This window comes from Pongo pygmaeus, chromosome 3 (assembly GCF_028885625.2).
Source record: "Pongo pygmaeus isolate AG05252 chromosome 3, NHGRI_mPonPyg2-v2.0_pri, whole genome shotgun sequence".
In the NCBI taxonomy this organism is placed as follows: Eukaryota; Metazoa; Chordata; class Mammalia; order Primates; family Hominidae; genus Pongo; species Pongo pygmaeus.
The window spans coordinates 117,117,959-117,182,529 of record NC_072376.2 but is presented as its reverse complement, the minus strand read 5'-3'; the positions used below and the strand labels follow the sequence as shown (position 1 = coordinate 117,182,529).

Genomic DNA, 64,571 nt, shown 5'->3' with positions numbered 1-64,571 from the left:
CTGAACTAGGGTGAGAAGAGGAGAAGTGGTGGGTTGGACTTTCAATAAAGAGTGGTAAAATGTAGGTCTCATTGAAAAAATAACATTTGAGAAAAGACTTGAAGTTAGCCATGTTGAAACCTGAAGGAAATATGCTCCTGGAAAAGGGAACAACCAGTGTAAATCTGAAGAAAGGAACCTGTTAAGTGTGTTGGAAAATTTGAAGATGGAAAAACCCTAAAACCACAAGTTGCAGAATTATAGTCACCATATAATAGTATTGCTACATATATGTAAAGAATATGTACAGAATTACGTACGCAACCAGAGAGAGAGAGAGAGTGTGTGAGTATAAATAGGCTTTCAAATCTACCTGTAACTTTTGTTTCACTTACTTTTGAAAATTCTGAAGAAATGGAAAAAAATATTGATGTTTTAAAATCTATGTAAAGATTATACGGTATTATATTACTCCCTATTATTTTTAATATACATGTTATATTTCATAACAAAAAGAAAAATCAATAGGGGTGCCAGAAACAGACATGAACATTATAAATTATTAGATGAGTGAAATAAGATACCCTGGCTGACCAAGAATTATTTACATGTAGACAGTGCTAAACCTAGTGATAATTTGTGTAATTAAACTTCGTCTTTTTATCATCAATTTTGGCCCTACTCTACCCTGTTCTTCTGAGCTACCAGCCACATCCTGGCTTATATATATTTTCAAATACATTCTTTGTAAGATTTTTAAAAAGATAATAACAGATTATTATGGAACATAATTCATTTTATATTTATAAAACTTCAAAATGTTAAAAAATATATATTGTGAAAATTAAATAAGTTATATTTTAAATGCCAAAATTACCACCAAAGAAATTTAAGAATTTGGACCCAAAGCCTATAGCTGACATGTTATGAATAAAGGGAATTTTGATTCATCTCCTTGAAGTTCAGAACCAGAAAACCATACCAAATGTCAACAGAGTTTAAAACACTGGAGAGTCTCAGCTACACTTGAGGGAGTTATTTAATCTTATTTTCCTTACCTGGAAAATGGGGGTTGTTAAGGTATGCATCAAGTAAGGCCATTGTGAACATGAAGAGATGGGTATGGATGAAATCTTCGCCCAAGAGCTCAGTAAGCATTTGCTGTTACTGTTAGCAGCAGATTAACATAGACTAATTCTATCATCTTCATGAAGTCTGACCACCACACTCACAATGCCTATCATCTGCTCTGCAGGAATCCAAGAACACTTTTCTTAGCATTCTGCTCCTGAGCGGCTAGAAATCCACTGCAAAGGTGTACATTCATTTATTTCAGATTGAACTATCAATATTGCTTTCAACCAGCTTACCCTTCTCTTGCCTACTTAATTGAATTCAAGCCAACACATACTCATTGAGCATTTAATACATTACATATATTATATTAAGTCCTAGACTTCCCTCCTTGCTTTCCAAAGCTAATGTTTCAGATATTTACTACTGATTTTATGCATTGAATCTGCCCTCACTTTTACCAGATACTCCTCACCTCTTGCTTCAATGAAACAATACAAGTAATCAGAATTGAAGTCTGTTTTTCATCCCTTCACCTCAGAATTTGCCTTTTTATTCCCTCATTTTCTCTTTGCTGCTTTAGCTTCCCTTTTTGTTCCCTTTTCGGAGAGAGAGGAGAGAGAAAGATTTATTATGGGAAATTATCTCTTGAGATTATGGAGGCTGAGAAGTCCCATGATTTGCCATCTGCAAGCTGGAGGCCTTCGAAAGCTGATGGTATTGTTCCAGTCCAGGCCCCAAAGTCTGAGAACTAGGAAAGCCAATGATGTAAGTCCCAGTCCAAGTCCAGAAAACCAAGAACCAGGAGCACAGATGTCTGAGGGCAGGAGAAAGTGTATGTCCCAGGTCCCAGTTCAAGAAGAAAGAGACAGAATTCTCCCTTTTGCCGCTCTTTTGTTCAATTCAGCAGTGGATTGGATGATGCCTTCTTGCACTGGTGAGAGCGATCTTTACTCAGCTTACTGATTCAAATGCGAATCTCTTCCAGAAACACTCTCAAAGACACACCCAGATATAATGTTTTGCCAGCTATCTATTAGCTCAGTCATTCTGACACATGAAATTAACCATCACAGAGATAAAGGGTAATAAGAATGACCCCAAGATTTTTGATCTGAGCAACTAGAATGATGGAGTTGCCATTAACTGAGAGTACGTTTTAGGGTAGTTAAGGGAGAGAGGTGTTCAATTTTAGATAATTGAAGTGAAATTTTAAAGTAATTAGATATAAAAGTCTTGACTGGAGATTTACATTTTGGAGTGTCTAGGGCAAAAGCCATGAGATTGGACGAGATCAGAAAGATAGTGAGTGTAAACAGATAAGAAAAAGTAGTCTAAAGTCTAAACTCTGGGTCACTTCAGTGTTAGGAGGATAGCAAGGTAGGAGATAAATCAGGGAATTGGTTTTCTAAAAGTCCTGGAAAGAGAACATCAAATGTTGCTAATGGGTAAAATAAGAGGAAGACTGAAGTTGATCTTTGAATTTAACAAGGTACAGTCACTGGAAATCTTGAAAAGAGATGGACTAATGTCAGTTCAACAGATAAGGGAAAAAGGCAAATTATGACATTGGTATATACCATTCTTTTAAGAAATTTAATTGTCCAAGGAGTGAATGGGGTGATTGGTAGAGGGAGAAAATGTGGTTTAAATGGTTAAAAAATGTATTCTAACGGTCATACTACAGTTGAGAGGAATAGTTTGATGATGACAAAGAGGCGAGAATTGCTGGAGTGAGACTCTATGTGTGATCCAGTGAGAATGGGAGAGAGTGTCTTTAAATAGAAACATGCAGAATGTATTCCAGTGGGAGGAAAGGAAGAATGTCTGTATACAAATACTAGAAGGTAAGTAGATATGAGAGCAGGAGCTCATGGAAACTGCTATTCTAGTAGTTTCTATGAACACAGTGAAGTAGAAACTTGCATAAAGAACAGGGAGATGGTGTTAGATGTTTCAGAAGAGAAGATATAAAAGAGAAAGAAAAAGGAAGAGTAAACGTAATATAATTGCTCTGCAACATTAAAGGCCCACTTGAGTAACTACCATGAAGCTAACATGAGACTTAGATTTGTAAATATTTTTCCAGCTATATGTGGCTATTCAGGTAAGGGAATGGAGCAGGCATTCCTTTACTGTGTTTACTTTGGTTAAACATAGCTTACAAATCCCAAAGTAAGGGTTTAGCCAAGAGATAGCTAAATGAATTGAAGTTTAGGAAAGGGAGTATTCAAAATGATTGATCATGGAAAATTTAGAGTGTTTGAAAGGGAATGTTTATAATGATTGACCAAGCTGAGTATGTAGGGAAACAGAGGCATGGGAAGATGAGGGTAACAGTGGCAGGATCAATGGATTGTAGGTTCAGTGGGAGGGACCATTGAAGGATATTTGAGAGCCAAGGATTTGAGGAAGTGATCTAGAAATATAGGAAGTGATGAGTAGACAGTGGGTCTAGAGTGTGACCAGAATTTAGTGACAGAAGGGAGGTGGGAGAAAAAAAGAATCAAAGGGAGGTGATCAAGGAGGCAAGAGGACTTGAAGAATTATATGGCTACATACTGAAAACACTCAGAATCAAGGAAAGAGTTGTTGTGGTGTGAGCCAAGAGTTACAGCTAAAGTTTTCATAGATTGAGGAGAGCCCTTCAGTGCTTTAGATGATTTAAACAAGGAACAGAAGTAGGGAGCGCAGTCTTACGGCATTACTGTTACAGCAGTGGAGAATGGGGCTTGAATAGCTTGGAACAGTCCGGAAATGACAATGAAGAGCAAGAAGGAACCTTCCCCATGATCACCATTTGAGAGCACTACAGAGCATGCAAGTGCTTCCCAAAGAACCACATTTCAACAAGAGCAAGATGAAGGGAATTTTCAGAGAAGTTATTGAAAACACGGGGCTTTGCTGATGGCAGACACTCATTCTCAAGAATCAACAGTGTCAGGAGATGGCTACTAAAAGGTGGATATACGGAGCTATATATAGAAACTGGAATGTGAAAATCAACAATGCTGTAGGAAGCCAGGGTTTATGGCTGTGACTGACACAATAGTGATAAAGTGTATAAAGAAATGAGTACTAATGGTCTTTGGCCAGTATTGGAGGAGGTAAGTGTTGGGGAGTATGCAAAGGTTAGAATTTATGGGATTCTCTTCTCTCATAAATCATCCTGATGACAGTGTGAAGACCAGAAAAGGGATGATCTTGACTGCACAGTTATCCATGTAACCATTAGGTCTTTGAAACTGTCTACTGACAAGTTTTTCTTATTGCCACATTTATTGGCTTCAATCTGGGGCAAGCTCAAATATGTAGCAAAAGCCTCTAGTTTTTCTTTTTCCACACAAAATAAATAATAATTTCCCATAAAATAAATCATGAAATAACCATAGTTTTGGCACACAAATGAGCAGAAGCCAATTTTGGCATTGTACTCCAAGCAACAGTAGAAATAGGAGTTTCCCATCTCTTCCCAAACCAACTAGTGGTTAAAAACTGCTCTGAGCACAACTCTAGAATTGCCCCTAGAAGCTTCTTTCAAGCCTTTGTAGACCTTTCAGCATCAATGGTTCACTCGATTTAGGAATATCCTTTCTTTTGGGATTTTTTTTTTTTTTTTTTTTTTTTTGGCTAACATTTCCCTTCCAGATGACTTCTTGTGAATCACCCTTCTTGTCCTCTGAAGTTCATCTTTCCTTCAAATGAACTGTAGGTTTTCCTCAAATTGTCTACATTATCTCCCTCCTATTCCATCCTGTTGCTGGGATCTTTATCTAAAATGCTGCTAAGGGACAAAATGTCTCACCTCCTCTAAATCATCTTCTCCAATGTAAGTCAGAAGGATACTTTAAAACAAAAATAAACAACAACAAAAAAAAAACACAAGTGAGCATAGACATCCGGAAATAAACAACATTTATTGGCCTCTTTTTACCCCTAAGCAAGTCTTTTTCCTCAGCATAACCTTAAAGGCTATAGGCAATTTAACAATATTCTTCTTTCTGGGTCTCATTTCCCATCACTTGTCTCTTCTTGATGTCTCATTACTGCAGCCACAATCAACAACATACCATTTCTGGGCTCTGCTATGCACTTGTGTTCCCCCAGCTTTTGCTTACACCCTGTCCTTTCTGCCAAATATTCTTTCTCCCCTTCTCCGATTGTTAGTCATTCCACTTAAAATACTTCTTTTGTGAGGTTTTCCTCAGGAGCATCCCAGACCTCCAAATTATCCAGTCCTTCCTCGTTGCTTTTATTGCACTACATTGATACTTACAATATAGAGATTTTCAGGGTCTGGTTTTTATTACACTCTACTTACTTAAATTCTTCTTTTTATAGAAGAGGTGAGATAATTATAATATTAGACCTGTCTGTGTGTGTTTCCTGTCTGAGTACCCTCTATTAAATTATTAGTTTTCCAAGGAAGTTTCTCATTCCTTTAGTACTTGACATTATGTCATGCACATAACGTGTTCAAAAAATACTTATTCAATTAAAATATGATAAAGAATAATCCAGGCTGGAAAGAAAGAGTAAATGGCTATTAGTTGAATTAAGATGTCAGTAGAATATAAGTTCCATAAGGATAGGGATTTTAACATGTTTTGTCTTTTAAGAATGCTATAAAAATATATTGAATAAAAAAGATTAATTTAGGAGATTTCATACTTAATATTTAACACTTAATCTGGAGCAACATACAGGTATTACATGAATATTGGGGTTTGCTACATCCCAATTAAAATGCACTTTTGAATAAAATCGCAGCTATTTTTCTCACAGTCAATGTTTAAAAAAATCTGAACAGACATAAAGGAGAAAAATGTTTTCCCAAGTATAATACTAGAAAAAATAGCCATTCTTTCTTTTACAGAACTTTAAATTTTAAAGAATGCCTATGTTTCTTAATTCTATTCAATTTTTAAAATCAATCACTCTCGTGCTGAATATTTTTAAATGAATATGACACTTTGCATAGATCCCATAAATAAACAAAACGTGCACAGCTTTGTTTATGTTAGGAACCTTCTGCTAAGTGTTGCTTCTATTTATTTACTTTTAAATTATGCCAGATTTTTGCAAATTTGAGTCAGTTTGGGGATCAACTTGAAATTTTAAGGACTGGCTATTTACTTTGCTTCTGATTACTTGCAAATATGTTAAGGTAATAGTTTTAACGGCCAGTAGAAGGTATAAGATGAACATATACAAGATGTACTTAATTATGGAAATAGATATACCTTGCCATTTTTTAAATTGTTTCTCTTAATTTCTTTTAACTTTCTCATCCTCTTTGCTTTCTCCTCACATCCTATAGCCCTATACCTTATAGTTTCAAGCTCAGATACTCCCTGATTTATGTAACATAGTATAAAAGGTCTGTAATGATGAACATGAGATAAGTTTCAATAAAGATAGGTCAGTAAATCAAAACTTTGCCAGGAAAGCCATGTTGCTAAAAATAAATCTTGCTTATAGGCATTCATAGCTGAAATTATAATTCATTAATTAACTCATAATAAAGAGCTGGCATCCATAAACTGACTTTCTCTTATTATATGTAATCTTGAATGCTTCATGAGACTTAGGGCTGGTTAGTTTTTCTAAGATAATAGAAATCAAGTGATAATAGACTTATATAAGACAGCAGACACTGATATTGGTCTCACCAACAACCATCCAATCCCCTATCTTCTTCCTTCTTAACCAAATCATGGCTATGTTCAGGTATTTCCTATCCTTCACACTGTCACGTGTTTCAGAATGATTCCACCTCTAGTTCCAGGGCTGGTAGATACTTATTAAGAATAAGACAATCTCATTCTCTTTGAAAATGGTTGGTTTATGTGTCGTCATGTAACCCAATTTTGGGTAATTGGATCTTAGCAGAAGTCAGTGGTGGTGCTTCTAGGAGAGTTCCTCCCTCTAAAGACACAAACACATAAAAAAGAGAAAGTCCTTTTCTTTTCCTGAATGCTTTTTTATGCATGGATTATGATGTTGGAGCAGTAACCGTCAGGGAACTGCTTGAAGGAAAAAATAAGATAATGGGAATGATGAACAAAGAGATGGAAAAAGCCTATATTATGTGTGACATCCATAAGCCACACAGGTTGTTCCTTGCCTAGAGTCTGCCCTACAAGAGACCCCATCATTTAAGCCAGTTTGAGTAATTTTTTCTTACATGTACTCAGAATTCTCAAAACCTTCTTTCTATCTATTCTTGATTAAAGAATAAAGTTATTTTGTTTTCTATAACGAATGAATATACCTGTCTGGATTTCCTCTGCAAGGAGATTAGCATGCAGTAAAATATCTAGAGGCTAGCTTTTGTTGGACATTCTTCAAATTTTGGACTCTTGATACTTGGTAAAGAAAGGTATGTAAATCAGTGTTCCCATTAGGTAACAGAGTTGTTTCCTTTTCACTAATGTAAAGTAGCCAATAATTACAGGAATAGGATATGTTTTAAAATAGAAACATTTTAAAGGAAATGCCATCATATCATCGTGCATTTTAAAAGAGCCAAGTTACAAATAGGTAAAAACAACTGCTCTTTCAAGCAGTGCTACCATTATAAAATGTTAGCAGATAACAGAAAGGAACTGGGGTCTGAACAGTGTCTGCCGCTTTTTAAAGAGTAGTTGTTCCCAAAGAAAGAAATACAATGTTATTACGACGATCCAATTCACATTACTAGTCATTTTGTTGATATTCAATGAAATATAACTCCTGATTCAGTGGTAATGAGTTCATACAATTGAAAATTTCATATTATTTACATCCTATTCTAAAACTAGTTCATATTGGAATATATTTTAGGTGAAATCAGTTCACAAAAAAGGGATAAAGATAAAATTGAATACGATTTTAATATTAATCTAAATATAATCTTGTGGGATATAATTTCAAAGATGAGATGCTAACGTTTTAATATGAATAAAGGTGGTTGCAATGTTCATTGCTTTACTTAATTGGCCTATAATGGAGATACTGATAAGGCCATTTCTAGCCCCTAGAATGCCTTTTTGCAAATTAGACCCGCCAGAACATGGCTTGGCAAGCAAAGCAATGGGCTGGATTCCAGCCCCTACTTGCCCATTTGGCCATGCATTGTTGTGCAGTGAACAGCTAGCACAAGTGTACTTAGATGCCTTGAGTTACAAATTCCAATGCTTAGGTGGGCAAGTGTCAGAGAGCAGGGAATGCTAAAAGTGCCAGCAAACTAGAGACTCCATCACTAATAATAGCTACAGCTACTATTTCCAGGATGGAATGTAGACACAATACTTTCAGAACTTCCAACTTATGAAAAAAACTGGAAGTCTAATTCAGTTTGTTTAATACCATGGATCCAAACAAAAGGTATTTGAGAACCAAATTCAAATTGTTAACTGGCAGTTTATAACTGGACTTAAAGGAAGTATGTAGCCACAGCTACTTGCTCAGATACTACTGTTAATCCCAATTCAGTTAGACTCGAAAATGTTGAGCTCCTGGAGGTGATCGTGCAATCTAACAAAAGTGGGACAGAGGCTATGTTTTACATCCAAAGTAAGTCTCAAGTAGCAAAGACCATAGATGTAGATATGGAGGGGACAGTAAAAAAAAAGCAATAAATATTGTTAACTCTGAAGGAAAAAGAAAAGGATTGTGCAAAATTAAGTACTATGTGGGGAGAACATAGTTGTGATTTTCAGGTAGTTTGCTTTTTATAGTACTATTCTACTAAATAGCTACAACACTTTGCTAACATTAATTAAACCTCGCAAACCCTGTGAGATAGGTAATTACTATAATTAAACTGATATTCCAGATCGGTAAAATGAGAGGTAGAATGCCCAAGGTCATAATGATTGTATGACCCAGGCTGGCAGAAAAACTAGGTGTTCTTATATCATGTTACTCCCCTAGAAGGGGCTCTCTCTCTCTCTTTTTGCTCTTGTTCTGTTTTGATTAAGAAGATATAATGATAGGATAAATAAACTTGATCACTGAGAAGTTAAACTGCAAGTTGGTCAGGGAAGCTCAAAGACAATCTAGAAAAATGCCTAAATGAGTGATCTGTATTCCATAAATAACATATATAATGTGCAAATTCCATTTCAATTAATTGCATTTATTTAAAAAATTTCCATTCAAATTGCTGGTTTAGCTAAATGCATCAGTAAATCAAGAAATCAATGCACGTAAAGCATTCCCCATACTACACAACAGCATATAAAAGACTGTCATTAGTTTGGAAAGAGAACACAACAGACAGACAGAAGGAACTCTTCTTGTTGCTATAACTACGGCATAACAAAGGTCAGCACTGGGAAGGAAAAAAAACCTTTCTGGACTGAACGTTAACACTCAGGGATATTATCTTGAATTCTTCCTCTCAACAAAGAAAAATAGAATTCCTTTTTTAAAAAGGGAGTTAATTGAAGATAAACTAAATGGAAACACACTTTAAAAAAAACAAGCATGAAGAGTGGCTTTGATTTCAAATAAAATATTGAGACTAATATTAAGAAACCTGAACTTTTGCAAATGGAGATATCTAGGTTACACTGGAAGTCTAAAATCTCCAGGGAAAAAAATACAATTTTTGTGTTCACAACCATTTTGTAAATATTTCTTTATTCTACTTAAAAATGGCAAATTCAAAAATGGTGATATTATATAATAGGAAATGGTTTAAGACAGATTTAATTTTGGAGTTTCACAGAGCTTAACAATATGACTTTTATAAACCTAATTTTATGTCTTTACAAGGTACATTCTTGAAGTAACTCTATTATTAAAAATTGAAGATTTTTGTTTTCTAACTGGGTAAGTCCTGTCTAGCAATTTGAAGATTCAGAGGCCTTTTAATAAAATGTCCAGTGTCTGCATGTAAGCTTGTTTTAAATAAAAGGTCCACTTCTTCCTGTTGAGTGAAGTATTAATAGAACATTGGTTTCCTAAGTTACTGAGTTTGGAGTTTTGATAGAGGATAGGAAGAATTGAGATAGGGGACTATGTTACTTGATTTCCAGTGTCCTATAAATTCTGTCTAAGAAGACTTGTGTGCAGAAGAGAATGGCCGACAGCAGAAGGAAGTGACACCACCACATTCTGGACTGCTGTCACAGGAACACGGACAACTGGCACACTGAGCACTGTGGACAAAGTGTTTCCTGGTTAGCTCTTAACTATAAATTTCGCCACAGGATTTCCTCACTTTATATTACTTTACCATTACTTATCTATCTGAAGAGATTTATCTCTCCAGAAGGCACACAGGTAGTTCTATGATTAAGGAGAATTTTCCTGGGACAAAGGCCAGCATGGGATGCTTTGATTCTGCCAGGAAAAGGAAAAGGGAGACCCCAAAGAACAGCTTGGGGCCCATGTTACAAATCTGCATTTAGATTTGTTAGTGCCTGGAAGCTATTTACCATCACTTGGTGTTTTGTAGCAAAAGTGACCCATTGTTTCCTTCATGAGTAAATACTTTGAAAAATCTGGAATGTTATTGTTTGTATTTTCTAATAATCCAATGAACAAAGGATACCAAATATTTATGGGAAAGTACAAGGAAAGCAATAGCTAACAAAAATCAAGCTATGTCAGTGAGCCTATGGAAGAAAAAACATTCTTTTGGAGTTTTCCCTTTCTAGCCTACCAGAGAAAGTTTGGATTTCTGTGTTTGGGGATAACAGTTTCCATGGAGGGTTAGAGCTGTAGTTTTATAGAAATGAGAATCTATATGATGGATGAGAAAAAATATCATGAGCAAATTAAAATGGGGCTAGACCAAATTTGGTCTTGCAAAGAACAATTCTAAAAATTAATGCCCAAAATAATACTTGGTACATATTTGTCTAGTGTCCAAACTGTACATGAAAATATGTGAATGTGATAAGCTTGATTAGCTTAGTTGATTTGAATATGGCGTTAATGAGGCCAACATAATGGGTTTAACCCTGTGAACCCATTATTTTCATTATCCTCAATTGTCACAGTTTTTGTCCTTAACAGTGGCCAGCCATTCCATAAGTGCGTCCTGTTAGTCACTAGAAAGACAAGGTAAGAGAGTAAAGATAGCTGGAAAAACAGCTCAAAGCATGTGACCTACTGTGTTGGCAGGTTAAAAGTACCAGCTTTGAATATGAAGGTCAGCATTGTGATAACAATGTATCAATATTTAATTAGAAGTGAAAGAAAACAACAGGTGTGCAGAATATTGATTTTAAGAAGTAGCTTCATCAAATCCCAATTGTTAAGTCACCAAGACAACTTCTGAAAACATTCTGAAAATGTTAAATTAAGGGATTTAAAAATATTATTTCATTATGCTATAATAATTTTTTATATGCAAAGATTTCTTTTATGGAAATAATAGTACTTCATTTTAGCTCACAGTTCATTATTAAAGATTTTCTCCCCCTCTGGTCATAAGGCAAATGAAGTTTTCTGAACTAAGTGGATCTGCTGGAATAGTGGGTTCTTGGAATGAATACTAGTAGAGTAGATTCAAAAGATGGAACCAGTTGGAGAAGGGCTTCATAAAATTAATTTTATAAATTTTGCACTTTTATCCAATAGGCAATGGGAAATTTACTTCCATACATTTTGTGTATACTACATTATTTCAATATGCATGACTCAGAATGTTGGGAACCTTCCATGTGGTAGGCATAGTAAGTGTGAGGTGGGACACAAAGTTGAGTAAGACACAATTCCCAATGTCAACCAACTCAAATTCTGGGAAAGGAGCCAGGTAAATAAAAATCCTAGGCAGATTTTTGGCCAGTCTAAAGAGTTAAAGAAATTATTCCCTATTTGTTTTAAGGGAATATTCCTTCTATAAAGGGTGTGGTTATTTACTATATCCACAGTGAATTACTGTGGCAAAAGAGGTGGTCCTCAGAGCCCATGAACATGAGTTGAGATGTGAGTCCTTGGATATTAGGTAAGAAAGCTCCACACGCCTTTTCTGACCTTCATGTTGTATATTTTCTTATGACTAATAGGAAACATCTCATTCGTGGGAGGTTAAAAATTACCTCTTGGTTTGAAAACACCAGCAGACTAGCTGCAGGTCCCCAAGATTTATCTCGGTTAGTTTATTTTTTATTTATGCTATTTTCTCTGATTGTATTACTTCTGCTTTCTTTATTCTTCAGTAAATTCTTGTTTAAATATTCTAACCTTGTCTTGGCTATCCTACAAGTATTTAAGAAAGCTTAGTTCTTTCACAGTTGCCAAACTTTCCCTAAAGTCATTAAGACTGTTTTCAGTGGTAATCAGCAAAATAACTTCCAGGGAGCAGAGGAATTTCAAGGTTAGATTCAGGGCTGTGTGGTCTACTTAATCACTTCATCAGATTATTCTCCTTCTGTGTTTCTCTGCGTGGAAGATAGCTAGCTGTCCCTCAGAATTGTTTCTCTACCCCATAGTAATAAAGCTTGGAGTTGGCTTCCCAGTAATCTTTGCAGCTAGGTGTGGCACGTAACAAGTTTTTGACAATTGCATGTGAGCTACAGTGCTATGTTCCACTTCAAGACCAAGACCTTTACCAAGCCATCATAGCTCCTTCATGCCCTTCTGCCAGCTTGATGTAGTTGAGCAGTCCTTTGGAGATAAAATGTCCCCAGATAACAGGAATCTTAATCTATGGATCACTCACAGAGAAGAATGGTCTCTGATCTGAAATTCTCACCCTGGACTGTTACATGAGAAAACATATACTTCTGTGGATTTTGCATTGGTAAATTTTGAGGTCTATTTATTTCAACAGAATATGCTACCTTTTTGGAGATTCTGGATAACAATGATGATCATGATTATGTTGGAAAGTAGCAGTACTTTAAAGATATTTGAGAGCAGTACAAAAAATGTATGCTGAGTGGGGATACTTTTTTTGGGTGATGCTCAAGTTGGGATTAGAAAAAAATTCCCATCAGGATATCTATGAAACCTTTGAACTCTCTCCTAGTTAAGATTTAAAAAAATCATAAATCGGGGTAAAGGCACAAACCACTTCCAGGTAATTGGAAGCTGTAATGGGCATTTTGCAGAGAAAACAACCTCACTTTTTGGTATATCATATGAAACTGTGGACTTAAAAGAGAGTTAACAGAGAACTGAGTGTTCTCAGGTATTATTATCAAAACCCTGATATATCATTTTAAAGAAGACAAACATAGACTAATGTGAGACATGCTGCATATATGTGTCTACACTAGTATAAAAAATTAATGGATATGAGATAGATGAGAAAAAAAGATTTCCCTTGATCATATTTGGCTAAGTATGCAATCAATTCCCTAGTGGAAAGGCAAAAGAATGCTATATCAGAGCCATGAGGTATATTGTTTATAATTTATTTTATAAATTTAATTGATCCCATTCAACTAGGGGCCTACAATCATAATTAAATCTGAGGTTCCAGTATCCAGAGAAGGTTTATTGATTGATTAATTATTGATAGTGAGACTAGGGTAGAGGTTATAAACATAAGGCTTTGGAATAGACCAGATTGGGTACAAATTTCAAACTTTTTACATACTAACTTTGTTACCTAATCTAGGTTACCTAATTTCTCTGGGCCTCAATTTCCTTGTTTGCAAAATGGAAATAATAGCCACTTCACAGGATTATTGCAAGCACAAAATAGAATATCTGCAAATTACTTAGTGAAGGATCTGACACTAATGGGTCATTAATAGGGGCTATTATTATTAATTATTAAGACCAAGAATTCTGTAGTATTCCTTTATCAGCTGGAAAGTAAAATTCATTGGAATTTAGAACATATTTTCTCTCATGTGTTTAAGATTTCATTTTGAAAGTAAGCTTGAAGAGTCCCAAAAAGGAAAGCATGAGAAAAGGAATTTCCAAAAAGGAAAATTTCCAGAAAAGAAAATTTGGCAAAAGAAAGAATGATGTCTTTATTTGATTAAAAACATTGCTTATTTATAAACTTCAAAATTCCTAACATTGGACTGATATTTTAAATATTGTGAAAAGATGTTTAAGAATCTATCATTTTTCTAGCATGTTTTCACTCATTAAAAAGTGACTACATTTTCCTGATAAATTTCCTATGAAGCTGAGCTAAAACAAAATAATCAAATGGAAAATTTCCTTTTTTGCTTTTATAACGCATTAGCACAAGAATAAAAATATCTTATTAACTTGAATAATTATTAACCCTCCAGTTATTTTGTCTATAGATGTCAAATAACCAGTAATCAAACAGCTTATGCTTTAAAAAAATTACAAAACATGTATATTAATCAATGAGTCACAAAATACACCTGTTTCCTATTGCAATAGTAGCCCACTCTTGAAATAACACCTTCATTTAGGCATACACACACCACAGTTTTAAACTTGCTATCAACAATTTATCCTCCATAGTTGGTAATGTCTTGATATGGTCAAAGTCTATCTTTTGAAAATTCAAAATGGTTTAAAATGTCTTTTCAACATTTTTTTCTTATTAAAGACACAAAACATATTTTCCTCACTTATCTGAAAAATTAATATTGCATTACTCTAGAATAAACACTTCTAATTTTAATACAAAACTTGTACTCTGCTTGATAACACCAATTTAAATAATCTTAAGTTTTTTCTTTCCTACTCTATAACTTACCTTAGCCACTGTTTTTCTCTTAGAAAAAAAATCATTCAAAGGTATTCATAATTCTGTATCTTATAACTATTTCCACTAGAGTATACTTTAATAGTAGGATAGCATGTGTCCACAAATATTTTATTTGAGGCAGCAGTGAAGAGGTTAATTTACAGCTGCATTTATGAACGAATTTTATTTATATTTGACGTGCCGTAAAATATTTATGTTTCAATTCGTAAACTATGTTTTCCCAAGTGGCAAGAAGTGAAATGTTAATCACATACTATTCTAAAATAGATTGAAAGACAAAAGTTTTTGTTTAAGTAAAGTTTGAAATTAAAAAATAGGGCAGTGAGTTAAAAATCTGATTTATTCTTTGGAACTACCAGATGGAAAAGTAAAAGAGGAGTTTGGGAGGAGAGGGAGAAGAGAAGAGTAGAGAAGAGAGACAGAGATTGAGATGGATTTTGAGATTGGCCAAGCATCATATCACCAATTTTTTACATTCTGGCATGATAGTATTTCGAGGGTCTGAAGAACCACACCGGTCCGTTTCCCCTTACTTTAAAGATCTAAATGGTATTTTTTTTTTTAAGTCTTCCTGGGTACACCAGGAAATTTATTTAAAACCATGCCATTGGGTACGAACTAAGAGCATTCTTCAAACAAACATGACCTTTTCTCTGTTTCTTGTATTGCTCTTCTCAACCCAGCCAGAAATCCCAGACAAGTTTATTTACACACACTCCCGCACACGCACACACACCCCACACGCAGAGTGGCGGAAACGCCCTCTTTCCAACCCTTCCAAACAATTATCTCCGAGAGCAAAAGAAAATAATCAACAGCCCTGTGTGCTGGGCTGAGCCGGAGAGCCGGGCGCGAGGAGGGAGGGCGATCCGCAGGCGAGCATGGAAAACGTGGCTCCTCTGCCGAGGAGAGGATTTGTGAAAAGGAGCGCTGGCCCGCGTGCGCCTCTTGTTCCCCGTGTAATTTGCAGCCAATCATCAGTAGGTGTCCACGTCCCTGCGTCCTCCTCACCTCGGCGCCAATCACCCCCACCCCCGCGCCCCCGCCCCCAGCCTCCACACCTCCTCCCTCGCCTTCTCTGTGGCTCCCCTCCCCCAGCAACCGCACACTCGCACACACACAAACAGAGAGAGAAGGGGGGAGGGTGAGAGAGAGGGGAAGAGAGAGAGAGAGAGAGAGAGGAGAGAGAGGAGAGACTCCCCGGCTCCCTCCCTCCCTCGCACACAGCGACTGGAGACGGACGGAGAGCAACGCGCTGGGAGAGGAGAGACCACCGACAACATCCCCGCGCTCTCACACATACACTCACACTCGACTCTTTCCTCTCCCCCCACCTCCTCCTCCTTCCACCCCCACCACTAACACCATCTCCTCCTCCTTCTCTCTGCAACAAGAAAAAAAAGCCATTTACAGGTATTTTTTTTTGATCCGCATATTTATTTATCCCCCCTCCCCAACAGTTTGTTTACAAGTATTAAAGTTGTAATTGGGAGCTGCCAAGACACATCTGGATTTGTGTTTCTTTGTGTTAGGGGGTGATGTGCAACTAATTAAAGGCAGACTGGCAGCGTCTGCAAATTCTAAGGCTCCCCAAATAAAAAGAGACTGGTAAGTGATTGTTCTTTCTCTTTCTCTGGCTTTTTTTTCTCTTAAATGTTTGCTGTCCGTTGGGATTGTGAAAGTAGATTATTAATGCTGGACTCCAGCAAGAAAAAGCGTCGCTGTATTAATTTATTAATTAATCTGCACCCGCCCCTCCTCCTGAATGTTAAATATGACCTTTGATCTCTATGTCTCTGGTAGACCAGACATACAGTGTTAGGCATGTAAAGTCACATTGTTTAGAGGCAAAACAGGATCATGAAGTATGGATCTCTGATTTAGCTTTGGCATAGAACTATAGTTATTTGTGTGTGTTTTATTTTGTTTTTTTAATAAAATCCAAACAATAGCTGTGGCTTAGATACCTTTTTCATGCTCCAGAGATGCATTGATTAAACAATAATGACCTGGATACTGGGCATAATCATTTTCTACAGTTTCTGGTGGTATTAAACCTTGAGGTAAGAAGAGGGGTGGTGATGGCAATCAGAAAAGCAAGGAAAGCTTGTGTTTGGAAACACCACTCTAAGACTCTAAAAAAGGGACATTATTTATTTATTTGGAACAAGGTCAAAAGACTGAAACGTTGAAAATTTTCCCTCCACTCAATGTGATGATATCTAATGCATGGTTAACATAACTAGTTTTTACTGAGTAGCAGTTATTATGGTCTTGCAGTTACAATGTGATTCGCAGAAACTGAAGCTATATGCATATTCTTGCTGTGTCTTCCCCCACCCCTTCCAAGCATCAAGAATATTTAGCCAAGAGCATTTTGGGGGCACCTTTTGTATTGCCCTCAGACCTCAGAAGGGAGCAGTTTTCTCTAATGCGAAACCACAGAGGTGGTTCCTGAGTGATTAGGGACTTGCTGTGATTGAAAGATGCCTGCAAGCTTCTAATCCAGCCTGGGGTGAGGTTCCTTATCTTGATTTACTTTGCCTAATAGGGATTTGTTTACATAAACCCCTCTTTTTAGAGCACCTCATCAGTAGGTCTTGAAGTTTTTGCACTTGGAGTTTGGGCATAACTGGTTCATTAACCTAATTATAAGCATAATTACTATAATTGATAACCATTTTGAACTCTGAATATTTGAGACTGAGACTATTGGGCCCCCATGTAGAATTCCCTGAACTCTGCATTCTAGACCAATCTATGGGCTTCAAAAGATGTCACAAAAAGATATTCTGGCCAAAAAATCTGGAAACAAAGAAACTGGTTTTTTAAGTGAATATACACTTTATGCCTTTGCTTTACTTCTTAAAAGGCTGTGATGTACTTCTCCCTCTGTAATAAACAACTAAAATACCTCTTCCTAAAGCATAATAATGGCCTGTAAGCAAGGAGATGAATGCAAATACCCAGTTAACATTAAACTTTCCTCTTAAAAAGAGCAAAATTAAAAAATAATTTTAATGGTTATTTTTCTCTGGCAAAGAACACCTTAAAGGCTCCCCCCCCCCCTTTTACTCAATGTAAAAATCAGTGATTGTGAGAGATCCTTTTCAAAAAGTCCCATGCTTTCCTCTTGTCTAGGGAAGAGACAGCAATCTCCATTAGGAATGATTAGGAATATTCTTACAGAGGCTGCAGGCACTTGGTTTAGAACCTGAGACATTGCTGATATAAATAAATATGTATATATGTAATTATGTGGCTTATCTTTATTTTCTACCTTAAAAAAAAAATCAAGTAGAACACCACCCTCTTACCCCCACCAAGACCCACCACCAAATGGCTTGTACAATTGAGACCTGTCCTTGGTCCATTGAATTAAGACCCTAACAGAGCCAGCTGTGCTGGGATTCAAACTAATGACCGCAGACACAGAAGGACACTGTGGCAGCTGGTAGTTCTTTTTTCCCTGCCTCTTTAGTTCAGATTGTATGTGGGCAGTCTCTTAGCTCTCAGTTGTATTGTGTTTGCTTACAGTTTATACTCCGATGTATTGTAGACTTTCTCAGTACTTCATTTGCTAATTTCCTGTTCATTTTCCTCATAGGGCCATTGCTGTTTTCTACTTTACAGCATTTGCATGCCCAGGCAGCACTTGTTCACACATTTCATAATGTTTAAATGCCCTCTGCTTATAGGTAGTATCGCCCTCCCACCCATGATTTGCATGTCTTTAGCACTCCAATTGCCCTTTTCCTTAGGCGTTTGTCACCCCCGTCTTCCCTCTTTCCCTGGGTATCCTGGCTATTAATACATTTTCTCAGGAGGGTTATAAGAATAGGGGGGAGGAGCTGTGGTTTGCTGTGGGGAGGGAGGGAGCTGAGGTTGGGAGAGTTGGGGGAGGAATGGGCTGGGGGGGGTCACGTCTTGATGATTCTTATGCAAACGACCTGATGGAAGAATGTGGGAGCTTTCTGTGTTTGCGGTGGGTTAGTGAGGGAGGTTGTTTATTTATTTTTAATCTTTTTCCTCGTGCAGCTCGTTGGAATGACTTTCTTTATTTTAGTTGTAACAGTTGGAGGATAATGCAAAGGAAGACGCTGCCTGGGAATTCACCGTCTGTGGAAATGAGCCCCAGAGAGGAATAAAGCAGCCCTCACCTTGCTCTCCCCACCCGAACCCACTTTCCCCACCCGCCTCGGCCCCCACCCCAACACCACCATCACTCCCTTCCCTCCCCCCCACCTTTCCCCCTTTTCCACCCAGGTGTCGGACCAGGCGGTCCCCACTTCCACCCTGCACCCCTTCTTCCCCCCCTGCACCATGAACACCAATGTCTGCGTGGAGCCCGGGCCGAGCCCGGAGGCCCCGGGCTTGCCCAAGGAAAGCCACTTGCCCGAGGGGTCTCTGAACAGCCTTGTGGATTACAACTCGGAAATGGAGCGCTACCGCTCCTTTGCCACCTCCTTCTACAAGACCAACGGGGGCGCCTTCCCACAGGCGGCCAAGATCGCGCGCATCACCACCCCCATCTTCCCCAGCAGCGCCGCCGCCGCCGCGGCCGCCGCGCGCATCGGCATGTCCCCCTGGAACTGCGACAACGCGGCCACCGCCGCCGCCGCCACCGCCATGCTCTGGGGCAGCGGCGGGGGCGGCGGCGGCGGCGGGGGTGGTGGCGGCGGCGGGGGCGGGGGCGGGGGCGGGGGCGGTGGGGGCGGCAGGAAATCCTCCTCCGCCGCCGCCTCCTCCTCCGCCTCCTCCTCCTCGGCGATCCTCCCCGCCGGCGGTGGCGGCGGCGGCGGCGGCGGCAGCAGGACCAGCATGCACCACCGAAACGACTCCCAGAGGCTGGGGAAAGCTGGCTGCCCGCCAGAGCCGTCGTTGCAAATGGCAAATACTAATTTCCTCTCCACCTTATCCCCTGAACACTGCAGACCTTTGGCGGGGGAATGCATGAACAAGCTCAAATGCGGCGCTGCTGAAGCAGAGATAATGAATCTCCCCGAGCGCGTGGGGACTTTTTCCGCTATCCCGGCTTTAGGGGGCATCTCATTACCTCCAGGGGTCATCGTCATGACAGCCCTTCACTCCCCCGCAGCAGCCTCAGCAGCCGTCACAGACAGTGCGTTTCAAATTGCCAATCTGGCAGACTGCCCGCAGAATCATTCCTCCTCCTCCTCGTCCTCCTCAGGGGGAGCTGGCGGAGCCAACCCAGCCAAGAAGAAGAGGAAAAGGTGTGGGGTCTGCGTGCCCTGCAAGAGGCTCATCAACTGTGGCGTCTGCAGCAGTTGCAGGAACCGCAAAACGGGACACCAGATCTGCAAATTTAGAAAATGTGAAGAGCTAAAGAAAAAACCTGGCACTTCACTAGAGGTCAGAGGAGATGATTTCTTGTTTCCCAGTCTCCCCCCTTCCCTCCTCACTCCCTCTCCCCTTCAGGGATTCTTGTCTGGCTTCAAGATGCAGTACCCCTTCCCAGAAGCTTCATTCAGGTGGTAAGAGTTGTAGGTGGTTTGCGAAAGGCTTGGCCTCTCCACCACCCGCCCCAGCTGCACTTCACGTGACACCGCCCTTCTGATAGAGAGAGTGCCCTCCTTTTTATCCCTGGGGGGAAAAATGTAATTGGTTTGAAGAATCAGAAGTTTCACATTAAATATGCTCAATGTTTTCCCTTGGTGGTTTAAAATGCCCCCTCTTCCTCATTAAAAAGGGTGGGGCATCTTGCCCAAAGGACTGGACACATCACATCCTATACAAGTTTACTGGCTAAGTTAGTGGCCCATTTATAACAGTGAGGACACAGTTTGTGGCACACAAGCCTGTTCTCATTAAAAAAACGGTAACAAACCACACAACAGTATTCGTTGAAGTTGAAACACCTGGATTCAGAAGGGGATTTCCTACCCTCTTCTAGAATCGTTTTTCTCTCATAAAGGCAGAATGTTTGTTTCCTATTTTATTTTCTGCATATCTGATATTTTTGGAGAAAGCTGAAACTGTGTAGAAAGCGGATTTCCACCTGCAAATTTAAAGGAGATGTGACTTAGAATAAAGGGATACAATTAGTTAATTTCAGGGCAGATAAGAGTGATTTTTAAAAATTATTTAATATAGTTTTAGAATGATTAATTTCTAAAACTCAGTTACAAAAAAAGTATTTCCCTTGGGCTCTGCATTGGACAAAGTAACCATTTTGTGGTTACAAAGTTGGTGTATACACCAAGCACAGTTTTGGTTGATACCTTATATGGTCAATAATAGTTTCTTTTACCTATAGGTCTTTAAAACAGATATTGTACAGATGCTCACTAAAGTAATTGTTAAATTAGGTTATGAATTATGCTAAATACAGAGATTGATACGTTTGATAAAAATTTTGTATTGTGTCCTGATCAAAACAAAAATGGGGAAAAATGAAAAATCACAGGTAAATGACTTTGGTGGTATATTAAACAAAGAAATCTGGACAAGTAGTTATAGTTAGTCTCTTGATAAAATTTACAGTGTAGATAATTAGGTGTTCATATATACATGAGACTGTAGGTGATAGGTTTAGCATTCTGTCCTTTAACATTTTAACATTCTGTGGGGTGAATTGCAGGATGAGAGTGGTTCTCACAAGTTATCTTAGGATTATCTGTACATTCTTTTAAAAATTGTGAGTACTGCTTAGAGGAGTTTTCTTTATGAACTGGGAAGCAGTCTTTAAAAGAATAAAGAGAAGGGTTAAAGATCTTTGGTACAGGTTTGAACACAAAGAAGATACATTTTTTTTTAACCTTTAATTGTGTAAATCAAACTAGGTAGCCCTCTAGGATTCTAAAAATATCAGAATTATGTTGATGTCATTATTGGGTATGATCAGTTTCATCAAAATATTGCATTTATTCTTCTTTATAAGATAAATCAGCTCTTTTTGGAAAGTTTAACTTTACTCCTGGATGGTTTATTACATTTTCTTTGGCAACTTTCTTTGTGCAAAGATAATAGCAACTATAATGCAGGTCCATTTATTTTCTTAGGTGGCAAAAAATAGCTTTTGAATCTTCTTTTCCGGATTAATTTGTTGTAACTTCTAAGGACTATGGGAAATTAAAATTCAGTTCATACTGAAATTCTCTATTCCCAGTTGATGAGGACAACATAGCTTTTATTTTTCCTCTTGAAATGTAGTATCTAGAATTATAAATTTGGTTCTGCTGTTAGGCCTCATCTTTAGCTAGACTCATGGCACTACTTGCATCCCAATTTAAGATATGTAGTAACTGAATAATTCTGATTTATTTAGTAAATAATTACCCTGGAGGAGTTTGATATGAGTACCAGTAGGTTTTCTACACAAGTTTCTATGCTGGTGTAATTTTTTTATTTGATGCTTTTCCTACAAGCTTGTTGTAATATTTAAATTCCTCAGGCATTTTGATGAGAAAATCCCATAAAACTACATTTTCTTCTTTTTAAAAATTCTCATGCACAAAAATTCTGTTAATCTTCACAAGGTGGGGTATGGGTAGAATAGGAAGCTGATTTTTTCCTTTGAACTCTCAAGGTGATCTTCTAACTTCAGACCCCTTCTATCAGAGCATGGGCTGTGTTTCAAGGCTAAGATTATTAGCGGAATGCTATTTGGCTAAAAGAAATAAAAAGTTTTTTTTTTCAAAATTGTATAAGATCCTATCTAGATCATTAAAAAAGACAATGCCATCATGACTACCTTAAACCTATGTGCAAATACACAGTTATGCTTGTAGGAAACCAGCTGAGCACATGTCAGAGTGACAGGGCTTACATGACTGAACCAAAGCTGGAAGAGGAATTGCAGGAAGATGAAAAGTCCCCTTGCTGACCTGATTTCTCTCTTAAATTTGGTCCATCCTCATCTGGGAAAATGTTTTAGAGATTGGATGGGTTCCTGGCTGAGGGCAGTGATTTGGGGACTCATTGTGGATATCACCTGTGGGTTCCAGATGTAAACCCATAGCTAATATTTGTTGGCTTTGAATTATGGGTGCCAATTAACATCTGGATCATAATAATAACATATATTCTTCTTTATCACTTCAAGACTCATGTGCCACTCTTCCCTTTGACTTGTTCTCATCCCAAAGACTGGAGACATAGTCAAATTTTTTTTTCAGGGTAAGAAAACTGAAATTAAGACAGACTCACATGGATATGTTGGGACTCTCATCCAGATTTTTTTCAAAGCCTCCTCCCTAGTGTTCCTTTTAAAACTGCCTTCTATTTTTCTGCTTAGTCTCACCTTAAGAGCATCTTATGATGCCCTAGAAATGTGTTTATAAAATCACCCCTTGATCATATTTGATATGATAATGCACACAAAACATTTAGTTTTTGTGTTATACTGTGCACTCTGTATTTGCATAACCACTGTTCATTAAGTCAATTACTCTGTTAAAAAAATAGCCACTAATTGTTCAAAGCAGTCATTACAAATGTTCTCTGCCCCTTGTGTGACAAAAACTGTTCTGAAAATTTCTATCCTAAATGAAAAATACTAAGTTCCTCGACGTTTTAATAAACGTGATCATATAGGAGATCCTTATGATAAGTTACATGATAACACTTTGTCCCTTGCAAAGATAATCCTTCAGTTTTTATATTCACTACAGTTACATTTCTGATACTAACTTTTAACTTTTTAAAAATATCCCAATCTGATATGGCTCAAGGGATAAAATTGTCCCATGGGCAACCCCAGCCTCTTAGTCTCTGAACATTGTTCAGGTGACATGATTGATCTCTGTGGGACAGCATTAGAGACCACACAGTTCTGGTTTCTCTCCCATTAGTTGATTTATGGAATTACATTAGTAAGCAGTGCCTCAGGAGGTTTCCCTTCCCCCACTCTTGGCTCTCTTTGCAGTAAGTTTCACACTGCCACCGCTGAGACTTTCCTTGAGCTGGAGAAGAAACTAGAGAGGGCAGTTTATAGTGAAGACATTGAGAAACTGGAAAGTCAGGAAGAAGGATGGTTCCATTTTTTTTCTTTACTTTCTTTTATCTCTTAAAAATCTGTCTGCCGAATGTACAGGCCAACAGTAATTTTTCCACAAGTTAGGTTGAGCTTCTAAGGAGGTTGGCAGAAAAAAAATTCAAATACTGTCTCAAACTTGATAACTTACTTCAGAAGAGTGTAATAGGGGAGGAGGGACATATTCTTTATGCTGTTAATTTCTAAGAGCCCCAACCATAAATGGCAATTGTAAAACTCTGGACAAAGCACCATCTGTAATGAGTGCAGGAAGGTGGCACCTGCCTCCTGAGGAAATTAACTTGTAGACCAGATGTAAAATAGGTGTGTCACTCAAACTAAGAGCTTCTAGTTAATAAAATAAGTCAATAATTGAACATATACATTTCTGAGGTTTGGTGACTTAAAAAAATCTATGGATAAAATGCAAATGTTTTGTGTCTTAAATGGAAACATCCACCAGTTTTTATGTCATAATTTTTAAGAAATGAGTTTTCAATTTTTCATCTCAAGAATAAGAAACTTACCAGTAGAAAAATATTTTTATTTTAACCAAAAAATGCAAATATACAAGTGAATATGAAAGGGAAAGAGGAAATTTTTCAATAAAATTTAAACAAAATGATAGTATATTAACATTAGAATGTAACATATAAATAATGTAGGAAAAAGCACTTCAATTTTATAAATAATAAAGAAAAAGCTTGGAAAATTTTATCTTTGACTAAAGCCACAAATGAATTTGTGGCCAAGGCATCAAACTGCAATACAAGTTCAATGAGATTATTTTTCCATCACTGGATTTAATACAAGGGAGTTAAAGTTATTTTTTATATGCTTCAAAATATCATGTTGTACCCACAGTAAATACATGTAATTTTAACTGTCAGTTTAAAAACTTACAAAGCGTACGTGCATTTTTAATACTTCCTAAATGAAAACAGTACCCTCACCCATCCAACCATCATGTAAATTCTAAGCCATGTTTTAGATGGCAATTAGGAATAGTAAAATAAACTAATTAAAATTCATTTGTCAATTATGCTATAAGAACGTTTGAAATTCAACCATCATCAAACAAAATATAAGCAAGCAAACACAAGGCATATAAGAGCAAATTAAAAAAATAAACTTAGGTTTCTGAAAAGTGTATCTAGTGATGAAATAAATAAAAGTTGTGTAGCTTTTCAAGTTCTTAAATAATTGATTACTGAAGTATTTCTCTATATTTTGTTTAGTCTCAGTCATCTACTTTTCTGAATTAATAGTTAAGTTTTGCATAGTCAGACTTATAGATTGATAAGTACAGAACAATTTAATAAAATAGCCTGTCAGATTGAAAATTGAAAGGCATGCAAAAAGAACAGGCATTTGATCCATATTTGCTCCAGTTGGAACATTGTTTTAACAGGTTCCAGACTGAAGATCAATGGTGGGGTGGAAACATTGTTGGAATATTCTGGATACAAAGTATTTTTCTGGATACAAAGTTAAACATTATACTATTTGAGTATTTCTCAGGCATAGGTTGAAAGTGTGCTTTTAAGAAAGTCTTCTAAAGTTGGTGCTCTTAAAATTTACTGCTCAACCTCAACTGGTCAGATTGTCTGAATATGCAGAAAACATTTCACTTTAATTTGCTCTGAAAAAGCTTGACATAATGTCCTATTATTCAATATGAGTGGATATGCTTTAATTTCTTAAATTTATTTTACTCCCATTGTGCAAAATACCAAAAATAAACTTTTGCATTTGTCATATAGAAATATGTAGTTAAAGTCATAAGTTAAACTCAAGATTTGTTTAAAAGCCCATGTAAATATACAAATTGGAGAAAGGACTAATTCTTTTACAGTTTCTCTCGTATTCCCAGATTAGTTTGTAAAAAAGCAAAAACGAACTGAAAATAAAATCTAAATTTTATTAGTAATGTGACTTTTAGTCACTGATCAAAATGTCAGATGATCTTAGCTGGGGAAGTAGGGCATTCTAGGAAGCATCATCTTTTATAAAAACTTGTTTTCAAGAAAGTATGTATTTTTTGTAATCCATGTAAATTTTGAGAATTTTGTGCATGTGTAAGTTTGTTCCTTCATTTGTGCATCAGTGTTTCTGCCCATTTTTAACATACTTTTAAATGTAGCATTTTGCTATTATTCTTAAGATTTTCAAAATATTGGGGGAGGGGCATAAGGGTGATTTTATCCTTGAGTCATATCTTGTTCCATCACATGCAAACACCTGTCCTGAAATTGAATTATTCTGCAGGGTAATCGAAAAGCCTCCCTCCATTCAGCATCATATGTTTTCTGTTGTTTATTGAGTTATGTTGTACCATACTTCAGATGCGACAGCCATTTAATAATGTTGAAGACTTAGCTCTGCAGGGGCTAAAAGGATCCCAGCAGGCTTGTTAACTTCTACTCTAAAACATTATGAGAAATATTTTTTCCTCTGTGAAACTTCTGGGCTTTCTCTTAATTTATTTTAAGAGCGTAAGAATCCATAGCTAGGTATGAAATCAAGCCTGCTGAATTTTTTGGTTTCCTCTTTCTTAATCTTTAACCCATTTATTTCCCACTACGTTTTTTACTAAAGAGATTGTGGCAAAGCAAGCAATTACTTTTTCAAAGACCTCTTATTCAAGATGTATTTCTTTGGTTTATATAAAACGATATAAATTATATTCAGGAAATATACTACGGAGCTCCTAGATTGTAATTTCTTTTTATTTAAAATTATATGTGGTCCGTGTGGCCACATAGCTAAGAAATTGTGAAAAGAGCCACTAGTATCAAGTAACTTCACAGTTGAACAATGTTAGGTACATCAGCATAACTTCTCTGAACTTTATTTCCTCATCAGTAAGATGAAAGGAATATCAACCTACCTTATAATGTTTTAATATTATATGTAGTTTAATGTTGTTGGCAAACTAAAAGATGCTATATAATTTCTCAGTCCAATTTTAAAACCATCAATAAAAATGGAGAAGAAGGCAACTGTATTTATAGATAAGAAACCAATAGGTTACTTACAGTTTTCAGACATTAAAGCCCTGATGTCTATTAGTGGTATGTGGTTTTTGAATATTTGTTTTGATTACCCAGTTGGCAAAGATATGACTTGAGTTTACTTGGAAAGAGATAAATCTAATTAAACATGTTTCCTTGTTCCTACACTTGCATTGTCAAATGTCTTAGGAAACTGAGCATATTACCCAGTGAAGTCAGTCAATATGGTGAGCCAATTTCAATTATTTAGTGCTCTTTCTCCTTCTTTACCACAGACATATCACCACTATTAATTTTTATATATTTTGATAGATGTGTGTGTGTGTGTATGTTTCACGTTACTAACCCAATACTTTTATTTGACTTTTTTTTCCAAGACACAGAGATATTCTAAATGTGAATTTGTGAGGTCAAGAGAATAATTGTAAGAAAGAAATGAATTCCAGTTGGAAAACATATGTAACAAATATTGGAAAGTGAACATATTTAACAAATGTGAAAAATTCAAAAATATATACATATGAGTGTACATAGGAAATAAAACAGGTAGATATACATTCTTACATAAAAAGTGAAGTAGCTATATGAAGTTTTTCTGTTTTTCACTAAAAACAGAATATTTTAAAAAATGAAGATAGTTATTAAGCATTAATCAGAATAGCTGGTGTTTTTCTGGGGAAAAAGAGTGATAAGCCCTAAAAGATTTATAATGCTGACCAAGAAAGATGAGGAACAAAGGAGAAAGGAATATTTAAGCCAGAATCCAATGCAGTGTATAGAAAGAACTTTGACAAGATGGAATTTTGGATATATGCTTTGCTTCAGCTGTTATAAAAGCTTTTTAGATGATAGAAAATATTTTTAAAAAGAAAGATAATTTTTTTTAATGACTTGACTCAATACTTTTGGTTTGAGAGTCAGAGCTGAGGCTTGAGTGGAGTGGCAGATGAATTAGAGATAAGGAAAAACAGATTGTGTTATAGCTGATGTTATTATTTTTACTTATGCATTTGAAACATTTGGTAGAATAATTCCAAAGTGTAACTAAAAGAGAATACTTCCAAGATGGGTGGAAAATGGTATCCCATTTGTGTCTCTTCTGCATTAAAATTCATATTTTAGAAAACATTCTTGAGAAAGTAAAGTGTCAGACTATGGGAAAGACGGTGCTGAAAGTGCTGCTTCTTGCCCAAAGACTAAAAGACAAAAACAAAAAAACCCACACCATACCACAACTGGGTTATTGATAATACTATAATGATAGAGATCAAGTAGGATGAAAAGAGAAAGGGATATATGTTTGTAGATTAGGAAAAATTATGGACATTTCTGTCTATTTCAGCAAATCTGGCAAATGCCAGAGAAGATAGATATATTTTCTCCAAAATTTAGAGAATGAAACAAGATTAAATACATTTTTAAGTGAACAGAAGACCATATAAATTTAATCGTGTGAAATGGCGAGAACTAGTGTTGGTGACTCAGTGGTAGAAAAATAACTATGCTTGGGAATAACTTCTCTATTGGCAATGTTTTTTTTTTAATAGATTAAATTAGATAAGTGGTGATCTTAATGAAGTGAAGTTAAGAAAAAAGAATAAAATTAACAGCCATATGTAGGTGTATAAGAAGTGAAAAGTTGTGGAGTCTTCCATTAAACATGAAATATTTTGTGTGCTCTACCTTTAGTCCATGAAAAAGAAGAGAAAACTTTGGCTTATTTCCATCAAAAGAGAGATACATTAGCTCTTCTTTGTAATGCTACTATATGTAGAGTTAAATTCTTTATGAAGTGGAGTGGTTTTAGATTTTCCTCATGTGATTCTTTTCACATGAATTCATTTTTGTATGGTATGGAGGTGTGTTTATCAAACTGCAGGTGACAGTATGTTGGTGGTCCATGAAACCAATGTTTTAACTTACCATCATGATTTTTTAGAAAGTAGATTAGAATAAAATGGAGCAGAAAATATATGAGTTTATCACATGTAGTAATAGCAAGTATTGTTCAACTTCTGTTTCAGTTATGTACACTTAAAGAAATGTATGTGTATGTATGTGCTGAGTGGCTATGTAAAATGTATTTATAACTTTTAGTTGCAGTCAAATTTGAAAAACATTAATCTAGCAACAGCAACATCACTATTGAACAAGTCTGTAGTGAGGAAAGAAATTATATTTGAACAATGTTAACAAGATAAAGAGTAAAATTGAAATGTTTCTACAAATAGTGTATTTTTACTTATTCCAGGCAGGTCTATACCTATGCTGTCCATTCATGAATATATGGTATTAATTAGCACATAGTAAACCCTTGATAAATTCAATTCAATTTAACAGATGTTTAGGTGGAACTGTTATCTTCCAAGACTTAAGTTCCATGTTTACATACATACGTATATACCAATATATATGTACATGCATATATACACACACACAAATCCTGGCTTAAAGAACCCTGAATATTCTTTATTCCTGCTCTTTTTACAATACTCATGTAATTCTCTAGCTCTGGGTCTTAGTCCTTCATCCAAGGTACTTAGTTCCATATATATATATATATATATATGGTTTTTTTTTCTTTTTTCCCTTGAGACAGGGTCTCGGTCTGTTGGCCAGTCTGGAGTGCAGTGGCATGATCTCAGCTCAGTGCAACCTCTACTTCCTGCATTCAAGCTATTCTCATGCCTCAGCCTCCCAAGCAGCTGGCATTACAGACATGCACCATGATGCCTGGCTAATTTTTGTATTTGTAGAGTTGGGGTTTCACCATGTTGGCCAGGCTGGTCTAGAACTCCTGACCTCATGTAATCCACCCACCCCAGCCTCCCACAGTGCTGGGATTATAGGCGTGAGCCACAACACCCGGCCTCCCTATTTATATTTTTAATTTTCAGCCCAAGAAGTGGACAAATGACCACCTTTAAACTAACATTGAAATTTTAGAAGATTCTGGAATCAATCTCACACCTATTTAAAAGCCTTAGGATTCCTTCACTCATCCTTGGTTTAGTTCTCCACATCTAGATAAGTAACACAGACTAATATGATCTCTGCCTTCCTATCTCATGTGATTCTGTAGTATTATATTTACTGTTTTATTTCAAGGCATATTTTACAGACTGCTGGAAATCTTTGTTTTACCTGAATAAGAGAAAAGATTATATTGGAAGAAAGTAAGAAGGGAAGGAAGGAAGAAAGGAAGGAAGGAAGGGAGGGAAGGAAGATAAAAGCAGGGAAGAGAGGAATGAAATACAGGAAGGTTACAGAATTGCTACTGTTTAAGGGAAATCAGAAAGGGGCATATTGGCAAAAAGAAATGGCATACTTAAGGTCATCTTGAGTCTGGTTTCAATAAGAAATGGGAAGCAATAGTTAATGTCTCAGAATTTAGGAAAAGGTGTCATGGGTCTGGGTTTAGATCCACTAGAACCACTAAGCTTTTTTTTTTTTCCATTTACCATGGTGGAAAAACTAGTTTCAGGAAAACTAAGTATGTTTATGGTTTTTTTAAAAAAAATTTTTTTAAAGTAATTCTCAAGTCTGCAGTCTGCAATTAGAAACATAGAAAGGCCAAGATGGGAAAACCAATGCTCGAAACTAATGATAGTGTTTAGGGAGCTCAAGGCTATCCAACCACTATAATGAACTGATGGTACAAAATGTCAGTGTACTTTTTAAGTAATCATAAGGAGAATTTCTGAGAAAATACAGAATCGTGCATATAAAAAAGGCTACTGAAGAATGATGATGAGAAGGCTATCAGTCACTACATCTTATAAATCCTATGGTGGAAAACTTATTTATTTACTTTGCTAGTTAGTTGACTGTCTGAATGTGGCTATGTTCTACTGAGTATGTAGATTTATATACTCTGGATGGAGCACATGATACTTATAGAAAAAGAGGTAGTTCATGAAAGCTTCCTGAGGAGAAATTAGTATCTAAATACTTGAGAATTTGTTCCAGCACAAGAGCAAATGCCTACCATGATGTTATGGTAGTGGAAAATGCTTAATAGTATTTATCTTCTTGATGAAAGTAGATGAACCAAAGTATATTTCTAAACAGTTAAGAAACGTGTAAAGACTTGATAAAAATTAAATTAATTATTGACTGTATACTTTTCAATTTTATTATTTTAAAAGAGAATTAAGAGAAAAGACCAAAAGTCAAAGTCAGAGTGATTGTTAATTTGAGCATTCCATATGATGGCAATTGAAAGGAAGGAATAAAGGGAGAGAGGGAGGGAGGGAAGGAAGGAAGGACGGAAGGAGGGAGGGAGGGAAGGAAGGAAGGGAGGGAGGGAGGGGAAAAAGGAAGGAGGGAGAGAGGGAGGGACAACAAAAGCTACATTTTATTATTAGAACTATAGTTTTAATCAAAGTGAATTATTTTGGTGGTAGCATCTAGTTGACTGAAATATTTAGAATTAATGTTTTCTAAATTCCTCTCAGTAGTGCATAAACATAAAACATGCTGTGAATTTTAGGCTGAGTCTCTCCCAGTGGTTGGATAGTTTATAACAGATTCTGAGCCACATGAAGTTCAGTGACTACATACAAAATGCTACTTGACTTAGCCTAACAGGAAATTTTCTATTAAACTTATTTTCATTTTTATGTAATTAAGAAATAAATATTTATCAGATCTCAGAACTATAATAATAAAAGAGATACGCCATATTGATTTGCTTATGGAGGCTAAATGTAACTACTTTATTTTTGTATAAATTAGAGGGTGTCCAAATCATAGTTTTGATAGTCAGTTTAAACATCACCTCTTAAGATTTTTTAAGTGACTTCTCATTTTCTAGTATTTTATATGAATATTTATGTTTCTCTTCAATAAAAAAGGGATAAAGTTAATACAGTTTAACTGACTGCTTTAAAATTAACCAGATCTTCAAAATTGTCCAACTACTTGGTCTGGAAAAGGCTGCTCATTGTTTTTCAATGGCTAATTACCAATGAACTCACCTAATGCTATACTGTTGCATTCAACAGGAATTACTTGAGAAGAAGTTGAATTGTTGAACTTTTATACACACATATATATTCATATATACATATATACACATATTTATTTAGAGTCTATAACCTATATATACATATATATACATGCAAATGAAATATGAACATATGAATATATAAATAAAATAATTTCAGTCATTCTTGAAAGTATAGTATTGATTTTATTAACCTAATTTTTACTTTTTAAATCTTAATTTTACTTCTAATTTTCTTTCACATTCTCTCTTACACATAAGGTTAAATATATAAAATTGTTTAGATAAATACCTTTTAAATTTGTGAATTATTGAAAGATTTTCCTCTTTCTGCTTACCATGGTACCACTGTACTATGTTTTATTTTTATATGGGTAAGAACATTTCAACCACTAAAGTACCCACTTATAATAAACTAAATATACTTATTTGTTAGAATGGTATGGTTTGAAGTATTTTTACCAAATTTAACTGAAATGTAATTATATACACATAGCTTTATCAAGAGACTTGCTTAACTAAAGTAGTTACATTAGACCTATGGCCAAAGTGGGTACATTTTTTGGTCACTTCTGGACCAGTGTGAATCGTGGTGTTAATCTGTCTGTCATTTTACCTCCCACCAACCCACTCCCACCGTGTACACACATTCTCCTTTGGACAGCTGTTTTCATGACAGGCTTTATCACCATATGGACTTGACTTAGTGCCTTTACAACATAATGTATAAAGTCATCTTTCCATTTTCAGAAGTTAGCTAGGTTTACCTTCTAAAGTCACACTGTCACAGTCTAAAATCATGCTGTCACAGTGGTAATGGTGACTGTGGTAGTTGCAGTGTAGGAGTGCAAGGCAGAGCAACAGGAGCAACAGCCAAGGAGAATCAGTTATCAATGAAAAGGCCATCTCTAGTTCTCCATCATTAATCGGAGAAATCTTGGTCACAAATGTCAATTTGGAAACCAAAATATGGAATGTTTCTTAAAATCATATTTAAAGCCTCCAAAAGTTATGTCATAAAAATTATCTAGTTATTTGGTGCTTTCCCCTTTTTAAATAGGGGTCTAATATTCCAGTTAGTGGATGATGTTGAAAGTTGTTTTTAATTTATATTTGGATAAAGACCAAAATAAGGTGTTATTATACCAAAGACATACAGTTATGTAATAAATGAATCTGGATTATTAGAAAAATTAATCTGCTATACATTACAGACATAATATGGATTTATTACAACAGAGCAGAAGAAAAAAGTGAGGTGTAATTTAAAAAATGGAAACAAGTATATACTTTATATTACTCCAAATATTTTTAAATTTAGATATTATTAATAAAATGTTTTGTTTATAATAGCAATAAATTATTGGACTGTGTGATTATCATTAATAGTTCTCTTATATTATTAGCCTATACTTTATCAGTGTTTTCTAATAACTCTATTATACTTACTAGACTATGATTTCTAAAATGTATCATTTACAAAAGGAATATAGAAAAATCTTTCTGCTAAAAACTTGTGGGGGAGGTATTCACCTTTGCTAGGTATTATTTTATATCATAATTATTAATTATTCAAAGATTCATATTACTATGTATTAATTTGTGTCAATCAGTTTGTTCACATTTACAATACTGTATATGTAATACAATTTCCAATTTCTCCAAGTAGATTTTGAAATTTTGTTAGTAACATAATCAAGAAACCTATATAACAATGTTTTAGCATTCTTCGTGAATCAAATCAGAAAAAAAGGTAGTTTTTTTCACCATAAGGAACCTGCTTGCATGTGTTAATCTGGAAATTTCTAAAGTTTGAAAGTTTTATATGTAGCCACAAACAAAATCTATACAATTGAATAACTAAAGGCAAACAATGGGGTTCATTATTATGTTTTGTCATATTTATTCACATACTTTCTACTGCAAATTTTCAGTGATTCATTAAGATCTTTGCATTCTAGTGTGAAATGGTAGACTTGAATGCAGTGAAGATTTCCAGTATCAAGGCCTTAGATGCCCAGCAGTCTAAGAAACTTACAGTAGGACTCCTTATAGTGAAAACAATATTTCAAAAGGTTGTACAATAGGTGGTATTGGCTAACTACAGCCTGAAATTGCCTTAAGTTTGGTTGGGAAAAAAGCATGCTTCACGATTATATGGGAATCATAAAATGATTTCATGACTTTTGTTTCTTTAATAATAAAAGGGAAAACAGGAAATTATTTTTGATTAGTATAGAAATAATGGTATCCCCAAATAGTGACCTTCAGTTGGAAATCATGAGAGCCATCTTGTTTCACAGTAGAATTTTGAAGGCCTAGGTGAGTCACTGAAATTTTTAGATTTGAAAGTATGTGAATAAATATTGGAAAGATAGGTTTAACTTTAGTTATGGACATTTCTAGTATCATAATCATGATCTCAATTTAAAATTGTATGTGTTTAAGTTGAATTTCAGCATCAAAAGTTATCATTAATTTCCTCTTTGAAACCTCAGGTCTAACATTATTAAAAGTTTTAAGTTCAATTTTGTAAATATTGCTACATTTTACACACTGTACCTAGATATGAATGGCCAATCCACATATCCTCATATGTACAGAGTTAGAGATGCCCCATTTTCAGCTTTTAGGAGCTGATGTTTTATTAGACTTGACATATTTCTAACAAGAATATGTAGATGCATTCTTCACCTGAAGATACCACTTTTCATGTGACTGCTTCACAGGTATGAGAAGAGAAACATGCTAAAATCCTTAAGGTGAAAGCTTTTCGTATTCTTTATTATTTTAGGTTGTTTAATTATTTCGTCACTGCTGATTTAATGAAAATCAAACTGAAATATATATATATCTGCCAGGAACATTATTAATTTTTAATTTATTTTTAAAAGTAAATATAAAATGTACTTGGACTTAGGTTTTATCATTCTTTTATTCAAGGAAATTCCCTTATTTTTAATGTAATTTAAGGAGATAGAGAAGACTCCTTTAGACTTGAAGGTAGTGTTGTACCTGGTTTGTGTAGGGGTAAATTCTCTGGAACACTGTGCTTTACAGCAGTACTGGAAAGAGAGCTGGGGCTGCAGGTTTCTCCACAGGCCTCCTGGGAGCAAGATGGCTGTTTGTCAGTGTTTGCACCTGCATGAACAGCGAAGGCTGCCTTAAACAATGCTGATCAACTCAATTCTATTCTTTACCTCCCCACCCCCTTCTCTTCAGGGGAATCTGGCTTTCCTGTCACTCAGGATAAAGATCCCCTGCAAGCATCACTGAGATCCAGAAAGTCACTGTAATCTCATCAAGAGTGTGAATCCCTAGCTGGGACTTTGAATTTATATAACCCGAAGGTAGTTGGTCAGGGTATTTAATCCTGCACATTGGTGTGCTGAGCCCCTGCACCATTTAAAAAGAAGTCTTCTTACAAGGATAACCTCATTAGTTGACAGAATGAAAAAATATGTGTCTCCAAATTAGTACAAACTTAGTTAGAAACCTGTAGTTTAACTCAATATTTTATCTATTAAAACATTGTTGCTTCACCCAGCTTGGCTGAAACAAACTCAGTCAGTCCTAAAGTACATTTCCATTGTTCCTGGTGAAAATTGGGCAGGAGATTAGATATACATCTATTTTGGGTAGGCTACAGGACCGTAAAGAGTTTTGACACTTTTAAAATCCTGAAATACAACTGTTAGAGAAACCTTACTACAAATTTCTGGTGTGTGCCTTGATTATTTTCTAATTACTGCACCAGTAGTTTTCCTAATTTTTCTCACATATTTTATTTGGTGATTTCCCAACTAATCATTTTTAGGCTTCTTGACCTCAAGGATCTTAATATAAGGAAGAAATAATTTTTAAAAGAGGCTTCCCTGCTTACCTTCTCACTTCTCCTGCAATAAACTGTCCATATTCTTACATCTGGGGATGCATACTGGTCTCAATGTATGCATAGTAATATCACGATGCACAGTAATATCAAGTAAGTGTAGAAAACCTTTGTTCTGCTTTTCTCATGTTTGCATTGTTTGATTAATTTTTACTGCTAACAGGTATTGAGAAGTGATTATCTTTTTTTCCCACAACAATGACCTTTGACACTAAGTGGCGTTTTATAAGCTTGCTTTTTCTAAATGTTGCAAATAAAATTGAGTAGCTGAAAGGGGCACAGGAAGAGCGAGAATTGGAAAAGAGATTTAAAAGTATATCTAAGACATAAGGACTTCATCTCATTTAAAAAATGTACTCCATATATTTTTGCTGTTTATCTTCGTAAACATATATGTTTATCAAGATACAAGATTACATAAGTATATATTTATAATCTTGTTTCCAGTTGGCATCTGAGAGTAAGTTGGCATCTCTGTGTCATACATATACACATAAATGTGAATATATATGAATATATATGCACATGTTTATTTTTCATATGTGAATCTGTAACCATAGATCTATAATTGCATGAATATGCTTGGATCTAACTTATCTCGTTAGAAGTGACTACATTTATATAAGTGTGCATACTTATATAAAATTTATTCTTAGTTGGCATCAGCCAGTAAGTTAGCATCTGGTATAAACTTTTAAGTTTTCATTTATTGCTTTTGTGTGTGTATAAAGCATGAATATTAGAATGGGCATGTTCTATTTCTTATTACTTCATATAGCTTCTTAATAATGATTAAATTAATGTAATCAAAGCATATAATTATTACATTTATCCAAAAGTTAACTTTACAAAGTAGTAAAGGAGTTTTTCTCACCAACTAAATCAAATGATAGAGAATCAGGTATGCATAGTGAACCGGAAAGGAGAAAACCGATGAAACCATCAGGAGTAAGGCATAACATGTTAATAAGATCAGTACAATTTCCATGAGAATAGTGAACTTTTTTGTTTGTGCTTTTAGAAAGCGCTGCTCAGGTAGATTTTGTTCTATATACGTATATGCAAACTTGGAGTAGGAAGATAGTCATTTATCAATGATTTGTTCTCAACACAGTCATTTTGAAATTTATTGTGTTTATGGTGAGGACAGTCTTTTAAAAAATTATTTTAGTACGGATAGTGAAAAGCAGGTTTGCTTTCCAAAATATTTGTTTTATTGTTTTCTAATTGACATCCTAATCAATTAATACTTTTATTATTAGATGACATAATTACAATAGGACAGTGTCAACCAAATAACACGTGTGAGAAAGTAAATAAAAGCTAACCTCAATTATTAGAGGGTTTTTAGTAGAATTTTGTGTTTATTTTCTGAAATCCAAAAATCAAGTGTTATTAACAATGTTTTAAGATGCATTACAAGGAATGTGTGTGTATGTATGTGTTCATGTGTTTTTGTTTACCTAGTAAATATATTGGCACTTACATTCAACACATCAATTTATATACTTATCTATCCTTAGCAGCCATCTTACAATTTATACAGGCTTGTTGGGCTAGTCTAAGGAATAAAGTCAACTTTCTTTTACAGGAGAATGTATTCTTAGCTTGTTGTTTCTTGCATACCTTCACTGTATATTCATGTGATTGTTTTATGTATATCATTAGAATACATTTTAAGGAAGGATATGGCATGAGGAATTATTGGATGTTAATGTACATAGAAAATTCAAGCTTAACTACCATTTACCTAACAAGAAAACCTCGTAGTAACTATAAGCTTTTTGTTAAAAGGATTGCTTATACTTTGGTGCTAGCTTGATACTTCTTTGGAGAAACCATTTATAGTGTGTTTACAATTCAGTAGGGCAATTATGCTTCATTGAATATCATTGGTTAGTAATCAGTTTACTTTATATATATATTTGTTGAAAATACAAACTCACCTTGAAACAGTGATATATTTTATCAGTATAGTTCTCACTAGACTATAAAATGTGTTTAGAATTTAATGATAAGTGTTGCAGGTAATATTGGTATTTGTTATTATTCTGTCATTTAAGAAAATCTTCAGAATAAATTACTTAACTGAATTTTGAACATCAGCTTTACATAATTGGATATGTATGTATATAGTGTGATTTCTATACATAAAACAGTGGCCTAAATTTCAGTTTCAGTTTTTGATTGCATTTTTGGTAGGGTGGTTAGAGGCAGAGTAATTCAATCGTAGTCATTTTAACCGCATAGAATGCTTATATGTCTCACTCATGTTTAAGACCATGTGCATAGCTGATGGTGTCTTTAGAAATACAAAAATACAAAATAAATATCTATCATGAGAAAGGACTAATGTAGAAAGCTAACCAGCAAAAGTGAATCCTTTCCTTCTTCATTATGTGATTGTGCCTTCTGTGTGTATGTTATCCTGACGGTAAGATGATCCACTCAAAATGATGTAGGCATTCTGCAAGGCAGATATAGATTTTAAGTACCTGTGCTGACTGGTCTTCCTAATATTGGTTAAGAGGTTGAACTTTACCTTTATTCTGCTTCCTATATGTGTTTCAGGCTGCATTTCCTATATTTTTAAACCAATGTATTTTAATCAGTATATTCAGCAAGTTAGCATTAAATTCAATATTCTAATTATTGTCATGTTCTAAGATTGAGCATTTCTTCTTTTTATTAAATGTTGAAATATACAAGTTATTATGTTGTACATTGGTAACTAAAAATATTGCTGAAGTGTAAAGGAGAAAAATCTAATTTTATATTGGCATAGAAAGAAAGCTTAACTTGTTTTCTTGCTCTTTTTTTATAGAGAACACCTGTTCCCAGCGCTGAAGCATTCCGATGGTTCTTTTAAAGCAGTAGTATATCTTATTTTCAAGGCATTTGGAAATGAAGGGCAAACTAATGTCTTGTTTTAAGAAACTGCTTAGTCCACCACTGAAGAAAATATCCAGAAATTATTTTCATTTTACGTATAGGGGTTTCTTCAAAAAAAAAAAAAAAAAAAAAGAGGAAAAGAAAAGAAAAAAGACAAAAATAATGTGGGAGCTTGGAGAATTGGCCAGTCTATTTACTTTCAATATGCTGATTCTTTCTTTGATGTAATTTAGCTATAGTAGTGAAGTTGTTGTCTATTTTGAAAGTGGCTGTAAAAAATAAGTTTGGGTAAACCCCTGCTGTAAAATCATGTATCTTTGCAAAGTACATATCTATACTTCATTTTCAAATATATGTGTTTCAGTACTGTAAACTGTACAGATAGCAGCTTGTATTTTGTGTGTTTAGACACAAGGAGACAATCATGTCTGAGCATCTATGGAGATTAACAGTTTGTACACAACAGTATGGTTCTGCAAGTTAAATCTGGAGCAATAAATTTTAGCTTTAACTATTTTTTGCCAGTGGTTTAGAAGCAGCAACAGCACTGGCACCATTTTGCCATGCATCTTTCCATAGAGACTTGATGCCAAGTTTTACAAGACTAAAAGATTATGATGCATCCACCAATTACCTTCTGTTTTATTGTTATAAGAGGGGAAGATGTTATGAAAGTTTCAATTAATCTTTTGAGCACTATATTAGAGTAGTGGTTATGCACTTGCATTGCTTACAAACGAGCTGTACAGAAGGGTATACCTCCCAAATACTTAGTGTAGTTGACTTGTCTTGGGTTGCACTGTAAGGCGGAGTACTCACAGTAGTTGGAAAATGCAGCATCAGTTGTATAATTTTTTTTATAAAAACAGTGTTTTTTAGGCTAAAGAATAAAGTATCATATCTTAGGAGGGGAAACTTTATAACTGACTTTTCTCCCCAGCCCAACATGGGCTGTGTACGTTTTATTGTTTCTTAATTTTTTTCTTATTTTTTCTGTAGGAAAAAATCTTAATAAAAACTACCCCAATGTTTTAACTTCATGTATGATATTAAATGGGTAGTTTTAACACTTGAATATGTTGAGGGCTTCTGCCTTGAGGCAGGGCTTGATATATTTTTAATTTACAAAGAATTAAACATATTCATAAAAGTGAGGCATTTTATCTCTTTTTATTTTCTTTTCTCATAGCCACCCAGTTGGACTAGTGGTCTTCCCCTGGTCCTTCAGTAAAATGCTCCATTGCTGCCATTTCCATTCTTGTCACTTGATGCTTTCGTTCCTGAGAAGGCAGGGCCGCAGTCTCTGGAATTTCATAAATGCATGACATACCCCTCCCCCCACAACCTACACACAAAGGATCTAACGCTTCATAGAACCTGTGCTACCTTTTCATGTTGGAGTTGGTTTTCTTATCACAGTCAGGGTTCTTAAGGCCATCCCATCAGGACAAATATTTACATTTCATTTTATTTTTGTTTGTCCCAATTATAAAGACTACTTTCAGTTTCAGGAGTAGAACAGGGTTTAGCAAAAATATGTAGCGTATCAAAGTTACCTACTGCAACTTTTTGTTCTTTGTCCACTAGCCAGTTGATTTAACCCACTAAATCCGTTAGCTTGCTGAAAAATGTTAGCAAAGTAAATCATGAGAAGAAAGATAATTTGAGAAGAGAAAGGGTATGGTACAATGAAAGAAGCTGTAAAGATTAGGAAAGACTAGTAAGTGAATATTTTTAAAAATTTAGTTGTAGATTTCAACGGGATACGATAGGACAGAAAAGATTTTTTTTAAAAGCGGAAAGAGTTTCATGGTGAAAGTACTGGGGGAGGGTGGACAAAGCATGCACACATGCCAATTTGAAAATCAAGTGTGACTTACCTCATGTAGAGTATGAATACATGGTCCACAGTTATGGTCAACAAGCATTTTCAAGAAAAACTCATGATGTATTACACCCATCCATATTTAGAGATGAGAATTAAATGATTACAAGCTAAAATGTGCTGTATACTGTATTAATTTTGGGATAGCTTTCTACTTGATGTATATTTCTTTGAGGGTTTCTATCTAGTTAGAATTTCAGCTTCTGCTGTGGGACCAATGAGAGCTGTATGAGTTTTTTTTTTTTTTTTTCTTTTTCCATTATTTTATTTTTTGTCTTTTTGTTTACCAATTTGCTAATTAATTACAAGTAAGTGAAAACTTACTTTCACACTTGAATGATAAGCTTGCCTTGCTCTTTGGAAAATGATGATTGTTATTACAGAAGTGAAACAAACTTCTATTCAGGCTATATTAGGCATACAATAACATAAAGATCTCATAGAAGTATACTGAGAGTCTAAAATACATTCTAGTAGTGCATGTCTTGGTGTGCTTTTGTTTGTTTGCTTTCTAAAATAACTAATGAATCTGTATATTGTAAACTGTGGTGTTTTACATGTCAATTCATTTTTTTAATGAAAGAAAATTTGTTGCTTACTGAAATGAGAAAGTTTAGCTTTTCATTAATTCTCTTATGTTTTTTATTCTTGATATTGTTCTTTTATACCACCCACTTTTTAATGTTTTTGGTTAAACTCCATTTATATAATGTAGGGTGCATATAAAATTCTCATTGGTGATGTTGAAGAAAGACATGACTCTTCTGGCCTTTTCTAGTTTTCTTCCTCATATGTCCATGTACTGAGAACTTGTAAAGCTTATCATTATAAACCTAAGGCAGTGATTTGAAGGTTTACATTTTTCACGATTTTAAAATACCAATGAAATGTGACTTTTAAATATTCCTCACTGTATGTTTTATATTCACTGTCAAGAAAATTCAGAATGTAGATTGTGTGGACAGCTATACACAACTTAATAATTATATATCAGATAAACTGAATAAAAAACTTTGTAAGAGTGGTCTACGCATACAAGATCTTGTCCTCCCTAGGCATGGAGAGAGAGATGCCATAATCTGCCAGAATTTGGGGAGAGCATGGTAAATACTTGAGGCGTTGATACGTAGTGCAGTGAGCCAATTTCCTTTTCAGTTGTCACTCAGCACCATAACATCATGAAGAACATCATTAATGCAAACCTCTCACTAAGCCTTCAGACCAAAGTGGCTTTCTGATGGACTCTGCCTGTCTGTCTACAAGTGGAGTCAGATTCAAAGTAGAAATGTATCCATCCTTGGGAAAGAAAATAGGAAGTCTTCCCCCAATGTAGGAGTGTATAAAAATGTCTCCTGGTTGCTTAATTCCCAACACTCAATTTCCTTCTTCTAAACACATTTATAGAGAGCGAGAGATGGTGGACTTATTATGAATTAATATTAAGCAATCACTAAAAGAAAGGAATATTCTCTTCCTTTCAATCAGAAACCCTGGTATGTAAGTTGTGCAATTAATGCTAACGCATATAAAGTCTTTAAGCTGATAAGTATCTGTAATCAAATAATGAAAAAAGGAAAGCAGTTAAATGAACACACTATTCAGGGTCAAATATGTTCAGCAAAAAGCCATAGTGGGTCTTTGATCATGGTTAGATTCACAGTGATATCAAACAGTTGGTTCTCATGTAACAGCTAAATGTTTCAGATTTTTTTTTATTAAATTTGGCATTTCACACTGAGATCTGTATTCCTAGTGAATAAAAGACAGCTACTATATTAGGAGGGATTCCATTTTCACAATTGCAAAATAGATATTTCAGGAACATGGGCCACAAAATGTACTCCTTTCACAGTGTTCTCCTCTTCTGAACTGTGCAGTTATCTATTAAATTTTCTAATAGATATTTGTGTAAGGTGTATGTATGCTTGTGCAATTATTTAAAAAATGGTTTTGGAAAACAGTGTATTTATTAAAGAAAATTACTTATGGGGCATGTACAAAACTGTAAAAAAAAAAAAAAAAAAAAAGTAAAAAAATCACATTCAATTTGCCCAGTAAAGTTGTTTTTGTGAAATTTCTGTGTTGTTGAATAAAGGACTTTAGTATTCAAAATATCTCTATTTTTCCATGATAAATTTTCCTTTGTGGGATTTTAAGCAATGAGCATATGATCATAAAAATTTAATTTTGTTTATGGTAAAAAAGTTTATAATTCTACACTTGCCCTTATGTCAGCAGAATGAGTGCTTTGTATAAGTCTTTCATAAAATATTCCAGGGATATTTTTTTGTTTCTCCTTATATATTTTTTTTCTCATATACTCAAAGAAAAGAAAAAAGAACATGATTCCTTATCCATTTCTAGAGAATATATTTTTGTTGAAAACTCAAAAGGCGTAAATAGAGGAAGAACTGAGTGCACCCAAACATCTCTCCTTCCTTCTGCATCGTAAGTATGCCAGGAGAAAACATCTCAGGCATTATTATTATTTTTTTTTTACCATGAATGCAAAGTCTTGGTGATGCTACTTGAAAGCATTAATGTGCATGAAGAAATTTGAAACACTGGAATTCTGTCTTCAGCCACTCTCAGCAATACTCTGAGATGAAATTTTTATTGTGTTACTTTTTTTATTATGGAATATTGTGGTCCACACATGTTACTCATTTGTTGATAGTGAATGTGTTTAACACTTATTTCACTGCTTCTCAGTACTGTTTCTCAGTACAAGGTCCAGTTTTTTTTATGCCTTATAAACTACAAAAATATGTAGAACATGGTTTTATATCTTGGAAATATTTAATATGGCTACAAACACAGAACTTCATACAATTGAAAGATTTCATGTCTATAGAACATAACACCATATTAGAACATTTTTATACATTTATGAAACATTAGCATGTGTTCTGTTAGTATAATATCAAAAATATAAAATATCAGGGCTAAGGCAACAGAATTGGAATATATATGGTGAGAAAAGATAATTAGGTAATTTTTATTATGTGAGTTCCTGAATACTCAGTAATTTTCAGGTAAGTGACTATGCTTTTGTATCATATTTTGGTATAAGCAACAACAATATGGCAAATAGATTTAAATGGATTTTCAAGATAATACTCATTTTTTAATTTAAATCATCAAGGATACAAATACTTGAATGTTCATGTGTAATGATAAAAGAGAGTTTGAATAAACCAAAAAGGCAAGTGGGCAAGGAATATCTGTAACTTATTTAGATATTGAGTCTGATAATTTCATGTGGACTTTGCACAAACATGTATTTTTTCGAGTGTGTTTATTGGTGGCAGTTGTTTTTGTTTCTGTATTTTCTACAGAAACTTCTTTCCATTTTTTTTCCACTCTTGTCTTTTCTTCTTTTTCTTTTTTAACTTTGAATTTCTGGGGTACATGTGCAGGTTTATCTATTTTACATAGATAAACTTTTGTCATGGGGGTTTGTTGTATAGATTATTTCATCAACCAGGTATTAAGCCTAGTACCCATTAGTTATTTTTCCTGATCCTCTCCTCCTACCCTCCATCCTCTGAAAGGTCCCAGTGTGTGTTGTTCCCCACTATGTGTCCATGTGTTCTCATCATTTAGCTCCCACTTATAAATGAGAACATGTGATATTTGGTTTTCTGTTCCTGTTTATGTTAAGGGTACTATGTCTTGTTTTAATGGAGAAGAAAATATTATTTGAGGTAAACAAACACAATGAGCACAAATTTAAGGTTATATTTGCATACACTACATAAGTAGCATAGTTACACAGAAAATGTTTGCTTATTTCAAAATTTTGTTTTTAATATTTTATTCTAATATCTTGGCTTGTGATCTATCTTTGTGCCTTTTAAAATTAAGATTTTGGGGGCCAGTTTGTAAGTCAATGTTTCTTAATTTCAATGTATTTATACAAAATGAAATATTAACCAAATTATCTTTTTAGGTAGGTCTGCGCTTTGTTTACAGTATGTTACTTATGACCAAAAAATCATTCTGGTTAACAGGTGTTATACTTTCACAAATTGGAAGCAATGTATGTATCTCTTTCCAAGAACACTGTTTTTAAAACTATTCTTGTGTCTAACATAAGTATAAAGTATTTTTAATACTGAACTGGGTTGCATGACTTTTTTAACAGTTAGATGGTAGGAGAATATTTTTGCCTGGTTGGAGGTATGATCTTCTCTTTACAACTTTTCTGAAAGGTAATCTTCTATTTAAAATTCTACAGCTTCCAGAAAACTTCATAGTTGTAAGGGAAATTGGTAAAGAACAACATTTAAATGGTACTAGTTAACCATTGATACTATCCTAAAACAAATGTAACTAAAAATCCTTATTCATTTGATCTTTTAACAACTTTTTTAAAAAGTTGTTTCCATGACTTGCCTTATACTTTTATTTAAAACATTAATATTGAATTAATATGTGTAGGTGCATATATGGACATACACACACACAAATATGTGTGTTTGTGTAGGTAGATCAATCTGTGTATGTATGTGTGTGTTTTATTCAACAGAGTTTAGGCCATGCTCTAGAGTAGCTGAGGGCCGGTCTAGGTTATTAAGAATCTCTAATGGAAAGGATTCCATCACTATTGTACAGTTGAAATTAAATTAGATGATTCAGCATTTTATAATGGTTGACCTAGTCCCTGGGAATTAGAAAATGTGGTGAAGCCACATAAACTCTTTTGGGCTTGTTAGGTATGCTTTAATGAGTTGCTGCTTTAGTTCGCTGTATCCTATTTTTAGCCATTTGAGGAATTTTGTTGAAAATTATGTATATAATTTATTTTCCTAACGCTTTCTTTCTTCATATAATTTGAACATTTGGGGCATGTTTATATTCTGTTGGGCTATTTGTATAGTTGAACATCAAGTGCACATCCAATCACTAATATATAACTTGATCTGGAGCATATATGCTTTGACTATGCAGAAAAAGCCTTTATCTCAAAGGAATTCATGTCTACAGAGCAGTACTGAGAAGAACATTAGGAACATTTTGTTGTGTTGGCAGACTACCAATTGACGTAATTTCTCATTTATTCAACAAATATTATTGTGTGTCTTCAATGTAGCAGCTACTGAGGATATCAGGATGAACAAAGCATGATTCCCAACACTTTACCATCACCATGGAACTCAACCAAATGGCTGAAACAAATATACAAATACATAATAACTGTGGAAAACATTTGTTGTGAAAAGAGCAGGCAACATGTGGTGGAGTGCTAGAAAATAGTACAGTGAAGCTCTTCGATTTCAACATTTTCCAGCTGAGAGAAGGAGGTAAGACTTGAACACTCCTAGAAGTAAAGACAAAGAGATTAAGAATGGCAGGAAAGAAGAGGATAAGTGCAAAGTGCTGAGAAATACGTAGTCCAAGCTGCTATCATGTCTCATGGAGATTACTTTCATAGCTACCACAATATTCTCCCTCCATTTATTCTTATCCGTCTTCAACATATTTTATATGCTTCAGCTTGAGTTAACCTTTTAAAACAAACACAACACACACATTTATGTGATTCCATGTTTATCATCAATGACTTCCCATTGTTATTAGAATAAAACCCAAAATGCGGTCTATAAGGCCATTTGTGGTCTGGCTCTGCAATCTTACTACATATCATGTCACTCCTTTCTCTCTCTAAGCTCCAGCCACTTGGACTTTCTTCCAGTCTCTGCAAGTCCTATTTATACATACAAATAAAAACTGGAGTTTCCCACATTTGCAAGATGGGCTTTCCCTCCCACATCAGAACATTCTGTTCATGGCACTCTTTATTGTCACCCAGGCTGGAGTGCAGTGATGCAATGTAGCTCACTGCAGTGTCAACCGCTGGTCTCAAGCAATCCTTCTGCCTCAGCCTCCTGAGTAGCTGGGATTACAGACATGAGTCACCATCCCTGGCTACTCATGTTTTTCTTAATACCTAGAATCCCCTTTCCTTTTCTCTCCTCCTGGATAATGTCTCTTTATTCTTCAGAACTTTTTGATTCCTTTTTTAGAAGCAATTCCTTCCTAATTATTGTGACTGTCAGAACTCATGTAATTTTTTTTTCTTTTTTTTTTTGTGAGACGGAATCTTGCTTTGTTGCCTAGTCTGGAGTGCAGAGGCAGGATCTCAGCTCACTGCAAGCTCCGCCTCCTGGATTCACGCCTTTCTCCTGCCTCAGCCTTCCAAGTAGCTGGGACAACAGGCGCCCACCACCACGCCTGGCTAATTTATTTTATTTTATTTTTTTGTTGTTGTTGTTGTTTTTTTTTTGTATTTTTAGTAGAGACGGGGTTTCACTGTGTTAGTGAGGATGGTCTCGATCTCTTGACCTCGTGATCTGCCCACGTCAGCCTCCCAAAGTGCTGGGATTACAGGTGTGAGCCACCGTGCCCAGCCAGAACTCGTCTATTATAGGCTCTCAAAGTGCCTTATACCTCTTCATAGCAATTATTGATGAATTATTTCATTCAATAAATACTTACCATGTGCTCTCCGTTTATCTAGGCAACTCATAGTTTCCTTTCTAGTAGAAGAAAAGATGTTATTAACAAGTAAGTAAATGTACATGCACACATATAAATACATACATACGTATATAAAAATATATATACATACAAATGTCACGTGGTAATATGTGCTATGAATGCAATTTAGGAGAGGAAATGAGATTGATTAGGAATACCTGTAAGGTGAGAAGGTAAGGAAGAATTTTAAAAGAGTAGTTAGGGAAAACTTAGCTGAGAAAATGACATTGGAAATAAGACATGAAAGAAGCAAGGAAGGAAGCCACATGGATACCTTGGAAATAGCCTACCTGGCAAAGGGAATTAACAAATATGAAGACCTCATGACAAGAATGGGTCTGGAATTTTCAGGGTCCAGAAAGAACCCATTGTATCTGAAGTGCAGTGAGTAAGAGAATAGCAAAAAATATGGTTAAAAATGAGACAAGACTGTGTAGTGCCATGTTAAAGACTTTGACTTATACTCAGTGTGAGAAAGGAAATCTTTGGAGGGTCTGATTAGAAGACATAATCTGATGTATACTATGAAAGGACAGCCTTGGCTACTGTGTTAAGAATAAACTATAGAAGGTCAAGGGGAAAAGAGGGAGACCAGCTTGGGGAAGCTAATTCTGTAATCCAAGTGAAAAAAGATAGTGGAAATAGGGTGTTAGCAGTGGAAGTTTTAGAAAACAAAAAGAGGTTGAGTTCTGCATATAATTTGAAAAACAGGCAACAGGATTTGTAGACAAATCAGGATTTACGTATGTAAAGAAGAGAATAATTGATAATGACTTCAAGTTTTTTGACACGGATAACTATAAAAACACAGTTGCTATCTACTGAGATGGGGAAGACTAAATTTTCTTTATGGACATACACAATTTAAGCTGCTTCTAACACACCCAAGTGAAGATATCAAGTATACAACTGAATATATGGACTTAGAGTTAAAGGTACATTTATAAACTGGAGATACAGATGGTATTTAAAAATAATGAGCCTGGATGAGATTATTAAAGAAGTGATTGTGGATATATACAAGAGAGGAAGGTCAAAGTCAGACCTGGGGCTCACCTACAACAGTTATACCTTCACCCTCCCTATAATCATCACATGGTTACTGCCCATCTGCCCTACTGAACAAAGTAGAGAATAAGTGGAAACCCAAGGATAAGTTCTGCAAGTGAATTATTTCAGTTCCTCCTTTTCCTGGTAACCCATATTCCTTTAACTATTAGTCACCCCAATCTTTACCCTTTGTCCACAGGTGGTTAACTATTCATCCCCCTCAATTTATCCCCTCTCCACTGCATGTAAAAGCATGTAGTTGTTTATTTATGTTTATCCATACACAACATTCTGATGCAATATTTACACTGTACATGACAATATTTTTCTCCTAACACATATATAAATACATGAGTTAAAAGTTTGATGCTGACCGTAATTTGTGTATTTAAAAAATTAAGCACAATTCTACTAAAATTTGTATAACCCAATCTACCTGTCCTTATATTCTTTGTTGGCAATTCCATTAAAGGAGATGAGATTATTATTGCTATTTAACATCTCTTGGCACAGAAATGTTTGAACAGAAAAGTGGGTAGATGTTAAAAACTACACATTGAGAATTGAGATTAATTTGGGTGTACTCCCAGTCACAAGAAAGGGATAATATGATTTTCAGTTTTGCCTAAACTTTCCTTTACAAGGGAAGAAGTTGGTTCATGACTATTGAAATATTCGAATGCAGTGTTTTCACTAATTAGTGTTCTTGTTCTTTGACCCTCTAGACTTTACAGAGTTTATTGTAAACATTTTCACTAATAGCCAAAATGCATTCCAGGGGGAATGGTTAGTATATAATTATTTCTTTATATTTTATATGGAAAGAGAAAGTATTTTGGATCAGGATTTTCTTAGACCTAAGTTTCATTTTAAAACATGCTATCTGACAGAATCTCTACATAGCACAAGATCTCAGTCGAATCCTTACCACTCGAGTTCTGAGGACTAAAGAGTGACTAGCTCCAAATCCCAAAGAACTGAATAGTAATTGTTGCAGTCCATTAAATTCCCAAGGACCTCAATATATCTGGAACAAGAAAATAAGCAATGACTACAACAAAAACAGAAATGGTTGATTTCACAACTTGGTAGAAAATGTTAAGAATGTTACAAAAATATCAAGAATAAAAAAATTTGAGTTGTAAAAGAATTTAGGAATAAAACTACAATCTACACTTTCTTTAGGAGCTTGGGCCACATTGTCACCATGGATGGCTACAGAACTTCTGAGGTTATCAACAGATCCCATAACTAACAAATACATAAATATCCACAGCAATATATCACTTGTATAAGTAAGGGTTAATTTACAAGCTGAACTATTAAATGCAATTCTCACACTGACATTATAACAAAATTGTGAACCTGAGAAGATATAATATTTACCAGTTTATGAAGTCTGTCATAGACCAAGTTCTTAAACAGCTAATTTAAAGGAAGCTGGCACACAATTTAAAGATGTAATTTGAGTCATAGTTGATGATATACTTTTACTTGTTTAGCCTTTTATGCAGCTTGTTTGCATTCCTTGAACAGATTTGCTGTTTCTATTCTAACTGCATTGTGTATGGCATGAGAAATGCTGATTAATTCTTGTGGGTAATCATCACACACGCTGCCAATGTTGTACATTTATATCTTTCATTTCATAATCTATGTATACATTCCTTATGTTATTAGCGGAAGTGGCATATAATAGTTAAATAAACCTGCTCTTGATTTAGAAAAAAATGACTGTCGATCCTTTCTATCTTTAAAAGAAATTCCATTCGATGGGGAAATCTGGCATAGCCGTTATTTGCTTCAAGTAGCTTTAAATAGAATTCTTTAATTGTCTCTACAGCTGCCACCCACAGTAAACTCTAAAATATCAATTGTAATTGAAAGATAAATTTGCATTTTTTAATGACACTGAGTTAACATATCTTACTTTATGAACTCTAAGAAAGTAAAGCTATTCAATGCTACTGGAGTGTCCCTTGAATAGACCTTTTGGATCATTTTGATACTTATATTGTAGGTGAGTATTCCATCTACTTGCTTGTAAGTAGAGATGTAACACATGACTTCCAGGCGAGCCTAATTTAGTAGAGTACTTAAAGGTTTGTTTAGAGAATAGTGAGTGAGTAAATAGGTTTTTAAATGATGGGCTATAGTTTGAAAAGGCATTTCACTACAGGTCCTAAAGTATTTAAAAGGAAATAAAGTGTGCTACTCCTTACTTTGAGGTTTATAGTCAGATTACAATTTACATCAGAGTTATGTAGTGAAAGAATGAAAAAAAAAAGAGAATATAAAAAGTGAATTTTTCCTTATCTTTATGACCTTATTCCTAACTTTACCAGCCTTTTGCTGATGTGCTAAAATAGAACCACCAAATCAGATGGTTAGACTCCATATAACTAGCCTTCCTGTTGTTTAGAAGAGTAAATGGTTTCTATGAGAATGAAGCTGTTTAGTATATTTTATTTCATACTAAGTTATTCTGTTAAAAATGTAGAAAGTGTAACTACTCACAATGGATGAAACAATAAAGGGGACTGCATCTCAGATGACTGAAATGTCCTGAGGAAAGACTAAAGTAAAACTCATGTTATTTTATCCTGTTCTCTTTGTCTTTTCAGTACTCTCAGCTAGCTTTATTCTGAAGCTTTATCTGTGTCTTTTGTGGCCTCTAGCACTTTGACAGTTTATTTTCCATTGCTAAGAATTTCTGTATAGGGAACAATTTTTGTTCCTGACAAGTTCAGAAAAAAATCTCAGAATTAATACTGGATGGATCCGTTTGGCTGAATTGGATCATGTGTTCAACCAATAACTAGCTGCAAAGGAGGCTAAGCAAAGATTTGGTTAATCTTAGCCTGTCCCTAAAATTGGGGCAAGGAGTACGGCCTCTTCTATGACATTTACTGAGAATGAAAGAAAAGTAGTTCTCCAGGGAAAACCAGGGTTTGTTTACTAGAAACAGAAATAAAAATTGATAGTGGGCAGGAAAAAAATGAATGAAAGGAAGCAAAGAAGGAAGAAAAGATTAAAAGGGATAAATGGAAGAAAGAGAAAATAAAGGAAGGAGAAGGAGGAGGGAAGGAGAGAGAACAAGAGGGAAGAAAAGACAGAAGGAAGGAAAGAGAAATAATATGTGGCTCCTACATCATGTTATATTGAAGGGTTAATAGACAAGGACGCAGCAGGAGGGAGGAGGCAGAAAACTGAGATCTTAGCTGGAATTCTAATAGGATCATTAATTTCTGTATAATTGTATGATAACCCTATTTGGTTAACTTGAAAGATCTATTTTTATTAATTAGTCGTGTATATGCATAAACACACACATACAACACACAGGCAGACACAATACCATTATGTCTATGATTGAGTCTACATGAACACAACACTATTTCTGGGAGGAAGAAAATGATTTATGATGAGTTTGATAGCCTTTTCAGCAAAATTCTATCCATTAGATCACACTATTCCTTATAGAAATGTGTGCAAATGTTGACTGTGTAGAAGAAGAGTTGTAGGTTTTTATATGAAAAGTTCTGTTTTCAGAGAACTAAGACAAGACCAAACATCCTAAAATACAAATCAAATTTTAGCCACCAACTTTAACATGCATTTTACACAGATTCTTTCATTGTATTTGCTGCCTCATGATTGAACCTACACTTTGTTTATTTGGCCCAATGAGTATGATTGAAGCCAAAGGTTTACTAGTTTCAGCACACTTTAATGTTGTTCATCTTTAACTCAATTACTTTATGCTCATGAGAAAATTCTTATTTATTATTTCTGGGACAGCAAAATTATTTTCCTATTTTATGCTACTATTTTATCAGATAATAAAACTATATGTAACTCAATACGTAAATGGTTATACCAACATTGCTATGAAGACAAAGATGGCAAAATTGGGGAAGGTAAACCATGGCTGGTAGTGCTAGCTGGCTTAATATGTTTGTTTTTTGTTGAAAAGGTCAAAACTAAATCCTGCAAACATGAGCCTGCTTCCGCTTCGTTATATAGGTGGTTAGAGAGTATCACTACCAACTTTACAATGAAAAAACCTAGACAAACAGCAAATTCATGACTTTTCTTGAGCCTATGAGAGTGCTGATGTCACATGACACCAACTGGCCCCAAGCCTAAGAAGAGGCATCTACAAAGAGAAGAGACATGTTGTACCCCAACTTACCAAGAAAAGATGTACCTAAACATTGGCTCTAATTGAAAAGGGGAACAACATGCAAGACCTGATTGGTGACTTCGGCGGAGAGATAGAGACGATGAGGAAAGCTCAAATAGGAATATTAGAAATGAAACACACAGTAACAGATTAAGAATGCCTTCAGTGACGCAGCTGAGGAAAGAAGAATCCATGACCATGAAGAAATGTCTTTAGAAATCCCCCAAACTGAAATACGATGGGAAAAAAAGAGAAAATCCAGTACACAAAAGGTACTTTGAAGTAATGCTACATAATATTTGATATGAAAGAATGGGTGTAGCAAACTCTCACATGTATAAAATGGAAAACTAAGTTTTTGAATGACTTGGTTCTAATTTAAAAAGCAGATGTCAGAAGATCCTTGGAAAATAAAGACAATTTCTTTAGCAGTTCAGGTCCCTTTTACATAATGTTTGGTCATTCAGGCATGTGTGGTTTGTTTGACTGACAGATGTCAACTTCCATTGGGCCATAAGGAAGCAAGGAAAGCATTTGTCTTCACGCTACTTTACCACATGAAAAAAATACTTAGCCTGAAGTGTTTTAACAGAGATGGCTGTAATTCCACTGAAGTTTGTTTAGGTATCCTTTCCTTGTCTTTTTTTCTATTATTCTCTATATATGAACCTAATTAAAATGGCCTCTTTAAGCAGTAAATGACACTTTTAAGTAAATTGGCTTAAAAAAAATATAAGAACTTACTGACCTGTGTAACTGAAAAGCCCAGTAATCGGCAAGGCTGAGTCTGGGTGTTAAGGAGATGTTGTCAGGTGTCTTTCCCTCTGTCCCTCACCTGTGCTTTACTCCTTTTAGTATCATTTTCAGGCAGAGTCTCACTCTCAGTGACAACATGGTCAACAGCAGTTCCAGTCATACCGTATTTCAGTTGCAACTCAGCAAAAGATTTCTGAGAGAGAGAAAAAAAAAAATCCTCATTTGGCTCATCAAAAATTTTTTACGTATCCCTGAATCACTGATCCAAGGAGACAGAATGCAGTCTTCAAGCAGGACAGGTGAGGGGAATGTGCTCACTCCCTCCCCACAGAGCTAGGAGTGTGAAACCAGCCCACCTGACCCAACAGAACTGGCCAGAGAGGATGGCCAGTGTATGGAGAAAAAGTAGAGAGTTGTTACCACAATAAGGAGGAGTATATGCAGGGCAGGCAATCACAGTAACTGTCCACTACATGGGGAAATAGAAACTCACAATGTGCCTCGCACTTAAATTTCTTTAAAAAATTTAATTTTTTATTTATTAATTTTTTATTATTTTATTATTTTTTAATTTATTAAGTAGAGAAAGAGGAAGTAACCACACAGCAACTGGAGCCTATGATATTGTTGGAGAAACAAAGCAGTATTCTCAAGTGTTTGAATCCATACTCTAATTGTTGCCCAACATGTCAGTATTTAACATAGAAAACAATAGCTAAAAGAAGATGTTTGCTTTATAAAGATATGGCTTATATTTGGCTCTTGTGAACACATGAAGGTTGTTCCCTCTTGCTTTCCAATTTAGAATAGAGAAAATAACTGTATAATCTAAGATAATTTGGCCTTTTATATTAATATAGACAAATAGATTATAAATGTATGAATAAAAATAAAACACCTAAGATAGGTAATGCAAAGAAAGAATAATTTATTGAATTCTGAGTCAAGTTTCTCTTTATAGTCAAACAGTTAAGACACTTTTTTTTTTTGGATTAAAATAGGCAGAACTTTGTTACAGATAACATGAAAAGTTTGATCCAACAGACATTATCATGAAATCTATGAAGTATAACATTTAAATATACCTGTAAGAAATTCATGATTTCTTTTAATTGTGATAATGAATGCTTTCAAACTAAATAAAACAGATATTTTTTCGAAAAGGTTAGACTTAATGGATCTATATTCATATTTACAATTTTCAAATTGTTAATTCCTGACTTATTAGTATAATACACATACAGGCATGCATGCATACATTACATAAACACTGATTTTTAAAAAGAAATGGCATCCTAAAATGGAGACTTTCATGTTTACAGCATTGATAACATTAAAACATGTACATCTTAAAAGCCTAACTGATTGACAGAAAGGATTCTTACAACATTTAATAGTGGATAGTTCAAATATAGCTACTGCTATTTTTATTGGTCCATAATATTAACTTTAATTTAATACTCAGTCACTCACTTGTACACCTCGTATTTAGGATGAAAAGTCACCTAAGTGGGTCAACTACATTATTCATCCCAGAAAAGGTAACTTTTTAGGGTTCATATCACAAAATGCAAGTGTCACAAACTTATGTAACTACATAAAATATGATTTTTCTCAAAATATTACTCCAAAAAAAGTGGACACCAAACAAGCATACATCTGAATAAGCCTTATCTATATTAAAGGTTGATGGTATCAGCATGACTTAATTTCAATTTATTTTGCTTTAAAAAAATTGATATATTTATAAATTATGCATTTTGTAAAAGAAAAAAAAGAACAGAAAGTACTGAGGGGAAACAAAAAAAACTAAACTAAACTGAACAAACTTTAACAACTTTGAAAGAAGCCTACCCTGTTGAGATCTCCCTTGCACCCCAACTTCAGCCCTGGAAATATTTTTTATCCAACGGCAAATAGTACCCCATTAATTGTTAATTAATCGTATTTTGTCAGGCATCAACAGATCTGTGGTGACAGGACATTCATTTGCAAATGTGTTAACTTTTCATATACAATCTGGTAACATTTCCTTAACTTAAATGGACTCTTGTCCAATCTCTTTTATTTTACCAGGGCACTGCCACTGCTAATTGGAGTAAATGAAAAAATCTCCTAACTGGGCCTTCACATTTCTCAAATAGGTCCAAAGCAAAGCAAAAGAAAAAAAACAGAGAGAGAGAGACTTATTCAGCTCCTTTATGTGCCATTGCTTAGTCAAGCTTTTTAATATAACTATCTCATACATCTACACTAAACACTATTGCATTATTACCTCACATTTTTGAAATTTTAAGCAAGTTTCAAATGTTTGATTTCTAACTCTTTTTTAGATTTCCCTGCCCTTGAGCCCAAATTATGATACTGACAACAAATTTTGTTTGTGTTAAATGCTAACTATAAATCTCACCAGGTTTCTCACTAGGTTAAGACATGATTCCTCAGCCTGGGTTTATGGTGCGAAACCAGATCCAGAGCTTAGTTTCCAACCTCATTTCCCATTTTTCTCTTATAGAAACTATGGCTGTGTTTACTTTTTGTGTTAGTATAGGTCCACCTAGAAGCAGATAGTAGGACAGGATAAGAGATGCAAGAGCTTTATTGCAGGAAGGAGCAAAAGGTTGTGAGAAACTTTCAGGACATAATGGATGTCTGACACCTGTGAGAGAGGTTAGGATGGAAGGCTGGGTAGGATGAGTTTTGGATTATAGCAAAGTTCCAAGAAAGAGCTGCCTCAGGCCAGGCATGGTGGCTCACAGCTGTAATCCCAGCACTTTGGGAGGCCAAGGTGGGTGGATCACGAGGTCAGGAGATCGAGACCACCCTGGCTGGCACAGTGAAACTGGTCTCTACTAAAAATACAAAAAATTAGCCGGGCGTGGTGGCGGGCGCCTGTAGTCCCAGCTACTCGGGAGGCTGAGGTAGGAGAATGGCGTGAACCCAGGAGGCAGAGCTTGCAGTGAGCAGAGATCATGCCACTGCACTCCAGCCTGGGCAACAGAGCAAGACTCCATTTAAAAAAAAAAGAAAAAGCTGCCTCAGCTGATCCGCAAGATAGCTCATTCCCTGGGGGCCTTTGTCAGGATGTTACATCTGGAGAACGTTAAGTCTAGAGAATGTGCCCCCAAGTCAATGAATTCTTCCTTACCCAGTCTTATTTTCTGGCCCTTATGATTAGGCATTTTCTAAATGCAAACCCAAGGATACTTTGCAGGCCCTTGATGGTACATGGTACATGCCAGCTAAATCTTACAAAGTACATTGAGAAATGCTGTAGGAATTCCACTGCATGTTCTGAGAGATCAGGGGATTGTGCAGAGCCAACATCCTCAGGGTCATGTCCCCATCCCATGTTTCAAAATTCCAGGTTTTCCAAACCAGGACCCTGAGTCCAGCATAACAGAACTGCCCTTGCCAAGCATTCTAAGGTCTCTGGATCTCATTGACTTCATCAGATCTCTGATATACTATTTAACTATGCTTTTCTTCCATTCCAAGAGAAAAAGGCTTTTGGTAGGCTATCAAGAGTTTGGCCTTTACACTTATTAACTACTTGCTAGTGGTCCTCAGTTTCTTACCCTCTGCAAGGAATCAATATCAATACAATTTAATGTTAATTAGCCAACTTGATTCTCTTTCAGATGCTTGAATCATTATACCTGCGAGGTAGATCATCACCCACTGAAATCTTCAGCAATTGGGCCTTGTGTCAAGGACTCTTCATGATTCACCTTTCACTGAAAATGAGAGGTTAGTGGGCCATAGCCAAATCCCCATGTATCATGTCTTTTCCACATTACTCTCATCTCTCTACCACTTCCATTAGTTGGGGTTCACAGAAAACCAGATGCCAAAAAAAACCGGACAGATGAGAGATTTAGGGAGGAAATAAGCAGCAGAATGTGAGGGTAGGCTTTAGATATGGTATAAGTTTGTTAACTGTGAGAGGAGAAAGAGAAGAAAGGGGATTGGGTAGTTAGAGTCTCAGACTGTAGCACAGCCCAATAAAGGCTTGGTTAGGCTGATAAGGAGCCTCCTGGGGACAAAATCCATGTGGAGAAGTCCCATACATTGTCTTGCCATGATCAGTATTGAATGGGGACAATCATTCAATACAAAGTGTAGCGTTAGTGTGAATGCAGAGGTGGACCTAGAGGAAGAGTAGTTGAGGTCATCAGTCAGTCATGTTCCCTATAGCAGGAATCTAAGCAGCACAGTTTTGTTTGTTTTGTTTTGTTTTGTTTTGTTTTGAGATGGAGTCTCACTCTGTTGTCCAGGCTGGAGTGCAGTGGCTGGATCTTGGCTCACTGCAGCCTCCGCCTCCCGCATTCAAACAATTCTCCCTACCTCAGCCTCCCAGGTACCTGGGATTACAGGCACCCACCACCACACCCAGCTAATTTTTGCATTTTTCATTAGAGACGGGATTTCGCCATGTTGGGCCAGGCTGGTCTTGAGCTCTTGACCTCAGGTAATTCACCCGCCTCGGCCTCCCAAAATGCTGGGATTACAGGCATGAGCCACCGTGCCTGGCCTGAGCAGCACTTTTTTTTTTCTTTTCTTTTCTTTTATTTATTTTTTAGACAGAGTTTCACTCTTGTTGCCTAGGCTGTAGTGCAGTGGCGTGATATTGGCTAACTGCAAGCTCTACCTCCTGGGTTCAAGCAATTCTCCTGCCTCAGCCTCCTGAGTAGGTGCCCACTACCATGCCCGGCTAATTTTTTGTATTTATAGTAGAGATGGGGTTTCACCATGTTAGCCAGGATGGTCTTGATCTCCTGATCTCATGATCTGCCCACCTCGGCCTCCCAAAGTGCTGGGATTACAGGTGTGAACCACGTGCCCGGCCAAGCAGAACATTTTTATGTACACTGCTGTGACCATTTCTTTAGCACATCGATGGTATAGTGATTGAGAACATAGACTTGGGAGTCAGATTGCATGAGTACAAATACTGCTGAGCTACATACTAATCATGAAATTTCAGATGAATTTACATATGTGATCTACTTTTTATATTTAAATTGATAATAATAGTTACACTCACAGAACCATTTGGAGAGATTAAAAATTCATTCATGGAAAAGCTGTCATTATGATTATGTCCACAGTTCAGTTATTCAACAAAAAAAGTAACTTGTTTCCTTTTTTCATAACTGAACTCATTGTTTTCATGTTGATCTTTCATCCTAGCTGGGGTTAGAAATGAAATTTTAGGTAATTCTGTTTTCCTCAGTTAGCACAGTGATTTTGAGCCCTATTGTTGAGGCTCAGAAAATGATACCCCAAAACATGGTGCTTTGGCATGCTGAACCAAAGAGGCAGCCTTAAGGTCTCTCTCTGACTTTTCCCAGGCCCCCTGTCTTTCTGATGCTATTACTTTCCTGAAGCATCAGGAGAAACTTTCTCTGGAATTTCCTTATCTGACTAGGTAAGTAACTTTCCTAAAGAAATGAAATTGCATTAAGACACTGCTTCTCTAAGAATCTCATCAAAACAAACAAATAAACAGACAAACAAACAAACAACAGGAAACAATAATCACTGGAGAGAAGATAACTAAAAGTCATCACTACACCTAGACAGATTTTCATCTATTCTTCTGAGAGCAGCTTCTTCAAGAGACTACCTAAGAAATCATATCTGCATAAAAAGACAACCTTTGTTCCTGTGTAGTTCCACCTCTAGTTTTCCCTAACTTGTCAGTCTCATCCAGCTTCCCAAGAGTATTATTGGCAAAATAAACTCTCTATATCTCTCCCATATATAGAAATTTTGAAAGCCTCAACCATGTGGCCCCTCTTTAAATCCTATATTTTGTGTTTGGCTCTATGTTAGTCTGCTTTAAATACATTTTTGTATGCCTTTTTCTCCTATGAATCTGTCTATTGTCAGCTTACTTTCAGCAAACATCTAGAGGGCAGAAGGAAAGCATTACCTTGGCCCTTTCACTATCTAGAATCAGACTTCTGTGGTTCAAATAGTAACTCTGCTATTTCTAATTGAGGGACTTTAGGCAAATTACTTCTCTGTGACCTGGTTTTGTCGTCACAAAATGGTGAAACTGAGAGATAATTCCTTCATAACCTGGTTATTACTCAAATAAAATTTGGTAAGAATAATGCCTGGCATTATTAAGTGCTTGATCAAGGCTAGATCTTACTATTCTTATTTTTAGGTTTAATTAGGTCCCATCTTGGTTTGGGTATATCAGTCCTATCTAGGCATTTAATTATACCTTCTAAAGTTAGGGTAGATCGGAATTAGGGGTTCTTTCCAGAAACCTATCAGCGTCTAAGCCCTAGCTTCCTCCTGGGTTATTTTTCATTTTACTTAGTGGAATCCTTGTGTAGTCTGTGTAGGGAGGTCTGGTTCTTTATTCTTTGTTTATGGAATAAATTTTATGCCTTTAATGGTTCAGAGCTTAGCTTCTTCCACTGCAAAATCCTTGCGTTTTGAGATTTAAAGACATTGGGTTTTGAAAATAAAGATGGTTTTCTTTGCATATTGTGATCTCTCTCCCCTAATGTGAGCGGGAGAATAGGGAAGGGGACAAGAAGTAAGGTAAAATATATTAGAGGAGGCAAATCTTAGTTAATATCTCAAAATATTATTCCTCTACAATGTTTCTATTTAGGCTATTCTCTGTTCCTGAAGTTCCCTTTGGCACCAAGCAGAGTTCTAAGTTGCAATCCAGAAGCCTGCTTTTCTTGGAAGTACTCTTGAGTCACTTCAATTCAGAGTGATTTTTTTCTTGTAAATGTATTATGGTGGTCTTTATCACACTCATTTAAAATAGCCCAGTATATACTCTATTTCTTCCACTGGACTATATACTCCTTGTGGGCTGAGAATAAACCTTATTCATTTTTGGAACCTGTATGCTATTCTGTGCCTAACATATGACCTGACACATAGAAGCACTTGAAAATGTTGATCATACTAATTAAACAAATTATAGGAAACTGGCTACAGCAGAGGCCTAGAGTTCTGTCTAAATCTCTGCCTATATTCTCTGGTATTCTGGAAAAGCCTTATCTATTACTGTGGATCATTGATATTGATGTAACTAGATACAACATATTAATCTTTATTTCAGTTTTAGAAACAATAAGCAGTCTATGTGCCAGCCATTTTGCCAGGCTCCAGAGAGGCAAAATTTAATAAAGCCCTGCCATCAAAACTAGAGATTTTTTTTAAATGAGCAATTTAAATGATGTATATGTCTAGCACAGAGCTCGACACATGATACTTGTGATAACTTTGTTGGAGAAGGAATGAATAAAGAACTCTGATGGAGTTATATGTGGAGGCCTAGAGCCTTTTGTTTGTTCCATGGAAGTCTTGAAGCAGGTTGTAACTAAGGTGAGTCTTGGAGGATGGATAGAAGTTGAGCAAGGAAAGAAAAAGTAGAAGGGCAGGCTTGGCAGCATAAGCAAGAACAGAGTGGTATGAAACAACAAAATTATGCATTTTATGTAAAAAAATCAGATTTGTTTATATTTTAGCCAAAATACATTTTCTTTGCAACATAGCCTCATGGTTTAGAGTATAAGCTCTAAAACCAGATAGCATAGGTTCACACCTCATTTCAACCAATAACTTACTCTACAATCTTAGTTAAGTATTTTAACCTCGCTGTGTCTAGGCACTTCACCTGTAAAGTTGGAAATAATGTCAACTTCTTAAGGCTATCTTGAAGTTCAAACAAAATAATGCATTTAAAGTGGTCAAAATATGCCTAACAAAAAGTGCTCAGTTAATTTTAGCTTATGAAGATAAATATTGTGTGTGTGTGTGTGTGTGTGTGTGTGTGTGTGGTTCAGAAAATGTATTTTCCATTTAACATCATTGAAATCCTCATTTTCCATCCAGAGATTCTCAGGAGGGAGATGGTAAGAAGGAAAACTGAGTAGAATCACTTGGTGTTCTTTAAAAACAACGTATCCATTTGGCTATCTTCCTACACCTGAAATTCAGAAGTAACGTCACTGCTAAAGTGAGTCATTGTTAGTGAAGAGGGAGTGTAGTGTGTCATTTTATGCTGGGGCATTTGCATAGAGGATGGCTTTGAATTAATTTTATGGATGTTCTAGATACGGAATATATACAATTCAGTTCTAGATTAAAATAGCTCAAATATTTGACCTCAGGTTTCTTCATATTTTAAAAGTTTTATTGCAAGAACTATGAAAATCACCAAGAACGCATATCTAGTGCCCTGAGCACACTGTGGCATCAATGATTTCTACTTAAGTACTCCAGAATTAATTAATTATTTTGCTTTTTTTCTGATTAAACAAGGATGTTTCTCAAACATTTTCTATAATAACTCTAGAGAAAATAGAAATAAAGAATAGAAATAAATAAATAGAAATAAAGATACAATGATTTGACTCAAAAATCATACTTTATAGAGTTAAGACAAAGACATTCCACGGTGATAAGTATTATTTTAAGCAAGAATAATTTTTGGCCTAACTTTCACCTTTTTTGTTGGAGGTAGTTGGGAAGTGGTGTGGTATACAAATGTGGAATGTGTTATAATTCTTTTCTCAGCTCAAACCCATTAATTCAATATTCAAAACCTGTTCATTTTTCATCTAGGTACATTAGTTATATTTACAAAGACTTTCATCTAGTTAAAAATGATTAATCACTAAGATTTTATTTCCACATGCTTGATTCCTAACTTATACCAAAATTTTGATCAAAATAAGCCTCATCTATTTAGTCAAAAAATTTTAATATTCATTAAGCACCCACTATGTGTCTAACACTTTAGAGTAACTTTGTAAAGTAGAATGACTCTTGAAACTATTAATATGATTTAGATAATAAAAATATGATACGCTGCTCTATATTTTATTTTTTCAAACCATATAACTGAAGAAAAGTATGATTTAAAAAACTGGGATAACTGGATATTATGACATTATAATTTGACTGATATGTAGTTAATTCCTAAAATAATATCCTTTATTTATCTTTCCCTGTAATTATAATACAATATAATGACCCAACAATACAATTTAAGTATGGCATCTTGATGTGCTAAAAATTGCCATCGTTAAGCTACTTTTTCAGTCACTCCCCCATATTATAAATAATTATATATAGTAATTATATAGATGTATATTTTTTTTCTTTTTTCTTTCAAGACGTAGTTTCATTCTTGTTGCCCAGCCTGGAGTGCAATGGCACGATCTCAGCTCACTGCAACCTCTGCCTCCCGGGTTCAGGCGATTTTCCTGCCTCAGCCTCCCAAGTAGCTGGGATTACAGGTATGCACCACCATGCCCAGCTAATTTTTGCATTTTTAGTAGAGACGGGGTTTCACCATGTTGGTCAGGCTGGTCTTGAACTCCTGACCTCAGGTGATCCATTGCCTTGGCCTCCCAAAGTGCTAGGATTCCTGGCATGAGCCACCATGCCCGGCCAATAACATCTTAAATTTGCACAATATTTTACAATCCTCAAAATGTAAAAGTTTCCAAAAGTTTCCTTTCAACCTCATGCAAATCAAATAAAAAGTAGGCTCCATTAGAAATAGTAATAATTCAGGATTTGAACAATTAATGTGTGCCAGGCCCTGTGTTAATATGCATTAACTATGTATGATTTAAAGTGTCTTAACTCTTGTAATTATCATAAGAAACCTGTGAAGGAAGAACAAGTACTATCTCCATTTTACAAAAGAAACTGAGACTAAAACACAATTAATGTATCTCCTATGTGGTAGAGCAAGAATTGACATAAATGTATGTCTGATATCGAAGCTTACATTCTTGAGTACTGTGTCACACTGCCTCATATAATTTTTCCTTTCTAACTTCCATGAAGTCATGTATTTTTTCATAGACAATACCTGGCTGGGATATTTTGACACCTAACGATTAGAAGCGTAATCGACAATTTGATTTATGTGAAGCTAGTTTCATATACACAGAATGTTAAAATGATAATCAGTTTAGCAAAGAATTAATTTCTACATGTCCAGTTAATGACAGACATCTCTAACTAATTGTTAGGAATTCATTAGTCTGGATTTGAATAGTGTGGGTCCCAAACCATTTTTTCTCTTCTTTTGGCCTTATTTTGTTGTTTTCCTGAAGAGCCTTCATTGTCCTTGCAGATCCTGCTGGGTGAGCAGACTGTCATTTCCTGGACAATCTTTCCAAGCTGGCAGACATGCTATTCCAAGGCTCTCACAGTTGTTATGAGTTTTGTGGGCGATTTACAGATTCCTTCTGCAGATATCTCATTTTCCTCCTGATACTACTGCCTGCTTTCCTTGCAGTAAATCCTTATTATCTCACTTTATTTCTCCATTTTCTCCTTCCTTTCTAGTCATGCTGCTGCTGCTTTTCTCTACCTGTCACTAAAACTCACTTCTCTTTATCCCTGTGCTGTTGGTATTCTTATTTAGACATCACTTTTGTTATGTCTACTTGTTTATTTGTGTTTGTATGCAGGCCTTCCTAATTTTTTTTCCATCTATCCTCCATAAACGTCACCTTTTTGTTAGAAAAGACCACCTTCTGGGTAGCACCACCAGGAATACACTTCTCCCCCAGGAAATATAACAAAACCTTTTTCTCCAGTGCTTCCTGTTCTTTCCCTTTAAAGCATTTCTCTGCTGAAGCAGCTAAGTGGCTGCACAACGTAATCCTGTATAAAGCTGGCAGAAATGCTATTTCAGAGCATTTGTGTTTAACTCTTTATTGTCCATTTTTTACAGGTTTCAAAGGCACATGAAGAGTAATTCAACGAACTTTCATTCAACATATACCTTTTAAGCAATTAGGATCTGTCAGGTCTTTTAAATTCTGTACTGTATATTTTTTGTTGTTGTTCCAGTGTGCTCTGGATTCCCCGAAAGCTAACTGTATGGATGACATTAATAACCTGCATGAATTTCCCTCCAGCTTCTGGACTGCGTTCAGAATATGGGAAATACTGGCACGGAGGGAGGACACTGAAGCAGGAGTATTTATTGCCCTAGTTACTTTCCCTACAGGGTTTACTTCAGGTTGGCAGCATCCCTGTAGAAAAGGCCACAGCTCTTGGGCCCCAGGAAGCCCTCTCCATATAATTATCTTCTCTGTGTTCTGTAATTACTCCCTCCCCTTGCTCTTCAGTATGGCTTCCCTCTATGTTAGCTTCCCGATTCTATCTTATTCCTTATTGGTTTCCCAAATTCCTGCCCACAATCTTTGAGAGAAGTCTCATTACTGAACACTCCTCAAATTACAGACTTTGGTTGTGGCATCTGTCTCCTGAACTGACTATGCAGACTGGACACACCATGAGGAATTAGACACAGTTTTTACCTTTAAGGAACTTGAATAGCAGAAATGGAGTCAACCATGTAAACATAAATGAATTGGAAGTTATAGGAAGAGGTCACACAAAAGGTGATTTGTTCTATATAGGGAGAGGGTATTAGAGAGGGCTTCTTGGAGTAATGCTTAAGTGATACTAGGAAAGATGAACTGGTCATAAATGGGTTGATAAAATAACTGAGCTGGGCATAAGGTGGAAGGGCCATTCTGGCATGAAAGACTAGAACTGATGAAGCAAGAAAGCATGAGACAGTGTAATATGTGTAGACAACTGCAGGCTCATGATATTCAGAGCTTACAGTGG

General features: G+C 35.5%; 1 protein-coding gene across 3 annotated transcripts; it reads left to right on the top strand.

The window, feature by feature from the left end:
* Nucleotides 1-15,837: 15,837 nt before the first annotated feature.
* Nucleotides 15,838-42,499, top strand: CXXC4 (CXXC finger protein 4). 3 transcript variants are annotated; one of them, XM_054486234.2, is made up of 4 exons: nucleotides 15,838-16,114; nucleotides 16,234-16,309; nucleotides 18,768-20,074; nucleotides 38,435-42,493. In XM_054486234.2, exons 3-4 carry the CDS (start codon nucleotides 19,025-19,027, stop codon nucleotides 38,477-38,479), a joined length of 1,095 nt encoding a protein of 364 aa, XP_054342209.1. In that variant the 5' UTR covers nucleotides 15,838-16,114; nucleotides 16,234-16,309; nucleotides 18,768-19,024; the 3' UTR covers nucleotides 38,480-42,493. The 3 variants fall into 3 exon arrangements, with proteins under 3 accessions (XP_054342209.1, XP_054342210.1, XP_063520021.1); XM_054486235.2 differs by lacking the exon at nucleotides 16,234-16,309 and having other exon boundaries at nucleotides 38,435-42,499; XM_063663951.1 differs by lacking the exons at nucleotides 15,838-16,114; nucleotides 16,234-16,309 and adding an exon at nucleotides 18,121-18,399.
* The last annotated feature ends 22,072 nt before the right edge of the window (nucleotides 42,500-64,571 follow it).

Excerpts from the sequence above, each read along its gene's own strand:
- CXXC4 (XM_054486235.2), top strand. The coding sequence starts at position 19,025 with ATGAACACCAATGTCTGCGTGGAGCCCGGGCCGAGCCCGGAGGCCCCG. Across the intron at positions 20,075-38,434 it reads AACCTGGCACTTCACTAGAG|AGAACACCTGTTCCCAGCGC; the intron begins GTCAGAGGAGAT and ends CTTTTTTTATAG.